This window comes from Bos indicus, chromosome 4 (genome assembly GCF_029378745.1).
Source record: "Bos indicus isolate NIAB-ARS_2022 breed Sahiwal x Tharparkar chromosome 4, NIAB-ARS_B.indTharparkar_mat_pri_1.0, whole genome shotgun sequence".
Lineage (NCBI taxonomy): Eukaryota > Metazoa > Chordata > Mammalia > Artiodactyla > Bovidae > Bos > Bos indicus.
This window is the reverse complement of record NC_091763.1, coordinates 55087415-55159503: the sequence shown is the minus strand read 5'-3', so window position 1 is coordinate 55159503 and position 72089 is coordinate 55087415. Positions and strand designations below refer to the sequence as shown.

At 36.9% G+C, this 72089-nt stretch overlaps 1 long non-coding RNA gene across 1 annotated transcript; it reads right to left on the bottom strand.

The window, feature by feature from the left end:
• Positions 1-21764: 21764 nt before the first annotated feature.
• On the bottom strand, positions 21765-67528 carry LOC139182714 (uncharacterized). The gene is made up of 2 exons (XR_011566244.1): positions 67342-67528; positions 21765-23629 (listed from the first exon to the last, which is right to left on the bottom strand). It is a non-coding gene; the product is annotated as an uncharacterized lncRNA (long non-coding RNA).
• Between the last annotated feature and the right edge of the window lie 4561 nt (positions 67529-72089).

Below are 72089 nucleotides of genomic sequence, written 5' to 3'. Positions count from 1 at the left end.
TTTTGAAATTCCTAGAAATGGCCTACTGGGACTGATAATTACCAGTGAATGCTGCATAAGGCATATCCTAGGCAAAGCTCCATGTTGCCTCATCAGTCTCAAACCTGTCTCCCTGTGGTGCTCTTTTGCCTCATAGCACAGTTCCCTGCAGGCTTCCCTGGTGGTTCAGATGATAAAAAAAAAAAAAAAATCTGACCGCAATCTGTGAGACCCAGGTTCAATCCCTGGGTCAGGAAGATCCCCCGAAGCAGGAAATGGCAACCTACTCCAGTATGCTTGCCTGGAGAATTCTGTGGATAGAGGAGCCTAGCGGGCTACAGTCCATGGCCCACTAAGAGTCAGATATGACTGAGTGAATAATACTTTCACACTCCCCTACAGTCCTTTTTCATCCTTTTCTAGTAGTGGGGTCTTGGACATATTGATATCTTATCTGGTTTTTAGTTCCTTCATTAATAAAAAGAGATAAAAATAGTATCAATTTCCCAGGATACTTTTAAATATTAAGTAAATATGTGTATCACTTTTAGAACAGTGGCCTATGTGTATATTGATGTGTGATATTTGTTACTTGAAAAAAAAACAAGTGACTCTTTGGACAAAATTCAAATTTCTTTCTTTCTGGTGCCCTCATCAAAATTTATTGGTCTTGTGTGCCATTTCATCAGAGACTTTCCCCCAATTCTAGATTTTTGAAAGTCTCATACCAGTAGCTAACATCTGGATATGGGGTGTAGATGATTCTTTTGGGCCTATACAGTCTTTTGTAGTGGTTTAATCAAGTGCAATTATTTACAGATTCAGATATTTCTTATAAAATTATGAACTCTGACTTCCCTTGGGGAAAAGTCAAAAGATATGTCAACTGTGTGGCAGTAGCCCAACATGAGAACACTTGGAATTATATGGTAGCAGCCCTGTTTTGATTCTGTGTATATCTCCCAACTGTCCAGTCTTCACTCTACCTTACTTTTCCTTACAACCCAATCTAATCCACCTTTTATTGCCATCCCAGGCCCTCTGAATATGTGAGTTTGTGACTCAGGTGTCACTGTTGTCTTTCTTAGCAAGCTTATTTGTGCCTTTGAAGAGTTAGTCCTGACTGACTCTTAAGTCCTAATTAAGAAGACACTTAATTCCTGTGCCACACCACTGCTTTTAGTGCTAATGTCTGTTAACTCACTTGACCTTGTTGATCTAAACCAAATAGATTTCCAGAAATTTTCCTGGAAAAGATGGGTTATTTTGGGGAGATAAGCAAAAAAATATAATTTGGGGTCTGCAAACACAATGAACCATGTGCAAGTCTCCTAAGTGGCAAGGAAAGGAGAACACTTACTAAAGGTAAAAAGAAAATTGGGAAGGATACAGTAAACAAAGAGTTTATGGTTTTTCATTGAGTCCTTGCTTGGATAGAAGAGGAGTTTGTATTTTTCCTGTTGGGCTCTTCTGTAATCACAGAGCATGAGACTTCCCCTTTCTTGTCTCCTGATTCTCTTTAATTGAGGTTTCTCTTCATTAATTTTTTTACGTTTTCCCCTTTTAACCAAGATCTTTTTCTAAACACATTGCTGATCAAGAGTGAGGTTTTTTTAGTTGCAGTGTTTTTCTGTCCCTCAGTACCAGGAAGGGCCTTTCCTGAGTGTAGCATCTTACATCAGAAAGAGAGTATACAGATTGAAAACCTACTGAGGTCACATTTGAGTAACAAGGAGGAATAGGAAGGAGAACTCTTAGGTAACTTTTATCTGAAGTCCATGTGTTATCAAGATCATAGACATTGTAGATCATCTGAAGTGTTGAGTTTTCATCAAAGATTTGGTGACAAACTTCCAACAGGCCTGGTCCAGATATCTTGGGAAAACTGTCTTATCAGATGTCATTAGTTCAGTTCTGTGAAATCTTTTCTTTCAGGCCACCAAATGATGTGCAGGTACAGTATGGTTCTGTGTTTTCTTTAGGTATGTCACGTGAATCCAAGAGTCTATTCCTTGGAGTTTGGTAGCATAAGAGTTGGTTAGCAGTAACAGAAAGGAGCCTCTCCAAGGAGGCTGAAGAGAGTGACTCTGGAGGGTCTTTTCAAATAGATGAAATTTCTAGGTTGCAAGGTGTGATGCTTTAAGTCTGTCTCCAGAGAGTGTACTATGAAAAGATTGCTCTACTAAAGCATGGTTATTTTTAAAGAAGCAATTAGGCCTTTGCAATAGTGATGTATTTCTCCTTTTATCATGAAGTTGTGAGTCTGAAAGAAGTAGGAGCCAAGTACATTGGGCATCCTGTGACTGTCTCAAAGGGTGAGAATTTATGGGTTCCAGAAGGGCAAATCTGAGATTTAGAAGGACTGCAGCAGTGCTTTAGGACCATGTGGTTGGAGGAACTCTACAGATTTTTCCAATTGAGTCTGAATAATATCCTTAGTACATTTGAGTAATCCAGAGGACTGAGGGTGGTAAGCACAGTGAAAGTGTTGTAAAACCAAACAATGTAGACTTGTTGAAATATCTAGTCAGAAAAGTGGGTTCCTTGATCTTTATGAAGTTTAAGAGGAATTCCCTAGGTAGGAAGCATTTTTTCCAAAAGGAAATTAGCCATGAAAGAGTTAGTAACCTGAAGGTGAGGCTTTAGTCCAGTGTGAAAACATGCATACCATGACTAAAACATACTGATATCCATGAGACAGAGGAAGTTATATTAAATCCATTTGCTAGACCTCACATCGTCCACTAGGCAGTTCAGCAAGTTGGGAGCAGGATGAAAAGGCTTCCCTGGGTTGTACTTCAGACACTTCAGACAAGTGAAGTAGGCACTTTATGTGGCCTTATTGTTTCCCTGCCAAATATCAATTTGTGAAAACTGTCATTTTGTCAGTAGTTCAGTGATTAATGCATGTGCAATGTTGAGGACTGGGATTTTAGTCTTCAGTAGAGGATGGCTGTCATTTGATCCAAACATGAGCTTTTAGTCTTCAGTAGGACAGAGGAGAAGAGGATGACAGAGGATGAGATCATTGGAAGGCATCACGGTCTCAATGGACTTGAGTTTGAGCAAGCTCCAGGAGTTGGTGATGAACAGGGAAGCCTGGCATGCTGCAGTCCATGGGATTGCAAAGAGTTGGACATGACTGAATGACTGCACTGAACTGAGGACATGATTGTCATTTGATCCAAATATGAGCCTTGTTGTTTTACTAAATAATTATTGAGTTTCTAGTCCTTTTTTCCCTTTTCTGAGACCAGTTATTAGGTTTCTTTGCTTAGTGTTTCTAAATTATCATTTGCAGAAATATTTCTTTGGACCATTACAAAGATTTGGCTGATGTGGGTCCCTTTAAAGGCAGTATTCCTTTCTGAAATGGCAGCAAAATGATTTTCCATAGCTTCCCAGAATCAAGTTTAGAATGTCCTAGAATCTTAATAATAGGTAAGGAGGCAGGTAAAAGTATTGCTTCCAAAAATTCATGAATATAAGGCCGTTTAAAACTTTCATTTCTGATGGAAGTAAGAAAACCACTTTGCTTCCACAGCATTCCAAAATCATGAGCTACTCTGATATGTACTATAAGTCTGTATTTAGTCAGTTTCGTCCCTGGCTAAAGTACAAGTCCATGTAAGAGTGTATAATTCAGCCTTTATCCATAGATTAAGATGCTGCCTCAACAACACTGAAAAGAGCTGCAAAAGCAAATCTAGTACATTATTTGCCATTGTCACCTTTTAAAAAGAACAGTCTGTGAGCCGTGGGAAGTCAGTGGTGCCAAAAGGAATTTCCTGCAAATCATCATGAGTAGTCAGGAGGTTGTCTGTCAGCATTAAAGATGGAGGGGAGAAGAGGAGCGAGGTTAAGGTTATTATGTAAGAGAGTTATGTGAGGAGCAGTTAACAAAAGGACTTCTTTAGGAGGAGAGTTGGCTGAGAAATGTTGAGCATGATGAGAATTTAAGAGAGTTTTTATTGCAAGAGGTTCAAAAATAGTTAAAGGAGGATCCCATGATGATTTTCTCAGTGTTCTTAACCAAAAGGGCAGTCACCATAATGGCTCTAAGGCTAAGGGTGTATGCTTATATCTCAGGGTCCAGTTGCTGGCTATAGCACTCTATGGGGCAACTGTAGTGCCTGTGTATAAGGGTGAGTAACCCAGCGGCGTTCTCTTCCTTTTCATATACAAAAAGGAACCAGAAAAGGAATCTGATAATTGGGATGCCCAAGGGCAGGTGAGTTCATCAAACTCTCCTTTCAGGCCCCAAAGGCTGTCATCTGGTTTTTCCTGTAAAATTGGGTTGGGGTTGTTATTCTTGAATAAAACATACAAAGATTTGGCCATAAGAGAGAACTTTGGAATCTGGGTTTAGCAAAAATCAACTAGCTTGAAAAAAACCTCACAATTGGTGCTTAGTTTGGGGTTTGGGAAAACTTAGGATACCATAAAGTCTGTCTGAATCTACGTGTAGCCCTTGTTCTGATATCAAATGCCCTAAATATTGGGGCAGATTACAATTTTGTTTGATGACCTTATGCCCTTTTAAGGCTAAAAACTTTAGCAAGTGGTTGCTGTCTTCCTATCAGGATGCTTGAAAAGAAGAGCAAAGAAGGCAATCATCCACATGTTGCAAGAAAGTAGAACCTCTAGGAAACTTGATGTCATTCAGAGTTTATGAAAACTGAGTGACTTTCAGTAAACCCCTGAGACTATACTGTCCAGGTGAATTGTTTTTCTTCTCAGGTGAGGGGGAAAAGGTATTGGCTAATTTCATCAAGTGGAATACTAAAGAATGCATTGCATAAATCATTACAGTAAAGAATTGACTTCTGGTGTAGTGGTAGTAGTAGTAGTAGTAGTAGTAGTAGTAGTAGTAGTGAGAGGGTTACAGGCAGGAAGGCCAGGGCTCTCCAAATGGAGGAAATAGGCTGCAAGTGTCAGACATTTTTTCTCTCTCCCTTAAGCAGCAGAAGGAAACAAACTACAAGTGTTAGATTTTTTTTTCTTAAAATTCTGTGTTGCCCTGACGACACCTGGCTCCACCTGAACTTTTCTCAAACCTTGAGCTAACCGATGTGTTTTTCTTAAGCTATGTTAACGAACCTATGTATTTCCTTTGGAATTTGCCTTTCTTCCACTGTTCACTATAAGCTATCAGTAGGAATGGATGTTAGTAATGTAAGAGTGTTAAAAATAACAGGGTGTCCAGGGATAATCATGTTTACTTGCTCACAGATCCTGGACAATCCTTTACCATTCATCTTTAAGTTTTCTCATCAGTGAAAAGGGAATGATACGAGGGCTAGTACAAGGGATAATGAGACCACGAGTCTTGTAATATTCTATTATGGGTATGCCTCGGGGAGCTTCTTATAGTGAAAGTGTTAGTCACTCAGTCATGTCCACCTCTCTGCGACCCCATGGACTGTAGCCCTCCAGACTCCTCTGTCCATGGATTTCTCCAGGCAAGAATACTGGAGCTGGTAGCCATTCCCTTCTCCAGGGGATCTTCCTGACCCAGGGATTGAACCCAGGTCTCCTGCATTACAGGCAGATTCTTTCCTATCTGAAAAGAATCAGGGAAACCCTCTTTGCAGTCCTCTGGCCTGTAGCCCACCAGGCTCCTCTGTCCATAGAATTCTCCAGGCAAGAATACTGGAGTGGGTTGCCATGCCCTCCCGCAAGGAGGGATCTTCCTGACCCAGGGCTTGAACCTTTGTCTCCCATGTGTCCTGCACTGGCAGGTGGGTTCTTTACCACTAGCACCACCTAGGAAGCCCCTTTACATATAAAGTATTGATTAATTCTGGGAAGAAATTCTGGGGGGGTCTATTTGAATTTTGATGGGAGGTACCCTGTGAATTTTGCTAAATTTCAGCTGGAGATTTTGCCCATAAGGAAAGCAGTAGCTGATTCAACTGGGACAAATAATCAGTGTTTCAAGAATCTGCTCTAATACTGCCATGAAAGTGAAAGTCATGTCTGACTCTTTGGAACCCCATGTACTGTAGACTGCCAGGCTCCTCTATTCATGGAATTCTCCAGGCCAGAATACTGGAGTGGGTAGCCATTCCCTTTTCCAGGGGATCTTCCCAACCCAGGGTTTGAACCCAGGTCTCCTGCGTTGCAGGTGGATTCTTTATCATCTAAGCCACCAGGGAAGCCCCCATAGATGAAAAGAATAAAAGATGTCAGAAGGTCATTTAATTCACCTGGTTAGTTGCAGGCATATCTTATTTTGTTGCAGTTTGCATTATTGTGCTTCACGGATATTGTGTTTTTTACAAATTGAAAATTTATGGCAACTCTTCATTGTCAGATGATGGTTAGCATTTTTAGCAATAAGATATTTTCAAATTAAAGTACATACATGTTCAAGCTGGATTTAGAAATTGCCAACATCCATTGAATCATCACAAAAGCAGGAGAGTTCCAGAAAAGCATCTCCTTTATTGGTTATGCCAAAGCCTTGACTGTGTGGATCACAATAAACTGTGGAAAATTCTTAAAGAGATGGGAATATCAGACCACCTGACCTGTCTCCTGAGAAATCTGTATGTAGGTCAGGAAGCGAAAGTTAGAACTGGACTTGGAAAAACAGACTGGTTCCAAATCAGGAAAGCGGTACGTCAAGGCTATATATTGTTACCCTGCTTATTTAACTTAGATGCAGAGTACATTATGAGAAATGCTGGGCTGGATGAAGCACAAACTGGAATCAAGATTGCCAGAAGAAATATCAATAACTTCAGATATGCAGATAGCATCAGCCTTATGGCAGAAAGAGAAGAAGAACTAAAGAGCCTCTTGATGAAAGTGAAAGAGAGTAAAAAGTTGGCTTAAAACTCAACATTCAGAAAACTAAGATCATGGCATCCCATCTCATCACCTCTTGGCAATTAGATGGGGAAACAGTGGAAACTATGACAGACTATTTTTTGGGGCTCCAAAATCACTGCAGATGGTGACTGCAGCCATGAAATTAAAAAACTTGCTCCTTGGAAGAAAAGTTATGACCAACCTAGACAGCATTATTAAAAAGCAGAGACATTACTTTGCCAACAAACGTCTGTCTAGTCAAGGCTGTGGTTTTTCCAGTGGTCATATATGGATGTGAGAGTTGGACTATAAAGAAAGCTGAGCACTGAAGAATTGATGTTTTTGAACTGTGGTGTTGGAGAAGACTCTTGAGAGTCCCTTGGACAGCAAGGAGATCCAACCAGCCCATCCTGAAGGAAATCAGTCCTGAATATTCATTGGAAGGACTGATGCTGGAGCTGAAACTCCAATATTTTGGCCACCTGATGCAAATTTCAAGGGAGTGTAATCTCCTCAGTTCTGTCTTGTCTCAACAAAAATTTGAAGCAACTGACGTTAAATCCCTTGGCATGTCACAGCTCTCAGACAGACCGTGTTATAGCTCTTGGGTCTTGAACAGATCATGTTATAGCTCTTGGACAAATCAGTGTTACTGCTCTGTGTTATAGCTCAGTTTTATTTAGAAAATAATAGGAAAATACATCCTCGAGGCGTGAGGACATGCCGACCTAAAGATGCAAAGAGGAGAGAGAGAGAGAAAAAAAAAAAAAAAATGAACATGCTTGAGAAAGACCCCTGGCCCTTTGGCTCCTCTTTTTATGCTTTTTCCTCCCCCTGGGTCTGCCATATGTAAATTGGGCTAGGCAGGAGTGCTGTTTGTTCTACCTGAGGTCCTCACTCCGGTTCTTGGCCCTTCCTTTGTTCTGTTTCTGCGGGCTTTTCCCTTCCTTGTCTTTTAGCCATCGCCATTCTGGACTCCTGTTTCCTATTCTTACTACCTAACACGAAGAACTGACTCACTGGAAAGGACCCTGATGCTGGGAAAGATTGAAGGCAGGAGAAGAAGGGGATGACAGGATGAGATGGTTGGATGGCATCACTGACTCAATGGACATGGGTTTTAGTAAACTCGGGGAGTTGGTGATGGATAGGGAGGCCTGGTGTGCTGCAGTCCATGGGGTCTCAAAGAGTTGGACATGGCCAAGCAACTGTACTGACCTGAACTGAACCTTCTTTAAATTAATTATTTATTCTAATTTGTGGCTAATTACTTTACAATATTGTGGTGGTTTTTGCCATACATTGACATGAATCATCCGCGGGTGTACACGTGTCCGCTTGTCCCAATCCCCGCTCCCACCTCCCACAATGCAACGTCACACTTAATAGATTATGCTGCTGCTGCTGCTAAGTCGCTTCAGTCGTGTCCGACTCTGTGCGACCCCATAGACAGCAGCCCACCAGGCTCCCCTGTCCCTGGGATTGTCCAGGCAAGAATATTGGAGTGGGTTGCCTTTCCTTCTCCAATGCATTAAGGTGAAAAGTGAAAGTGAAGTCACTCAGTCGTGTCCGACTCTTCGAGACCCCATGGACTGCAGCCTACAGGGCTCCTCCATCCTTGGGATTTTCCAGGCAAGAATACTGGAGTGGGGTGCCATTGCCTTCTCCGTAATAGATTATAGTATAGTAATATAGTGTAAATACAGCTTTTATATGCACTGGGAAACCAAAAAAATATGTTACTCTATTTATTGTTATGCTTGCCTTATTGCATTGGTCTGAACTGAACCCCCAATATCTCCAAAGTATGGCTGTACTTTGATGAATACTGTCAAATTGTAGAATTATTTCTCCCTTTCAGGAGAAAGATACTCCAGCATCATACTTCTCTAAGAAGCCTCAGCCTAGCGAATGGATAGGGAAAGAGGAACTAAGGAGAAAAGAGTGTATATCTCTCAAAGAGCCTCAAGAAAATGGAATCAATTCATAGATAAGAAACTCCTCAGTTTCATTAGAGATCCCCCACTATGTGAATGGTTTCAGGCCTCCAAGGCAGGAGCTGTTTTGTACTAGTGGGTTGAGTACCAGTGGTGTGCCTTCAGTATCAGTCAATCGAGATAAATGTTTCTTCAAGCCAAGGAAGTGGGAGGATTGGGAAGAGGCCCTGTAGTTCCTCAGGGCCTTGTCAATGAAACTTGGGAGGAAGGGCTGTTTAGAGGATGAAGCCGCCTAAGGCACATAAATTTGCAATAAGTTCTTTCATTGTTCTGGCTCTTTGCAATAATAGCAGAAACTAGCAGAGTTTTGGTTTTGTTAAGGAACATTCATTTGCTGGAGTTGAAGATTAAGAATTTTTTGGTCTTATTAGGTTATTTATCTTGAGTGAGAGAGAGCTGGTTTGCCAGATTAACTAAATCTGGAGTGGACATAGTTTTATTCTGTTCTGGTCCTTTTTACTAAAGGGGAGAGGTCCCATTTCAGTCCACTGATAAACAAAATTAAAAACTACCCAGGTGGAATTAACATCTGAAGGAAGACCAGAATTTTCTTTAAAAATACAATCTAAAGGTGATTATAAGGGTCGTCTTTTCATGTGTTTATTAGCCAACTGTATGAGAAGACTTAATTTTAACCAGACAGGTTCTGACAAGTTCAAGTGCTATTTTGGACAAACACCAATAGCTGTTGCTGCCCCAGCCAGGCTCCACTCTTCTGTGTTCTAGTAGTATACCAGAGGCCACTCCAGATCCAGTGACACGCTGTGACATGGAGTGAACAAGGCCAGAGCTTTTGCCCTGCTGGAGCTGGGGTTCATACCAGGGTGATTATGGGAAACTGACAGCTGCTACAGCAGACTCCTCTCAGTCCTGCCTCAGGGGCAGCCAGCTTGGGCACATTCCTCACGAGTGGGGTCCAGGCTTCCAACTGCCCTCCTGTCAGTCTCACGGGTTCTCGAACCAGTCAAGGGACTCATCTCCCCCATGTAGGACCCCAGAACTGGGGCACCGTCTTTGTCCCTCATCCCTCACTCTCCAGGGCAGCTGTCACCTGTGTATTTACCCCTTTTGTCCGAGTCCCCTCTCAGAGGCATATGTCTTGACTCGATAACTTTTCTTCCCTTTTTACCTGATTATATGTGTATTTTTCTTGTAGCCTTAGTTGTATAGCAGTTCTTCTGCCAGTTTTCAGTGGTAATTGTTGCATATGTTGATGTATTTTTGATGTGTTCCTGGCAGGATGGTGGAGTGACCTCTATGTTTTATTACTCTGCTATCTTGATCTATTATGCTTTTGCTAATCTTACAATCTTATTTTGCAAAAAGGCAATTATAGGCTCCTGAAAACACTTGGAAGCCTAAAAATACTGATTGATATAGGTAAACCATTCAGTTATGGAAATTTCTGAGCTGTTACATTCCAATCCAATTTTAAGAAATTTAATGTTGGGGATTTCAAATCTCTCCATAATGTCCATTGATATTCTAAATTGCCTTTGGTCAGGTAAGCCCATTTAGTTAGAATTGCACATGCAGAGGGACCATGATTTTCAAACATAAAATTTCCTGAAGTCCCTGTAGGGGTGTTGTCCTCAAAATATGTAGATAACTTAGATTCCATTTCTCAGTTTTTTGTCTGGAGTAAAGGAATCATTTTCAAACAGCTCAAACAGCTTACAGCTGAATCCAAACAGCTTGCAAGCTAATGCTAGCCAAGTCTAAGAAAACAGCCTAGTCCTAGAGGAGCCAGGCCAAGGGCTTTTTCAGCCAGTTTCCAGAGAACAGCCCCTGTTCCAAAGGAAAGGGCTGACAGTTGAACCAGCACACTGCAGTGAAGCAGCCCTGTTACTGAAGGAATGGGCTAGTAGCTTCTCAGCTAGCTCCAGTTGAAACAGTCTCAACTCAAAATCAGATTGAAGTGCCAAATGAGTACTCACATACAGAACAGGGCCTTAACCAGAAAGACAAAACTTTAATGTACATTCCTAATACAGTCTGGAGAACTTCAAATGCCAAGATAGTGTGAACTCAGATCTAGAAAAAAGACGTACCTTCAAACGCCAAGGTCAGTGAGAAAAGTCGGGAGCAATAATGGACTCAACTGCGGGTACTGCACTTGTTTGCTCACCAGACCCAGAGCTTTTGCGGGTCTTCTGTTGTCTCCATATGAGTCACCAAAATATTGACCTGAAATAGTAGACTCCCAGATATTTTTCTAGAAAAGAAGGGGAACACTTTATAGGGCTTCCCCGATGGCTCAGCAGTAAAGAATCTGCCTGCCAGTGTGGGAGATGTGGGTTTGATCCCTGGGTCGGGAAGATCCCCTGGAGAAGAAAATGACAACTCACTCCATATTCTTGCCTGGGAAAGCCCATGGACAGAGAAGCCTGGTGGACTACAGTCCATGGGGGTGCAAAAGAGTTGGGCATGACTTAGTGACTAAACAACAACCAGGAAGGTTGAGAGGGCTCCGATAAACCAGGAGCTCATGGTTTTTCATTAGCTGAGTCCTTTCCAGGAAAGAAGAGAACTTTCTTCTTCCTGTCGAATCTGCTATCATTGCAGGGCATAAGAGCTCCCCCTTCTGGTTTCCTGACTGTATTTAATTGAAGTTTCTGTTTATTGATATTAATATTTTACAACCTTAACTCTAGTCACAGTAAGGTGTTAGAATGTATTCTAAGCATAATAGGAAGTCACTGAGTGATCTTAAATAGAGGGAGGTCTCAATCCAATATCTATATTTAAATATAGCTGTAGTTGCCATGCCTTGGAAGGGGTAAAAGAGGAAATGAGAGCCAGTTAGTTATTAAAGTAGTTAACCAAAAAAAAAAAAAAAAGAGGGAATTCCCTGTCAGTTCGAAGGTTAAGACTCAGGCTTTCACTGCTGTGGACTCGGGTTCCATCCCTGGTTGGGGGACTAAAATCCCACAAGCTGCATGCTGTAGCCAATAAATACATAGAGAATGATGAGCATTCTGACTAGATAATAGGAATGATAAGAAAAGAAGATGAATTAGGGCTATAGTCCAATGCACTTAGAAGGAAATCTTATATGGGTATAGTGCGGCCCCTATCTGCACCTGGCCACTCTATTCTATTTTCTTATTCTAATCTATTCACTCAGTTGTGTCCAACTCTTTGCTTCTCACCCTGAACAGTGCAGTGTTAACTTCATCTCTCTTTACTTTGTATTTCTCATTTATGAAATATAGTAAAATATAATAATAGTACCTATCTCAAAATATTAAGGGGACTAATGATATAATATACAATGATTTGGAACCATAGGGGACTTCCCTGGTGGCTCATGGGTATCAGTAAATAATTCGACAGCAAGACAGGAGACACAGGAGATGCGGGTTCAGTCCCTGGATTGGGCAGATCCACAGCAGGAAGGCATGGCAACCCATTCTAGGATTCTTGCTGTGAAAATCCCATGGCCAGAGGAGCCTGGCAGGCTACAGTCCATGGAGTCACAAAGATTCAGGCTGTGACTGAGCACGCTCGCATTAGCATGTAGAAGCACTCAGTAAAATTTATCTATTTTTGATGAACTATTATGAAGTTGGGCTTCCCTTATAGCTCAGTTGGTAAAGAATCTGCCTGCAATGCAGGAGACCCTGGTTCAATCCCTGGGTTGGGAAGGTCTGCTGGAGAAGGGATAGGCTACCCACTCCTTATGAAATCATAAAAGCATGTTGTTAAATATTAGTAATATGAAAATTATAAACATGTTAAGTGAGTAAGTATATACCATATATTTCAATACAATGATTTCAGTATTTTTGAACTACCTCCTAATAATTCTTCCATCTCAGTAATCCAGCGTTTTTCTCTGCAACCTTTCTACACTTACAGCCTCAAGAAATGGGAGAGCAAATGCCACGCAGGGAAATATAAACACTGGCAAGTTTTGATATGCAGGAATTCCATTACCATAGTTTAGCTAAATAATACTAGTCCCTACCAACATGGCTTAAGTTTAAATCATGCTATATTAAGTATGAACATATGCAGAAAATATAAACTTCCTAGCCAAATTATCTAAACATACATTTCACTATTTTTCTCATCATGAAAGAAATGTAATTGTAAAACTTAGAATAGTTTTTAAGATATTTTGTATCAACTTTTTCTACCCTCTCTATCATCCTAAATGGTACTCTCATCCTTAAAAGCTGTTGTGAGTTCTCTACATGTTTAAGATGATGAACATGATTAGAAACAGAGTTTCCAAAGTACTTTAAGGTTCTTCATGGCACTATGCTGTAAATTTCACCCACTCAGTTTCTTGGGGCTTCCCAGGTGGTGCTAAAGAACCTGCCTGCCAGTGCAGGAGATGTCAGAGACACAGGTTAGATCCCTGGGTGGGGAAGATCCCATGGAGGAGTACATGGCAACCCACTCTAGTATTCATGCCTGGAGAATTCCATAGACAGAGGAGCCTGGCGGTCTATGGTCCACAGGGTTGCAAAGAGTCAAACACAACTGAAGCAACTTAGCACACAAGCTGTTTCTTAAAAATCTATAATAATGTCTCAGTAAGTGGTCCTTTAGCCAAACATTACATGAAAATTATGCTCCATCTTTTGTTTCTTGCCTATAGAATATTCTGAAAAGTGATAGCAAAATTTATTTCCTTTTGCAGTATTCAGTGTAGTGAGTAATCTATGCTTTAGCTTATGAAAATGGCACCAATTTACATAGTTTATTCATGCAGAGATTACTAAATTGCCAAAAGCTGGAGAATCTTTTTAAAGTAAGTGGGTTGCTTTCAGACATTTCCATTTACCAGTTTCTTTGTTTTACAAGATCTCTCAATCAAATCAGGGATTATAACCCAAATTAGTATAATCTGGAGATTTTATAAACTGTTAAAAATGTGTTATTTACAATCAGCTCCATTAAGCTGTCCTCAAATTATCACTTGATGCAGAAGAAAACATCTGGTCACTATTTCATAGCAGAAAGATAATTAGCCTCCAATCTTCACAAGTTATATTTTCACTTATGACCCTTGCAAAGCCCAGGGACTTCAGACTTGTCCAGTTACTCTGACCCATCTCCCCAGGTGAATGAAAATGGAAAGCAGGTTTTTGCAGATAGAAATTAACTCATCACCTACTAACATCTAAGGCTATATCTCAGGAGCTATTATACTGTCATTTAAAAATTATTTTCTTCAATTAACCCACAAATACCCAGTTGGTCACTAGAAAATCAAGAAATATTGATCATTAATACAGAGTATATTTGCACTGTTGAAGAATGCCACAGCAAATTTCTTCAGATAAGATACTTTAAACTGCTTTCATGTGAAACATATGCAATCGTGTAGCTACATTACTTTTATAATTTTTAATTCCATTCCTAGTTTTATTTATAGGCAAAGAAAAAGAATAGTTGAAAAAAGATTCAATTGTTACTTTACCTTTTGAGCATCTCAAATATTTCTGCTTTAGCTGCATAAATATATTCCCTAGCCCCTTCCACTCTCCCCTCATCCTCTCACTCACCAACTGTGGAAATATATTTGTTTACATTACATTTTGCTTTTGAGAAACTATGTAGTATTATAAAATCCTGAGTACAATTATAACTTGCAGCTAGCTCAGTGACAGAAAGAAAGCTCTTCTTTTTTTTTTTTTTTTTAGAAAATACATTAGAAAGTAAGAGGATATAACAGCTGAAATATCAAAGATAAAGAAATAGTTAGCCAGGATGCCTTCCCTAGAAGAAAACCAACATATATTCCTAAGCATAACTCACCATACAAATCAGCAACTGAGAGCAACACTGATGATTCAGAACTGAGAATAAATTGGTTGTTAGAAAACCAGCAAATGATCCCAAAATGACAAATCATCCTGATTAGTGCAGTGCATTATTTGGAACCCTAAAATGTTTCTGTCCTTCTAGAGACGTCTTTACATTACTGTTTCTTAGTAGACACCTATTTTCTGCAGAGTAGTGCTACATAACTGTTTTAGGTACATTTTCATTCTTACAAACTATTTATTGTTTATCCTACACTGCTGCTCGAATATTCCCTTTGCCTGCCACATAGGTACATAATGTCTACTGCTTGAATGATAGAAGAGAGTTATATTTTTCAGAGTCAGCAACAATGTGACCATATGGCCTCATTTTACCTCTGTCATCTTGTTTCCTACTGTCTCTACAACTGGTATGCCCAAATTTTGGTCTGACATGTTTCTTCATGTATAAAGCACACCTTGCACATTTTTGATTCCTTGCTTTATAAAGCATTGTCAGTCTCCTTTTGTAAATTCTATTCATTCCTCAAAGTCATTTTTATGTCTCACTTTTTAAATGGAGTCTCCTTTCATTTCTCTTGCTCTCATTGATCATTTTCCCTTTTCAGTGCCTATACCTGTAGTACACAATTTTCAACCTAGATACTGATATATGGATATAATAGTTGGCAAAGCAATGTCTCTCCTTTTTAATAAGCTGTCTAGGTTAGTCATAACTTTTCTTCCAAGGAGCAACCATCTTTTAATTTCATGGCTGCAGTTACCATCTGCAGTGATTTTGGAGCCCCCCAAAATAAAGTCTGTCACTGTTTCCAAGTTTCCCCATCTATTTCCCATGAAGTGATGGGACCAGATGCCATGATCTTAGTTTTCTGAATGTTGAGCTTTAAGCCCAACTTTTTCACTCTCCACTTTCACTTTCATCAAGAGGCTCTTTAGTTTTTCTTCGCTTTATGCCCTTAGTGTCGTGTCATCTGCATATCTGAGGTTATTGATATTTCTCCCATCAATCTTGATTCCAGCTTGTGCTTCATCCAGCCCAGCATTTTTCATGACGTACTCTGCATATAACTTAAATAAGCAGGGTGACAATATATAGCCTTGTCGTACTCCTTTCCCGATTTGGAACCAGTCTGTTGTTCCATGTCCAATTCTAACTGTTGCTTCTTGACCTGCATATAGATTTCTCAGGAGGCAGGTTAGGTGGTCTGGTATTCCCATCTCTTTCAGAATTTTCCACAGTTTTTTTTGTGACCCACACATCAAAGGCTTTGGCATAGTCAATAAAGCAGAAGTAGATAAGTAAAATGGCAACCCACTCCAGGGTTCTTGCCTGGAGAATCCCAGGGACAGGGGAGCCTGGTGGGCTGCCATCTCTGGGGTCGCACAGAGTTGGACACGACTGAAGCGACTTAGCAGCAGCAGCATCAGCAGCAGATGTTTTTCTGGAACTCTCTTGCTTTTTCGATGATCCAACAGATAGGTATCTACAATCCATTTCAACAACACTTTTAAGCATTGCAAATGGCAGTGGTGGAATGAAAGGGAGAGGTGGAATAGAAGTATCAAAGGGTGGTGCTCCTCAACCTATTGGCAATTTTTGATGTTCTATTTGGGTGTCAAGATTTTGCACAGTGCAGTCAGATGATGTGGGAATTTTGGATCATGAGTCATGAATCACAGATCATTTCAGTGTGTCTCATAAAAAGTTTTTTAAATGGCTCTTTCTTTAAATAAATAATGTGATGTCCCAAAGCAAATAGTATGTATGGTGCAAAGAATAGATATCATAGACTTTAACACTATTCATAGTTGAATAAATATAACTATAATGTAACTATATGGCTAAAAGATTCTATTGGCAGGGGTGATGATTAGGAAAGTCATAGACCAAGACATGTAAGATAATTAGTTTCTGGACTGTTGAAATCTTTTTCCATGTGTGTTTGTTGTTTTTATTTGCTTGTTTGTGCATGAGTTTGCTTAGTCATTGTGTTTTCCAGGATTTGCAAATTGTACTTAAAAAATAATTTCAGAGCTTATTCACTTTTAGGCAAAGACAAAAGAGTATAAACCTCAGGTTGAGCTGATTCTTCACAAATAATAAAATTCTAATTTAATTTTAAGCTCCTATTTTAAAGTGGCTTTATTTTAAGCCACTCAGCAGTGACCACAGGACTGGAAAAGGTCAATTTTACCTTTCAGCAGGTAATCTAAAGGTCTAACACAGAATGATAGGGAAAATAATATTCCAGACAACTCCTGCCTCTCAATTATACCCCACCTCAAATGCCCTCCATCTTTTAGGGGTCTTCACTTTTTTCTCTTCTTAATCCTCTCAACAGAAGAAGGGTAGTAGTATTCTGTTGGGTAATGCCAAGGCACCACAGGGCTGTGTTTGCCAGTGGAGAAAGTTACTCTTTTAAAAATCTGTGTATGCCCTCCTCTTTATGATTTCTGTTGGCTACATGCCACGGGCTTAGTAAGGAGTAGCAGGGCCCCCTTGGCAACTTGCCACCAAGTATTCTCTTACTTCCTCTGTATCCAAATTGTCACTTATGTCCTGGTTAGTTAGCTTCCAGTTACGTGTCCAATATTTATGTCCCTAATTGCTAATACCTTAGATCAGGTTCTCCTAATTTCTCAGCTAAATTATTGCTACAACCTCTAAGTGGTCACTCTGCCTCTGATAATTTCCTCCAGTCCAGTTTTCTCAGTTGTTCCCAGAACAGCTGTCAAGCTTAAAATATTTGAGTAGCTCCTGTTGCTCTAAACATAGAGTCTGTGTGTGAGTATGTGCTGTCATGTCTGACTCTTTGTGACCCCATGGACTGTAACTGCCAGGTTCCTCTGTCCATGGGATTCTCCAGGCAGGACAGGAATACTGAAGTGGGTTGCTGTTTCCGTCTCCAGGGAATCTTCCCAACCAGGGATCGAACCCACATCTCTTGCATGTTCTACATTGGCATGTGGGTTCTTAACCAGCTGAGCCACCAGGGAGTTCCAAAACACAGAGTCTGCATTCTTTAAAAATGCACTGTAATGCTCTTTAGCATCTAGTCACTGTTCACTTCTAAAGCCTAACAGCCTTTTTTTTTTTTTTGGCGAGGGATGGTAACTCCTTGCTCATATTCTATTTCCCACACTAGGAGGGAAGAGTTGAAGAAGCAGATAGCCTATGATGCATGTATTCTTTTCACTGTAGGACCACTGTCAGGGTAACAAAGAAATGAATCCATTCTTATTAACTGGACCTTTGGGCATTGAGAGCCTCATGCTCCTATACTTCTTGCCAAACATGCCACAGTCAAAAAGTAATGAGAACTTTTTCACCTAGGCCACTTTTCAGGGTTGTTGTACTTCTGAAAATTCTTGCAAGTGAGATGATGTAATGAAGTACTGCATTTCTTACCTCTGCAATGTTGGTTGCTCACTGCCTGTGACATAATTGGCCGATTCCTACTGTCAGGATTCCTTCTACTGCATTTAAAATTTTTCAATTAAATTGCAAAATTACATTTCACAGGAAGCTTTCATGGGACTTTGGAATCTAGGTTAGCACTCTTCTTGTATAGCTGATATAGGTGACCTTACTTTAATAGGATTTGTTGATCTTATTGTAAGTGCCTATTTAGCCAGTTTATTGCACAGAGCAAGCTTGTTAAAGTACAATTATAAAAGAGCTTTATTTCTATCTATTTATTGCTTTCTGATGTCCTCTCTGCTAGATATCTTGAGTTGTTCCTTGACTATATCTCAGGCAGGTCCTGTAGCTTGGCATTCATTTCCAGCTATAGGTATATCCTCAAATTCAGGTAATAAAAACTCTAGCCTAAACTAAATTAAAATTTCAAAATTTCCTCCAATTCAAAGTAGTTTCCCTCTCTTGGCTCAGACTTGACTTTCAACTGGACGACATACAGTAGGGAGTGAGGGCATGGTCAGTTTTTTACTTCTCCTAATTTTCTTAGAGAAAGTAGAGTTGAAAGAAAAGATAGGGAATTCTGAGACTTGTGCTGTTATTGCTTGACTGGTGGTACATTTTATTATATCAGGCAGCCCCATGCTCTCACTGAAAGGGTGATTTGTGGGTTCTTTTGAGACTCTCTACTGCACTATATAATTTTCTGAAAAACATGAATCACTCTTCCTACTGACTGCCTGCAATTCCCACTTCCCTCTCAGCTTTGTTTTTCCCTCTAGTTGTTTGTCTCCAGTCTGTATTTGTTAGGGTCCTCTCCCTTCTCAAGACGACTCTTGGCCTCCTTCAGTATCAAGTGGCTCACAGAGAATATCAAACACGCTGTCCTAGCCAGTATTAGAAGTGCCAGCTGCTCTTCATGTGAATCTCTCCTTATCTTGCCTCAACAGGCAGCTGTAGCCAGAATGTCCTTCACACCTTACTGAGTGAGATGGAGCCACATGCTCTCAGAGCACTTATTAAGCTCTCCTAAGTTCTTTACCACCATGATTCATAAAACATGTACACTGATATTACTCAGTCCCTTACATAATAGACATTAAATAAATATTTGTTGAATAAATGAATGAATGAATTATCCTTGACCTAGTGGAGGTAAACCAAAAACTCATGCTTAGCTGATGCAGGCTCTGGAGATTATAGTTGTCCCTTGGTTCCCACAAATACCAAAATGCAAGGATGCTCAAGTCTCTTATATAAGACAGTGTAGTACAGTGAGTCCTTCTTATCCACATATTCTGTATCTACGGGTATGGAGAGCCAACTCTACTTCAATAGTTTTGTTTTTTTTTAATCAGAGGCCTTTTTTAAGAAGTTCTTTTCCTTGACCTAGAAATCCCAGTTCTAGGAATTTATTTAAGGAAATAGCTGAGCAAGTGCTCACTCATAAATGTAGAAGGATAAGTAATATCTAACATTAAAATGAAAATCATCTATGTCCAAAATAATAATGGATTGTTTTTAAAAGTATGGTTCATTCACACATTTAGAATACTATTGTCATTAAAATTTTTTTGTAGATGTGTATTCCTTGGTGTAGACATGAGAGTTGAACCAGAAAATGACAACCTGAAAAAGGAAGGGAAAAAAAAAACAACTGTGACTTGCAAACAGATTAACTGTATCAAACTGTGACCTGCAACACAGATAATCTAAGAACAAATAAAATATTGTAACTCATTTTACAGTTTATGTGTCAAGCTAAGGTATCAGTAGCAGTAATACCACCCAGATTCAAATGTTCCAAAGACTGCTGGCTTGTTCAACAAGTCACCTAGTTTATAAATCTGACAATTCTCTGCCCAGATCATGCTCACTAACTTCTGCCATGAAGCCATCATCCATGGCTAACTCTAGTTTCTGAAATGCTGTAAGTATTCTTCCTTAACTGACCCCTTTTTTGAGTCAGACTAACACTCTGTAAAAATAATGTCCCTTTCTTAGCATGTTTATTTACCAAACCCATTTTTGTATATCTAACAGTTTCCCTAGTGGAATAACCAAAGAACTAAATTTGCTATTTTTTTTTTCTCCTTTGTTTTCTCCTTTTACTACAGCATAGAAACACTTTAGTCTGAGTATTTTCTTGGATGCTACCACCTTACCTTTATTGGGGATATAATTTTTGTCAAATTTTTAAAAATTATAGCATAAGTTGTTTCAACTTATGAAAATTTTTAAAATTTCAGCAACTTAAGTTGTGCCAGAATTGTAGATCTTATCAGTTTTTTTTCATTCCTAGATAATATAAATACAGCTGACCCTTGAACAACAGCAATTTGAATTCTATGTGTCCAATTATAGTCAAATTTTTTTCAATATATACATGCAGTACTACACTGGCCTGAAATTGGTTAAACCCATGAATGAGGAGCCTAGGAGACCAAGGACTGACTATGAATCTTGAGTATCTGCAGATTTTGGTTTCTGCGGCAGGTCCTTGAACTAATACCCCATGGATACATAGAGACAACACTACATCTAACTTTAAAAGGAGTTTCCTAAAAAATATTCTTTTCATATATCAAAATAATTAAAAAGTATTTCAAAAATAAAACTTGTATGCCATCTGAGGCTTCATTTATTCTGGTCTACCATATAGTTCATAAGGATGAGCTTATTTGCAAGTTATTTTTACTAGTTTCAGTTTGCCCAGATCCTTAAAACTTGAAGTATTTCTTTGTGGAATACTATGAATAGAGATTTCCAAAATATTTTGAATGAAATATAACCAAACTTTACAAGATAAATTCATATTAAAGTTAAATATCTTTTTACAACATCTAGTTTGACTGAAATAGGTATTCAAAGACTTTAGTACTTCTAAGATCCATTTGATGATGATTATCACTGGGCCGGAAGAAGCACAAGCTGGAATCAAGATTGCTGGGAGAAATATCAATAACCTCAGATATGCAGATGACACCACCCTTATGGCAGAAAGTTAAGAGGAACTAAGAAGCCTCTTGATGAAAGTGAAAGAGGAGAGTGAAAAAGTTGGCTTAGAGCGCAACATTCAGAAAACAAAGATCATGGCATCTGGTCCCATCACTTAATGGAAAATAGATGGGGAAACAGTGGAAAAAGTGTCAGACTTTATTTTGGGGGGCTCCATAATCACTGCAGATGGTGATTGCAGCCATGAAATTAAAAGGCGCTTACTCCTTGGAAGGAAAGTTATGACCAACCTAGATAATATATTGAAAAGCAGAGATATTACTTTGCCAACAAAGGTCCATCTAGTCAAGGCTATGGTTTTTCCTGTGGTCATGTATGGATGTGAGAGTTGGACTGTGAAGAAAGCTGAACACCGAAGAATTGATGCTTTTGAACTGTGGTGTTGGAGAAGACTCTTGGGAGTCCCTTGGACTGCAAAGAGATCCAACCAGTCCATCCTAAAGGAGATCAGTCTTGGGTGTTCATTGGAAGGACTGATGCTGAAGCTGAATCTCCAATACTTTGGCCACCTCATGTGAAGTTTGACTCATTGGAAAAGACTGATGCTGGGAAGGATTGGGGGCAGGAGGAGAAGGGGACGATGGAGGATGAGATGGCTGGATGGCATTACTGACTTGATGGACATGAGTTTGAATGAACTCCGCGAGTTGGTGATGGACAGGGAGGCCTGGCGTGCTGCGATTCATGGGGTCGCAAAGAGTCGGACACAACTGAGTGACTGAACTGAACTGAACTGAGCAGGGAGACATCACATACTGACAGTCTGAGCTATTATTTTATTCAATATTAGCATCATCACATTTTGTTGTTCAGTTACTTTTATACTATAACTAACTAACCTTTAATGTTTTATGAGCTTCTTTATTCTGCTAAGAATACAATGGTTGGATAGCATCACTGACTCAATGGATATGAATTTGAGCAAACTCCAGGAGGTAGGGCTTCCCAGGTGGCTCAGAGTGTAAAGAATCTGCCTGCAATGCAGGAGACCCAGGTTTGATCCCTGGCTCGCAAGATTCCTTGGAGAAGAAAATGGAAACCCACTCCAGTGTTCTTGCCTGGAGAATTCCATGGTCAGAGGAGCCTGGTAGGCTACCGTCCATGGGTTGCAAAGAATCGGACATGACTGAGTGACTAACACACATGGGAGATGGTAAAGGACAGGGAAGCCCGGTTACAAAGAGTTGGATATTACTTAGTGACTGAACAACAAGAACACAATATAATTACTTTCTCAGTGTACAATACAGGATTGTGAACTGTAGGTTCTATGCTGTACAGCAGATCTCTAGAACTTACTCATTTTATATAACTGAGACTACACCAACTGGACAGCAACTCCTTATTTTCCCACCCTTCAATCTCTGGCAATCACCATTCTACTGGTGTTTTATATGACTGTTTTAGATACTTCATATAAATAGAATGATGCAGCGTGTGCCCTTCTGTTATTGGCTTTTTTCATTTAGCATAACCCTGCATGTTCATCTATGTTGTTGCATATGGTTGGATTTCCTTCCTTTTTAAAGCTGAATACTGTTACATCATATATATGTACCATATTTTCTTCATCCAATCATCTGTTGTTGGACATTTCAGTTGTTTTTAAACTTGGTTATTTTAAATAGTGTTGCAATGAACATGAGGTAAGAATACCTTTTTACGTTAGAGTTTTCATTTCTTCTGACAAATACTCAGAAGTAGAATTGCTAGATCGGCTAGTGGTTGTATTTTTAATTTTTTTGAACTTCTATACTATTTTCTAGTATAGAGACTGCACTGTTTTACATTCCCATCAACACTGTGCTCAATTTAGTAAGGACATAGTTTGCATTGTTCTGTGTTTCACAAAGGTTTGTCTTCACATTATTATCACAAATGAGTAATATTATTTATATTTACTCTTGTTTAGTTTAACTGAATTTATAACAGCAGTAAAAATAAGATCTGTTGCTTTGCCTCAGACAGAATGAATTAACAAACATTCAGTTTGATTTCAATAACACGATATAAATAAAGATATTATTCAAATTAAATTAACTGATCCTCTACTTGGTGCATTTGATAATAGTGGAAAGAAAAAACTACTGCAAAATTTTACTTCTGGCAATTAAATTAACATATTAAAATATATTGATGCAGTTTTTACACATACATGAAGAAACTTGACTTGAAAATGAGTGAAGTCAATTTAGGAAATAGTAATTTTATCTACACGAAAAGTCAGTATTTGTAGAGTGACACATAATCTACCTTCTGCATCTGCACATCTTAAATCGTCACCTTTAGTCTTCTCTGATTAACTACTGAGTTTTGAGTAGATTTTGATACTTCTTCAGCAGATTTATATCTTCTGGCTTTCTTGTGGTTGTTATTATTACTAGGGTCTCTAGAAAGAAAGTGAAGTTGCTTAGTTGTGTCCAGCTCTTCATGACCCCATGGACTGTAGTCTGCCAGTTTCCTCTGTCCATGGAATTTTCCAGGCTAGAATACTGGAGTGAGTTGCCTTCTCCATTTCCTTCTCCAGGGGATCTTCCTGACCCAGGGTTCAAACCCAGGTCTCCTGTATTGCAGGCAGACTCTTTACCATCTGAGCCACCAGGGGAACCTTAGGATCTCTAGAGTGAATGACAAATATTAAAACATTTATCTTGCAAATCACACACTTCATCATCAAACTTACTGAGAAATAGAAGTGTAATACTTAACATTTTATTAAATATGTACTTTTTATGTTGAGTTCATTGAGCAAAAATGGTTTGTTGACAAAATTTAAAAATCAAACAACAAACAAATAGTTGTAGATTTACATTGTGTAATAAATTACAAAGCAAGCAAGAGAGTGCAGACTACTCTATATGTCCAAAAGAGCAGGACTTCTCAGTCTCTTATCTCCCATTTTACAAACATCTGTTATATAATCTCAGTTGAACCCAGTGATTTACAGCCTGAGGACACTGTGCCTCTCACAGGCCATGGAAAAACTGGCTGTTGCACCAAGTGGCTGGCAGGGACCATAATTTAATATTTCACAAACACAAAATACCAGAAGGTGTCAGTTGTTCTTCGTTCCTAATGTCAGAATACAAGCTTTTATACTGTATGTTTCTAATATTTACTTATGTTAGTATATATAAGTCAACTTCATTCATTTTAACTGCTGTAGGATTTCCATAATTCTATAATTTGCATTTTTCATTCAATACTGTTTTAAAATGATACATAAATCATGATACATTCTGTAGAATTTTAAAACATATAAATCAGTTTTATGCTTTGGTGAAAGATAAAAACATATTTGGTAACCATAGAAACAATGCAGGCAGGCAAGTTATACTTCAGGATAGTAATAGAAACTGTAAAGGAAGGTGAGCGAATAGGGATAGGGGAGCGATACGAAGAACCATGAACTGCTTATTTAATATTTTATTTAAAAAAATAAAATGAAAATGAAGGGGAAGCAATCTGAAGCACATATAACAAAAGGCAAAACCAATACAATATTGTAAAGTTAAATAAAATAAAATTTAAAAAAAAAAAGAAAAAATCTGTTTAACCTGAGTGGTAGGCACATGGACGGAGAAGGCAATGGCACCCCACTCCAGTATTCTTTCCTGGAAAATCCCATGGATGGAGGAGCCTGGTGGGCTGCAGTCCATGGGGTCGCTAAGAGTCAGACACAACTGAGCGACTTCACTTTCACTTCTCACTTTCATGCATTGGAGAAGGAAATGGCAACCCACTCCAGTGTTCTTGCCTGGAGAATCCCAGGGATGGGGTAGCCTGGTGGGCTACTGTCTATGGGGTTGCACAGAGTCGGACACGACTGAAGCGACTCAGCAGCAGCAGCAGTACGCACATGGATGTTTTATTACTCCCTATGATTTGCTAAATGTTCATGTGGGAGACCTGAGTTTGATCCCTGGGTCTGGAAGATGCCCTGGGGGAGCCTGGCGGGCTTCAGTACATGGGGTCACAAAGAATCAGACATGACTGAGAGACTAAACTCTCACTTTCTTTATGATACTTTAATGGATTTAAAATGCTTTGATATGAAAATTTTAAATTACCCAAATAAAAAATGAAACAGTATCTTTTAACATCTTTCTGTATGATAGGATGAAATTAGTGACCTTTAAAAAATTATCTACCCTCTCTCCATTTTGAACTTTAGCTTTTGTTTTAAATCCTGAATATTAGATGGCAATTTTCTCATTTAATGATGCTTCAAAAAATTTAGTACTATCAGTTGAACAACTGTTTAAATGGTTTTAGTGAATGCCACTAACAATTTTGCACCACAAGTTCTCTATTCATTAGTTTTTAGTTTTGAAATCATTGATGAATAACTTAAATTTTTTGATGATTTTATTTTCTGAAATAATTCATTGTCAGTATATTTTCTAAGTCCTTGATTTATGAAATTATCTTACTGTCTTATATGTATAGTAATTTGGCTAAATATATCATTCATGGGTTAAATCTGCCTCCTGAGAAATCTGTATGCAGATCAAGAAGCAACAGTTAGAGCTGGACATGGAACAACAGACTGGTTCCAAATCGGGAAAGGAATACATCAAGGCTATGTATTATCACCCTGCTTATTTACCTTATATGCAGAGCACATCATGCGAAATGCTAGGCTGGATGTAGCATATACCGGAATCAAGATTGCCAGGAGAAATGTCAATAATCTCAGATATGTAAATGACACCACCCTAATGGCAAAAAGCAAAGAACTAAAGAGCCTCTTGATGAAAGTGTAAGAGGAGAGTGAAAAAGTTGGCTTAAAACTCAACATTCAGAAAACTAAGATCATCATCTGGTCCCATCACTTCATTGAAAATAGATTGGGAAACAATGAAAGCAGTGACAGACTTTGATTTTCAGGCTCCAAAATCAGTGCAGATGGTGACTGCAGCCATGAAGTTAAAAGATACTTGCTCCTTAGAAGAAAAGCTATGACCAACCTAGACAGCATATTAAAAAGCAGAGACGTTACTTTGCCAACAAAGGTCCGTCTAGTCAGAGCTATGGTTTTTCCAGTAGTAATGTATAGATGTGAAAATTGGACTATAAAGAAAGCCTGAGCACAGAAGAATTGATGCTTTTGAACTGTGGTGTTGGAGAAGACTATTGAGAGTCTCTTGGACTGCAAGGAGATCCAACCAGTCCATCCTAAAGGAAATATTCATTGGAAGGTCTGATGTTGAAGCTGAAACTCCAGTACTTTGGCCACCTGATGCAAAGAACTGACTCATTGGAAAAGACTCTGATGCTGGGAAAGATTGAAGGTGAGAGGAGAAGGGGATGACAGAGGATGAGATGGTTGGATGGCATCACCAACTCAATGGACATGAGTTTGAGTAAACTCTGGGAGTTGGTGATGGACAGGGAAGCTTGGCGTGCTGTAGTCCATGGGGTCACAAAGAGTCAGACACAACTGAGTGGCTGATCTGATTAATGGATTAAGATACTTTCTCGATGCTGTACATGTTGACCATTGTTGACTAACATTTAGAAGCATTAAGCCAGTGTGATTTTTGTTTCTTAGATTTCTTAGTTTTTTGTCTATTACTTATAGTCCACGTTCTCTTATTTTTCAATTAAAAACATTTTCCTGAATTGTCACTGTTGTTGTTCAGTCACTAAGTTGTGTCTGACTTTTTGTGATCTAAACAATGGTGAACGTTTTTGATATGTTCAGCTTTGTCTGTTTCATCTCCAAGATGTTTTCTTCAGCTATGTTTTGAATATTTATTCTGTTTAAGTGTTTGGCTTCTTAAGGCTATAAATAAATAATTTTATGTTAGATTTCGATTATGTTATCTTCCCATGGACAATATATTTCATTAATGTTTTAACTCATCTTCTATTCTCCATCTTCTGGTTGAACTCCTCATGTTCATATTCCACATCACTTTACTTTTTTCCCTATGTCAGTATTGTTATTTATTACCTCCAAAGCAATTTTTAATATTGATATTGTATTCTTGTATTCTTGAAAATTTGTACTATAATCCTTGAAGCTTGTCTTATTTTCATCTCAGTCCTTGCGTCTCAGCTCTGGTGTTCCTAACATAACTGTTAGTAGTATTATGTCAGTAATACTCTTACTCCCGCTTAGTCTCTGTTTGGTTGCTATTAACATCTTTCTCATAGATCCTCACTCCTGAGATGGAATGGAGAGTGGCTGTTATTGTTAGACAGTACCCAAATTTTCCAATGTCTTCTGGCATTTACTGCTATACCCTTACTGACCAGATGGAATCCTTTGCTGTCCATATGAAAGTTTTTGGGTACTTTAAAGCAGTACAGCTGGTGAAACTTTCCCACTCCAATTATGACTTGTTCCCAGGTTTCTGTCTCTTCCCTCATCTATGGAGACTATGCATCCAAAAGTGTAGCATGCCAATTCTAGCAAACCTCCATGCCATTCATTGGCAAATAGAGTATCTAAATCGCTATGGAAAGGTAGGTAATAATGGGTTGTGGGTGAGTACAAGGGTAAACCAAATCTTCATGCAGTTTTAAGTAGGTGAGCCAATTATCTCTTTAGATAGGTGCCAAATACATCTATTTTAAAATGAAATTCAGAGAAAATAGAATAGTTAAAATTTCTACCTACCTACCTCTTAACTAGCAGGCTCGTATGTTTCAGAGAATGTGCCAGCCAAGTTTATGTTTTTTAATTAACTCTTTGGTATTTTTGTTAAAATAGAAGTTCCTTTTAGATTTTAGCATTCTAGCTTCTATTTTTTTTTTTTTAACAAATTCACAGTGAGTGCTGGGAAATTCAGAGTCAGAGATTAGCAATTTGACACCTTCCTATACAACAAAGGGAAAATATTAATTATTCAAGTAATTTTGCATATGTTTAAAAAATAACTGATATACATTAAAAGTAAATTGGTCTGAAAACAGTATTTTTAAATAGTTCCTTCAAATCAAATATTTCTTCTCTACTTATATATTTGAAACATGACCAAATTATGTTTTTTGGTTCTGTAACAATAGATATTCAAAGTTGTAGAAAAAATTATTGGTGAAAATCTGTGAAAGGTGAAATTCACTGTTTGGTTAAAATTATACAAGTGTTTAAGAATATTAGTAACTTGTATTTTCATAGTAATAGTTACGGTCATATCATTCACATAGGTATATAAATATATAGATTTGGAGGGATATATATTATAGACATACATATATCATATCTATATCATAGTCTCTATGAATTTCACAACCATGGGCATTTTATAATTCAGTTCAATTTGTCAAAGGTATTGAGCAGAGACTTCCCTCATGGATCAGTGGTTAAGACTAAACACTTCCAGTGTGGCTGGTATGGGTTAGATCTCTGGCCAGGGAACTAAGATCCTGCATGCCACACCATGTAGCTAAGAAACAAAAATAAATTAACTAATAGAAAAAGGCACAAACTGGAATCAAGATTGCCAAAGAAATATTAACAATCTTAGAAATGCAGATAATACCACTCTAATGAAGGAAAGTGAAGAGGAACTAAAGAGCCTCTTGATGAGAGTGAAAGAAGAGAGTGAAAAAGCTGGCTTAAAATTCAACATTCAAAAAATGAAAATCATAGCATCTTGTTCCAAAACTTCATGGCAAATAGGTGGGGATAAATGTAAACAGGGACAGACTTTATTTTCTTGGGCTCAAAAATCACTGCAGATGGTTACTGCAACCATGAAATTGAAAGACGCTTGCTCCTTGGAAGGAAAGCTATGACAAACATAGGCAGGATATTAAAAAGCAAAGACATCAAATCAGTTGGCTGGCTAAGGTCTGTACAGTCAGAGCTATGGTTTTTCCAGTACTCGTGTATGGATGTGACAGTTGAACCATAAAGAAGACTGAGTGCTGAAGAATTGATGCTTTATAATTGTGGTGCTGGATAAGACTCTTAAGAGTCCCTTGGACAGCAAGGAGATCAAACCAGTTGATCCTAAAGGAAATCAACCCTGATTATTCATGAAAAGGACTGTTACACTTAAAAATATTTTAATTGGAGAAGCAATTGCATTAATCCCTCTGCAGGGCACCAGAGGCTTGGACTAATTTGCCATCAGTTGAAATGAAAATAAATGAATGGATTTGAGACTATAATTTAGAAATAAAGTAATAGAAGCTACAGGAAATAAAGATGGATTGCATGTGGGAGAGGAATAGTAATGAGGATATTTTTTTTAAGTTAGCTTTAATGGTATTGACTATAACATGGTTTACTAGTAACTATTTTCAGACCAGACCAGATAAAAAGACAATTTTACCCTTCTGTCAGCAGTTATTTTTCATTTCTAAATAGTCTTATGGACTCTGTGGGAGAAGGAGAGGGTGGGAAGATTTGGGAGAATGGCATTGAAACATGTGAAATGTCATGTATGAAACGAGATGCCAGTCCAGGTTCAGTGCACGATGCTGGATGCTTGGGGCTGGTGCGCTGGGACGGCCCAGGGGGATGGTATGGGGAGGGGGGAGGGAGGAGGGTTCAGGATGGGGAGCACGTGTATACCTGAAATTTTTTTAATTTTAAAAATTAAAAAAAAAAAAAAGATTTGAGAGCTTCTAAATATTCTTTTTTTCATTTTAGTGCTTTTGTCATTTTATTTGAATGTTATTCTTCTGTGTAGGGTAAAATTGGAGAGGAGATAGCAAAATTTAATTAGTGAAGCTCCCCACCAACACCATCGCAGCAGTTCACACTAGAACTCAGAATGAAAGTGCCAGATATTACATAGAAAATCAAGGAAATTTTCAAATGAGTCTTCAAATTCAAAACTACTAGAGAATTTAGTTAAGCTTTGAAAGTGAAAGTGAAAGTGTTAGTCCCTCAGTTGTGTCTGACTCTTTGAGACCCCATGGACTGTAGCCCGCCAGGTTCCTCTGTCCACGGAATTCTCCAGGCAAGAATATTGGGTTGGGTTGTTACTCCCTTCTCTGGGGTCTTGCCAACCCAAGGATTGAACCTTAATCTCTTGTGTCACCTGCATTGACTTTGGTGTGACCTTAAGTTTCATTTCATATAACTCTAGCTATTAAAAATATTTAAAGTGTTTGATCTTACTTCTTAATGAAATTGATTCAGATGAGAGTGATCAGGTGAAGTTTTTGAGGCCTGAAGCTGTTAGACCTTAGATTTGTGTGTCACAGCTGATGAAAGAGCTGTTTCTCAAACAATTTAATGTATTTCACTCAAATTTGCTGTGAGACCTTTAGTTGATCATATCAAAATAGGAATGTTCTCCCTTTCACTTTGCCAGGGTACTTATGAACAGCTCAAGATGCACTCTGACATTAAGGGCAGCAGTTGTCTTGTCCTGCTGTAGTAGAAGAAATGTTGGAAGGACCAGAAGTAGATCCTCTTGACCAGTGCATTTGCTGAAGTCTAAGATGTGTCCCAGATTGGTGTTCCAGATGAGCTCTGGCTAAGACTGATTCTTCAACTTACATAAATGTCTTTGCAATATTTAAGAAAGTGGGAGACTGTGCTATATAGGATTGACCAAGCAACTGGAAACTCTGAGCCTAAGTGCTAAAATATTATATCTGTAGTTAGTATTGGAGAAGCTAGGAGCAATTTGATTTCACCAATACAAATAGAGAATCTAAAAGGTACAAAGGGTGTGTTTAATAAAATACTTTAATTCACCTGAACAAATATTAGTATTTGTTCATCAGTTTTAAGAGATACATAAAATTTTTTTTCTTCTTAATTTTATGATTTTAATTTTTATAATGAACATAAATTAAGATGATATTCATGATGGAGTTTTTGTTAGCTGATTTTCTTTCAATTTTTTGGAGTAAACATTTTTATTCATTTTTGTTTAATTTCTGTGATAGAAAAAATTAGTAGTTTTATTATTAATTTCTCTGTGGATATTTGAAAACCACTTATACTCTTGTTTTAATTTACAATATGGTATAAAACAGAAATTATTACTTCATCTTGATTTTAAATGTATCTGTGCTTTACAGATTTTGAATGACTTACAGGGGAAATAAGACTGAGTACTTAGAGTATTTGTCATATTTAAGTGGAACAGATATTGAATGTTCTTGAAAGACTTGGGCACAAGGAAATATAGTGTACTAATCAGCAAATTGCTTCTTAGTTATTCTTAAAAGAAGCATATGTGCTACCAAGGCTTGTCAGGAAATAATTTACATAGTCTTCTACAGCACTGTGGAGAAGGAAATGTCAACCCACTCCAGTATTCTTGCATGGAGAATTCCATGGACAGAGGAACCTGACAGGCTGCAGTCCACGGGGTCACAGAGAGCTGGACATGACTGAGTGACTAACACACAGACACACTATAGTGCTGGGGGCTGCTAATTCTCAATAGAAAATCAAAACAGCAAAACAGAAAAAACAGATTAAAATGAACACAAGCTTTTAAAAAATAAGTTTTCCATTGAAAATACAATGGTTAATATTTTCTAATTGTGGTTGATATTTACAAATGCAAGTGAAATTTAAAACTAAATGAATCTTCATCAATCATTTTTGAAATAGGTTACCAACCAATGAAATAGAGATAAAATATATGATTTTTAGTTTAAAAATTGCTTTAAAATATATGTACATTTAATATAGAAAATTATAACAACTGGAGAAAGTAAAACATTTTAATATTAATTTCTTAGTTTATTTGAAAATGTTGTTATAAACTGTCCATTTTTTCTATAATTACATGCACAAACCAGTTTGCTTATATTGTTACAAGTTTAAGTAATTTTTTTAATCACTTTTTCTATTTATTTATTTTTTACTTTACAGTATTGTATTGGTTTTGCCATACATCAACATGCATCCACCACGGGTGTACATGTGTTCCCCATCCTGAACCCTCCTCCCATCTCCCTCCCATATCATCCCTCTAGGTCATCCCAGTGCACCAGCCCCAAGCTTCCTGTATCCTGCATCTAAACCTGGACTGGCGATGCATTTCTTATATGATATTATACATGTTTTAATGCCATTCTCCCAAATCATCCCACCCTCTCCCTCTCCCACAGAGTCCAAAAGACTGTTCTATATCTGTGTCTCTTTTGCTGTCTCACATACAGGGTTGTCGTTACCATCTTTCTAAATTCCATATATATGCGTTAGTATACTGTATTGGTGTTTTTCTTTCTGGCTTACTTCACTCTGTATAATAGGCTCCAGTTTCATCCACCTCATTAGAACTGATTCAAATGTATTCTTTTTAATGGCTGAGTAATACTCCATTGTGTATATGTACCACAGCTTTCTTATCCATTCATCTGCTGATGGACATCTAGGTTGCTTCCATGTCCTGGCTAATATAAACAGTGCTGTGATGAACATTGGGGTACATGTGTCTCTTTCAATTCTGGTTTCCTCAGTGTGTATGCCCAGCAGTGGGAGAAGTAATGTTTTCATTGAGATTCACTTTCAATTCAAATTGGTTATACTAATGAGTGCCTACCATGTAAGAAATCATGCTACAAAAATGTTTTGCATGTTAGAACAATTAACAGACCCAAAACAACTCTAAGAAACTAATATGACTTTCATTTTTGGCAGTGCGAAATCCGAGGTCTTGTCGAGCTAAATAACGACAAGCGTATAACAGATATAAACAGTCAAAGCAAGAACTAGAAGCACATTTTCTGATATACTGTGGTTTTCTAAAATTGTAGTAAATAACTCAAATTTTAATATTTTGATGAAACTGTAGATGCAGATATACTGTTGAGCATTTTTGTAAACTGTAACTCTCTATCTTCAGCACTTTGGATGGGTACAACTGGTGTTAATAAATCGAGATGAATAAACATAGTACTAGGATGAGCTCAGCATATTAGGACAAGCCAAATGCCAGAACAGTAGATGCAGTTTTTCTTTTCCATGATTCTTTTTCATATTGTATGATTTTACTGAAAAAAATATTGCAAATTATTTTGAAATATTTGTTTATTTATAGCATGAGAAAATTATTATTTAAATCCTTTAACAGGGCCTCACTTCATTTATTTACACTGAGTTTTAATCATTATCTATTCTTGAATAGACACTCAGTTTAATTAATTTAAAATCATATTTCCTGAATGTAACCATATGTCAAGCACTCTGTGACACACTTCTGAATGTACAAAAATAAGTAAAACAGTTCCTACGCAAGAATGTATTCTGGGGTCACATACAGATTAAGACACCATGAAGTTTAGCAAAGAACAGCTGGTGGGGGAAGAGAGATCTAATCAGATATATCATAAGTCATGAAATCCTAAGATATATTGGACCTCCAGCCCAGCTAGAGTGGAGAGATACTGCTGAGCTCTTTTTATGTTGAAGTAAAATCCTAGAAGGCCATCCTTAAGGTAAAGACTACACATTATTGGTAAGATTAAAGAAAAATGCAAAATAGATCAATTCTAATAAGCATAAAATAAGCTTGACAAAATTTTTAAAAATCTGCTGGTAAACTAACTTCAAGTCAAAATAAAATTCAAAACACTTAAAAAGAATACTAAATAATCAGGACTCTCTCAAAAATAAAATAGAGTTCAAAATTAGCACACAGAGAAAAAGAAGCAGGAAATAGTGCCTTGTAATCAAAATAAAAAGCAGTTAACAGGAAAATAAACAAGTAAGCAAAGTCAGAGCTTAGAATGAACAAAGACTGTCTATAGATATCTACTATAGAACATTCTATCCAAAACCAGAAGAACACATATCTGATTTCAAGTGCAGATGAAACATTCTCTAAGATATATCCCATGCTAAGTCACAAAACAAGTCACAACTAATTTAAGAAGATTGAAATTTTATCAAGCATCTTTTCCAACTACAACAGTATGAAACTAGAAATCCATTACAGGAGGAAAGCTGGAAAAAACAACACATGGAGACTAAACAACACGCTACTAAAAAGCCAATGCGTCAATAAAGAAATCAAGAATAACTTGAGATGAATTAATACACAAACACAGTTTTCCAAAATATGGGATGCATCAAAAGCAATTCTAAGAGGCAAGTTTATATAATCAAGCCTCCCTTAGATAACAAGGAAAATCTCAAATAAGCAACCTAACTACACCTAAAGGAATTAGAAAAATAAGAAGAAACAAAGCCAGGTTTTAGAAGGAAGGAAATAATATCAGAGCACAAATAAATTAAATAGACTTTAAAAAGAAACAGTAGAAAAACTAATGAAACTCATATGATGTTTTTTAAAGATCTAAAGAACTGATAAAACTTTGGCCAAATTCATCAAGGAAAGGAAAAAAAAAAAGAGGGAAGGACCAAAGAAATAAAATTAGAAATGACTTTTTATTCTGATGTCACAGAAATACGAACAATTCTAAGACAATATTATAAACAATGCTAACAAATTAAACAACTTAGAAGAAATTGGTAAATTCCTGGAAACATACAATCTTTTCAGACTATATCAAGAGGAAATAAAAAATCTGGATAGACTGATTACTAGTAATAAAATTGAATCAGTGACCAAAAAAGAACTCCCACCAAACAAGTCCAGGACCAGACAGATTCACAGGGAAATTCAACCAAGTATTTAGAGAAGAGTTAATACTTGTCCTTCTCAAACTATCCCAAAATATTGAAGAGGAGAGAATCCTTCCAAACTGCTTCTATGAGGACAGCATTACCTTGATACTAAAACCGGAGAAAAACACTATAATAAAAGAAAATTACAAGCCAATATCTCTGATGAACATAGATGTAAAAATCCTCAACAAAATATTAGCAAACCAAATTCAACAATACATTAAAAGGATCAAGGTGAATTTATTGAAGGGATGCAAGAGTTGTTTAATATCCCCAAATCAAATAACATGATACACCACATTAACAAAACTAAGGATAAAGATCACATGCGCATTTCAATAGATGCATAAAAATCATTTGATAAAGTTTATCACATCTTCATGATGAAAACTCTCAACAAAGTTGATATAGCAGGAACATACTACCTCAACGTAATAAAAAGTATTTATAACAAACCCACAGTTAACATTACACTCAATGGTGAAAAAGTGAAAGCTTTACCTACAAAATCCAGAACAAAATAAGGATGCGACTTTCACCACTTTTATTCAATATAGAGTTGGGAGTCCTAGCCACAGCAATCAGATGCAAAAAATAGTGATAAAGGCCATTTTTTAAAGGCTTCAATGTAAGACTTGAAACTTCTAGAAGAAAACAGATGGGATGCTTTTTGACATCAGTTTTAGCAATATATTTTTTTAATCTCTTTCCTCAAGCAAGGACAACAAAAAAAATAAACAAGTGGGACTACATGAAGCAAAAAACCTTTTGTACAATGAAAGAAATCATCAATAAGGTGAAAAACTTGCCTACTGAATGGGAGAAGATATTTGCAAATGATATGTCTGATATCACGTAAATGTCCAAAATATGTAAATTACTCATAAACTCAATATCAAAAAACAATCTGCTTAAAAATGGGCAGGGGACCTGAATAGGTATTTTCCCAAAGAAGGCATACAGATGGCCAACAGGCCCATGAGAGTATGCTCAACAATGTCACTAATCATCAGGAAAATGCAAGTCAAAACCACAATGACATATCCCTTCACACCTGTCAGAATGGCTATCATCCAAAACACAAGAAATAACAAGTGTTGGCAAGGATGTGGAGAAAAGGAAACCCTCAGGCACTGTTGCTGGGAATGGAAACTAGTGAAGTCACTATAGCAAACAACATAGAGGGTTCTCAAAAAATAAAAATTTTATTACCATATGATCCAGGAATTTCATGCCTTGGTGTTTATTCAAAGAAATGTAAAACACTAATTTCAAAAGATACACGCACCCCAGTGTTCAAAGCAACATTATTTATATTAGCCAAGATATGGAAACAACCAAAGTGTCCATCAAGATGAATGGATAAAGCAGATGTGGTATATACATACTGTGGAATATTCCTCAGTCATATTAAGAATGATATCTTGTCATTTGCAACAACATGGATGGATCTGTAGGGTATTGTGCTTAGTGAAGTTAAGTCAGGCACAGAAAGACAAATAGTTGTGTTTTCACTGGATCTAAAAGTAAAACAAAAAATATAACAAAACAGAAACAGACTCAAGGACACAAAGAACCAATTAATAGTTGCCAGAGGGGAAGGGATATGAGTAGGGGAAAAATATGTGAATGGGATTAAAAGGTACAAACTAACATTTATAAACTACAAAAGTCACAGGCTTTATTTTATGTAATATACATCACAGAAAATATACTCAATATTTTATAATAAATTTGTGTGACATGTAATCTATAAAATATCAAATCACTATGTTGTATACCCAGAACTAATATAATATTATATGTCACTTATACTTCAATTTTTAAAAAGCCTGCTATTATAAACATTTTAATGATTTAATAGAAAAGATTGATAAACAGATATGAATTGAGCACATAAAAGAAAGCTACAAAAGAACCATACATAAAATTCTAAAAGTGAAAAGTATAATAGTTGAAAATTATTGAATTAATTTTTTAGCCCATAGGACACTACAGTCATAAGATTCAGTGAACTAAGTGAAATTAATAGAAATTATCCTAACCAAGAAAAAACTAAATTACTGAACTCATAGATGAAAGGACATCACTATTGACCTTAAGAAATAAAAAGCATTAAAAAGGAATACTGTGAACCACTGTACGCCTGCAAATTAGATAGCTTATATAAAATTTTAAGGAAAAAATATTAATGCTTATATATATTATATATATCAAAATATTTAGCAACTATGAATATTTTGATTGATATTTTCCTTTTAATTTTTTATTTTGCACAATGAATATGAGTTACTTGTGTTATTAGAAATATTTAGAGGAGATTTAGCAAATGAGGCATGTTAATCTGTTCACTTTTGTGTGCTTCTGTTTGTTGTGATTGGGTTGTTAAGGAAATAAAATTTGATAAAAGTACTGCCTTACAGGAGATCTCTGAGAAAAACTTTACATCCTCTTAATAATGTGTATAACCTATGAAAGCTTATACGTAAGTTTCCATGTATCCATTAAATATTAGTCTATTTCAAGAGTTTAGTGACTTAAGGCTGTAACTCTGGACACTTTGAGACCTATTGGCAGTCTGAATAGTCGCACTTATCTAACCAGAGAGGCAGTCTTTATAAGTGTGAACACACACACCTCATTCTTTCCTTTTTTCCTCGTTTCTAAGTTCGTCTGTAAATAATTGTTATGTTTGAAATCTCAGACAAACTGATAACCCAGAATCCATCTACAGGGAAGTCCCCCTCCCTAATGATTATATTAACTAGATTTGTACTTCTGATGGAAGAACAAATTCCTGACTTGGGTTTTGTATTATCTGAGCTTAGATAATATCTGTTTCAGATATAACTTGAAAATATCTGAGTCATTATCTTGCTTCAAGTTCCATTTCATTGCATTTAAAAAATCACAAACCAAATTACAAAATATTGGGAAATATTTCTATCTTTGATAATGACTTTACTGAAGTTTCTTAATAAACAAGAAACAAGAGAGAGCATAACAAAAATACAGTTCAAAACTTCACAAAATATGCTTTATACATTTCTCTCCAAATTCCATTTCCCTTGGCAACTCCAAAATTTCTTCTTTTTCGTTCTCCTCCTTTCACGCTTTGAGTCAAGTGTACTCCATCTACTCCACCTACTTTTTGATGCCTGCCCTCCCACCTTCTCACTCTCTTCTCTTCCTCAGTGATACCTCCGTGCCTTTTCCAGTGTAAAGCAATTAACGCTCTCGTGTTCTATGTTCTCTCTTCTCTATCCATCAAATCAGCACAATAAAGGCTTAACACTAAGTTGTACAGGTTGAACGGCAGGGAGTGGGCTTGAAAAGATTTTCCTTAAAAATAATATGAATTCTTGTGCTATTTTTTGTAGCCCTGTTACAGTTATTGATTTACATGACCTCTATCAGCCTCTCTCTCTCTCTGTTTATGTGTGTGTGTGTGTGTGTGTGTGTGTGTGTATGGAACTTTATATTTCTAGGTACATAAATAGTGATGAGTTGAATTATCTTACACATATTTTTGACATTCTTCCTTCTCTGGTTTTCAGGCAGTGGGAGGGCAGGTGGTTGGCTACTGTATAATTTTACTGTGTACCCATCAGCAAGTTTCCTCTTACAACCTTGCAATAACCCCAAGTAATTTGGGAGCAATGGAGCAAACATGAATTGAGCCTAAATATAAAAAGGAGAAAGTATTTATTTAATTAATTAATTAATTTATTTGTGTTTTAAGGATAGAGTTATTTACTTTCTACTGCATTGTAATATATTCATGAATCATTAGGTTGGAAGGAAATTTAAAAGGTCATGCAGCCTACCTTTGCTCTGATTCTTACCCAAAGTAATATTATTAAATAAAAATTTGGGGAAAAGGAAAGATATTAATTGACAAGAGCAGTATACTTTCAGTTGGTTTAACTCCTAATTATGTAACATTTCTAATATCAAACAGAGACCATGGTCTTCAAGTCATGTGTTAAGGAAAAACTAATGACACTTAGAGTGATGAAGTTTAGTGATTACAGTAAAAAAGGCGTGTAGTGGAATAGATTAAGGTAAACTTGTATTTATTCAAGATTATATTCAGAAAGATTCCTAAAATGGTAAAACCTTTGTCTTGTGTTCTGGCTTTGTTCAATTAACACTTGTTAAATGGAGCACAAGGTGCCATATGGTGAGGAGAGGTTCAATGACAGATCATAAAAGAAATTCAAATAGAGCAATGTATTACTCATGGGTCCTGGAGGAAGTACATAATGTTTTAAGGGGCTACATGGGGAGGTCAAAGCAGAGTGCGGACAGAGAATAGGACCTGGGGCACATGTCTTAGGGTCCATAGGTAAAATGCTTTGAGATTCCTGGCCTTAAGGTGAATCGGTCAGTTCCAATCGAAAAAGCAGGGTAATGGTAAACTCCACAGAAGTCTTACCTAAGGGTTGTACAGAGGAGGGTGATGATCACAAGGGCTGCTAGAGAAAGTCACTCAGAAACTTGCATTTGCTTGTGACTCTGATTCTGTTATGTGGGGCATGTGTTTGCATGAGGGAGCTAATGTATAATGATGATAATTATTGAATTTACTTTCCACTGAACACCAATACAGTGTGCAAGATCAGGACTGTGATGTTCTGTGTATGCATATTTTAAATAACTGACATTTTTTGAAGTAATGTAATTAAATCATCATACTAAGACTTTTTTCTCTCTGAAGATCATTAAATATGAAGGGCTCATTTATCCATTAGATGCTTAAAAGTGTTGTAAATTATTTTTATCATAAATCTGCTAATTGTTGGACTATGTATCCAGATATCCAAGCAAATGATCCAGACCATTTGGCAATATTATTGTAACATGTGTTTGGGTTTTTTTGTCTTTTTTTTTTCCTATTTGAGATATAGACATTATAGCAGTTTTTTTCCTTCCTTAATATGATGCCTTAAACTATTGCTTCAGAATTGCCTGATATTTTTGTGACAAAATGTAAATTTCTAGACTTCTCAAAGACTTACTAACTCAGAATAATTAGAGGCTGGGAGTTTGAACTCTGTAGTTTTGAACAAACTCCTTGGGTGAAGCTTATGTCTCTAAAGTTTAACATTCTGAAATTTGAAAACTACCACTCTACCTTGTAGCCCGTATTTTGTTTTTTATTTGCAGGATTTATAGATCACGTTGAGTTATTGGTAACTTTGCCTATCTTTAGTGTATTCCATTCTGGAGACTTTGGAAGTAAAATCTGTACTCGAGTCTCACCAATTCCCGCTTGTAAATCTGTCTCACTCACTAGTGAGTATCTGATATTCATATATTCAGAGGATATCAGTGTCTATTAAAACCCATCATTTGTGTTATTAAGCTTTTAGTACAAATATATTGGGCTTCCCTTGTGGCTCAGCTGGTGAAGAATCCGCCTGCAATGCGGGAAACGTGGGTTTGATCCCTGGGTTGGGAAGATCCCCTAGAGAAGGGAAAGGCTGCCCACTCCAGTATTCTGGCCTGGAGAATTCCATGGACTGTATAGTCCATGGGGTCGCAAAGAGTCGGACACGACTGAGTGACTTTCACTTTCACTGTCACAAATATATTAATAGCATCAAAGTTCAAATCATCAAGATGGTCTCTGAAATCTTAGTGGGTTTTTTGTTGTTGTTGTTATATTTTCTTCCAGCAAATTTTTTATATATCATAAACAAGCTGATATTTTAACAAGCTGCCTCATGTTTTTTTGTTGTTGTCTGTTTTAGCAATAGAAAAAGAATTTATCTTTAAGAATATACTGTTCTTTGGTTTTGGAAAGCATGCAGACATCTTGCAAAGAAACATTTTAATAGGCCCTTTAGCTATGAAATAGTAAAGCAAAAATGCTATTCTAGAGGGAAGGAATTTGAGTCAATAAGAAAATTAGCTACTTTCTGTAATAATGTGAAAGACCACCATTATTTTTAACTGGGAGAGAACTCAGCAAATTTTTAGACACCAGTGTGGTTTCAGTATTGGCTAAGGTATTTCCTTCTTAGCTAGGCAAGTTGTTTCTTGCAATGATAGAGAGAAGCAAGATCAAGGAGAAATCTAGAAAGGACATCTCAATGGAGAATCAGGGAAAAGTATGCTACCAGATATTCCAGGTTAAAATTTGCTGTGTGGCATTATGTTATTTGTTTTTTTCCCTCACATCCAAAGACTCCAGTGAAGAATTTTTAATGCCATAGCTTGATAGCAACTCTGCTTTGTGGCTCCCGTAAGGCAAACTGCCATTGTAAGAGGTGCAAGAAGTGGCCCTGTTAGGTGTGTGAAGGCAGGTATCATCAAAAAGCCAGAGTCAATATAAATGATAGAGAATATTAATGACTCCCTGAAAATTTCTAGAATTATGGTATTCTTTGACTCCAAGATGGCGTTATTTTAAGGTGCACTGTTATTTTATATACCACAAAGAAAAAAAAATACTGCCAATTAAGTTATCATACAATTTTTCTTATAACTTACATTTTAACTTTCTACTTAAGTATACTATTGATTCTAGGTTATTTTTTCTAAGCCAGTGATGCTAGTTTTGAAGCTGATACTTTTTATAATCTTGCTGTGGAATTCATTAGGGTTCTGTACAACAAATAGATATCCTATTTCTTCCTCAAATTGTCCTTACATTCAAATGTTCAGAATGTTGAAATGTACATTAGCCAGTTTTGCCACCAGGGATATCTATAAAGTCACACATGTCTTGACAATGATACCTATTTCATAACTGTTGTCTGGCTGACAAAGACTGTAAGATTTCATTGACAGCAGGAAACATCCTACTTCAGTGATCTTAAAGTGTGAACAGTTATGCTCCTCATACTTCATGAAATACAGCACTTAGAGAGATCATTGGACTCCTAGCCTGATTATACAGGGTAGAGTCTTGGGGGCTTCAGTTGAATACTAAAGGAGGAGTATCCTTCTCCTAAGGCTAAAGAATTTGAGAACATACACAATTTAATTGTATTCATTGCAATTTTTAAAATTGTACTTACTAATACATGTATTTTTAAAATGGGACTTATCCTTTTTTCAAAAATGATTTCATCATAAGTGAAATGTCAGCTTGTCATATTAATAATAAATTACTATATCCTTAGTCCTCTAAGGGTCCTTCACCCTTGTTATACTCTACCCTTCTGAGATAAGGAGCAGGAAGGCTTTAAGAACTTCAGCTAATGTAATAATTAGAGAAAGTTGAGCTAATTAAAAATTATGCAGAGACTAAATGACTCTTATGCCTAAATTGTATGAGTTAAGTGGAGGCAATAAGACTTTAAAAAATACAGTATATTCTACTATCTAATTTTCAAATCAAATTAAATACTGAAGCACATGCAAAATTGTATCATCATGTATTTATTTTCTTCCCCTTAGAACCAGAAATTAAAATGTACTTCATAAATGGAGAGACCATGATGGTGTACTTCATAGCCCAACTATGACACTCTGAGCACAGATATTTCTTTAAGAAGTAGTGCCTTACATGATTTATTATCCAAAACATTGAACTATTACCTTTGTCCAGTCTTGCCACCTGGAATGACAACCCACACACACACGATAACAATGACAAATACTACAGAACTGTTGCCTGGCTGTATGATCTAATGTAGATAATCTGGATAAGTTTTCTTAAGGTAATTGAGAACCAAAAAAGAAAGTGTAAATCTGAATTCCAAGATGTTGACTCAAATCTTATATTCTTATTTACAGTGATGTAACTGAATGGCATGCCAAGGTGGTAGGGTTCTTGTGCTTTCATCTCCTACACAAAGACAGTTGATTCAGAGTTTTCTTCATTTCTGGCTGCATGTTGTTTTTATATTCTCCTTCTTTCTCCTCCGTCAGTGTCCTTAAAATATTAAATAATATATACGTAAAATAAGTTTAGCATGAAGCAATCATCAAGATTGGGTTGTATTTGTATAGAGAAAAAAAAACACCAATTTCCCCTGCCTTTCTTTTTTTTCCCTTTAAGTCTTCTGCTAGAGTGATTTTGCAGAAACAAATTGATAGGACTAGAAATAAAGAGTTCGGAGAAGGCAATGGCAACCCACTCCAGTACTCTTGCCTGGAAAATCCCATGGACAGAGGAGCCTGGTAGGCTGCAGTCCATGGGGTTGCTAAGAGCTGGGCACGACTGAACGACTTCACTTTCACTTTTCACTCTCATGCATTGGAGAAGGAAATGGCAACCCACTCCAGTGTTCTTGCCTGGAGAATCCCAGGGACAGAGGAGCCTAGTGGGCTGCCGCCTATGGGGTCACACAGAGTCGGAAACGACTGAAGCGACTTAGCAGCAGCAGAAATAAAGGGTCATCAACATTTCTGCTCAGAACCATCTCATTTAGATTATATGGGGTATTTATTCACATGTAAACTTTCATAAGCAAATTGCATTTTAAGTCTGTGTTTGAAATTATTATTATTACTATAGAATAAATTGTGAGAGGTTCAACATTAGCAATTAAGCACATTCACGAGAATGAAGTGACGATGACAAAGATATATGGACACTATTGTGTGAATAACTTTTAATAGGTCTGGAGAGATGAATTCTGAAACGAAAAACAAGACCCAATTTTGAAAATATTGGAAGGACTATTGAGCTGTGTTACTCTAGGAGACTGTGAGAAGGACAATAGATATATGGGAATCTTAAGGATGTATGCAAGATCTATATAGAAGATCCTTGTTACATTGTCTCAGATTTTACACAGTTATATTTAAGATAGTGAATTGTCTAGTCCTGGAGAATGTTTAGGAAACTCTTAGGCCTCCTTAGAATTTTGTGACTTTCTGTAGTCAAGTTTTCTTCTAATCAGTAATTTGGAATAGATCATCAAGACATGTGTTGAACAGAGCATAGGACAGTCAGTAACAGCATGGGAGATGGTAAGGGCTAAACAACAAACTTTTCCATCAGGGCAGCAGACCCTCATGAGCCCCCAACTCCAAACTCAGTTCTGCCACTAATTTGCTCTGTGACCTGTGCCAGCTTCTTAACATATTTTCACATTAAGTAAAGGCTTTGAATTAACAATCTGTAATTTTCCTTCTATCTTATGTACGCCTTCTGTACATTTTTACATAATGTTGACCCTGTTGGTATTTTTCTGTGGAATACACCACCCTTTGAGCACCAGCCCTGAATTCCTTACAGACCTTCATATAGACAATGTGTCAACACTATCGTCAACACCAGTTCTGACAAAACCTTCAGTACAACTTGTAGATATCAAAGAAGTGACACAATTCTGAGGGAAAAATAACGAAGAGGAGTTGAGAGTCTCCTTTAACCTAAAACGGACAACACTAGGTTTAGATAATCTAGCTTAGTGGGCAGAAACTCAGATTACACCTTTTGAAATTTTATTCCATTTAAGAATTTTAAAATCATTTGCATAATAATATTCAGATACAGATATCAGCAATATCAATCAGTTTGGTTAACGATGGCTATAACACATGACATTTAAATGGAGAAGTATTCAGTAGCCCTTACATTTGTTCTCTGGTAATGCTTGCATTGGACTGATATAACAAAAATAGCATTTAACTACATCTATCATTTTTAGTTCTATATTTGCTAATTAATATCTCAACATTCAAAGATTTTTTTTTCCCTTGGTGCAGGCTGGTGTTGATAATGTATATGGTACCTTTCTCCAGAATGACTATTAAGTTGATTCAGCACTTTTCTAATAAAATGAGAAGCAACCAAAAGAGGAACTTTAGCAAGGTTCTCTAAATTATACTGTCTTTTTCAGGCTATTCAGATGAGCAAAAATAATATAAAAGAGCATGGAAAGGAATTGTATTTCTGTCAGGTAGTCTAGATGTGATTTTTCCAGTAGTCATGTATGGATGTGAGAGTTGGACTATAAAGCTGAGCACCGAAGAATTGATGCTTTTGAACTGTGGTGTTGGAGAAGACTCTTTAGAGTCCCTTGGTCTGCAAGGAGATCAAACCAGTCAATTCTAAAGGAAATCAGTCCTCAATATTCATCGAAAGGATGGATGCTGAAGCTGAAACTCCAATACTTTGGCCACCTAATGCGAAGAACTGACTCATTTGAAAAGACCCTGATGCTGGGAAAGATTGAAGGCAGAAGGAGAAGGGGACGACAGAGGATGAGATGGTTGGATGGCATCACTGACTCGATGGACATGAGTTTGAGTAAGCTCTGGGAGTTGGTGATGGACAGGGAAGCCTGCTGCTGTCCATGGGGTCGCAGTATGGACATGACTGAGCAACTGAACTGAACTCGTTTGTTTGAAATTTAAGAAGGAAGGAAAGAAAGAAGGAAGAAAGCAAACAAACAATACTGTCTCATTTAGTAAATAATTGATAAATAATAAAATATAATCACTTGGTGTTCAAATGTCATTTAAGAAAACTCTGGAAGAAGGCAATGGCAACCCACTCCAGTACTCTTGCCTGGTAAATCCCATGGACGGAAGAGCCTGGTAGGCTGCAGTCCTAGGAGTTGGACACGACTGAGTGACTTCACTTTCACTTTTCACTTTCATGCATTGGAGAAGGAAATGGCAACCCACTCCAGTGTTCTTGCCTGGAGAATCCCAGGGTTGGGGGAGCCTGGTGGGCTCTGGGGTCGCACAGAGTCGGACACAACTGAAGTGACTTACCAGCAGCAGCAGCAGCAGCAAGAAAACTCTGAGAGTTGGTAAAGTTACTTTTTATAAATCTTACAATTTTGTTTGTACATAGCATCGTTAAAGACTGAGTTTTTATAATAGATATTTTAGATTTAAAATTCATTGAATATAGGAAGTTTGAAACTAATAATTCTTTATCACTTATTAAGTCTGAATATCATGCAAGGAAAAATTAAAAGTCTAAAGTAGAAAAACAAAGGTCAACAGTATTTTTCTTTTAAAGTGACTTTCCAGTCACACTGGAAAATAATGACAAATTCAAATAATGTTATGCTGAAAATGTGTACATATAAAAATATTTACAAATGCAAAAAGAGTATTTTATACACATGTACACAAATCATACAGAAAAATAGTCTTTTTTAGATATAAATATATGGCCAATATTTTATGTTCATTTTCTGATAAAATAAACATAAATCTGTTTAACTCCATTTTTGTACCACAGTTAATTAAAATTTATTTATGAAACAGTATTTATTTCTGAAAGGGTATTTCTTGAAAGTATACAACTAAATATTTGCTTCTCAGTATTTTCTAGCTGAAATCAAGACTGTAGTATAAAATTTCTCTGACTTATTCATGAATTATCATGAATCATATGAATTATCATGAATCATAATAAAAATGATATTACTTGACTTGCATTATTAGGCACCCCAAAAATAGATATTTGGATATACCAATGGCAGAAAGATTTTCAAAGCTCTGTTATCATATCCCAAATGACAAAATAGGGAAATTGCACACAAAAACCAGGACTAGGGAGAGAGACTGGTTAGGTAAATCCATCAAAAGGATGCAAGTATTTAAAACCAAAGAGAACAAAGAAACAAAGCCAATGGAAGAGGCTAATACCACTAGGTTCAGACAAAGCCCGTGTGTGAACCAGAAGAAGTTGGTTTTAGAGATTTCCCTTCTGTCCTTCACAGAATCTTTCCTACCTTAACAGCCAGACACCCATCTTGTCAACTAATTCAGACAGATTTGGCTTCCAGTGAGAGCTTGGGCTTCACTTCCCACACTACATTCTAGGAACAAGAGCAGTTCAAGCCTCCTTAGGGCCACTCTGCTACAAGCTGAAGCTTTTCTTGAATACTGGTCTTTTTTGGATTCACCTTCTCTCTCTTCTCCCCTTCTTTAACTTTCAAAACTAGATTGATTTTCCTTTCATTTAAAAACAAAACTGTTTTAAGATTAATATACATACAATAAAATGAATATTTATATAAAATTTATTTATATACTATAAATACTATATAAATACTATAAACTTGTTACATTTTGAGATAGATGTATACTTATGTAACTATCATCTCATTGAAAATATAGATTATTTCTATCAACCCACACACAAGGTCCCTGTGTCCTTCCCAGTTATGTCTCTGCCTCCATCACTGCATACCTTATGCTTCAGGCAACCACTGAAAAGCTTCTGGTCTCTGAAGGTTAGTTCTGCCTTTTCTGAAATATGGACTTCAGAAATATGGACTCATGTACTCTGTATCCTTTTGTGTCTGGCTTCTTTCACTTGGCAAGATTTTTTAAGATATAATCATGTTGTTTTGTATCAGTAGATTATTTCTTTTTGTTGCTGAGTAGTATTAGTATATTAATATAAAATTATATTAATCATTATATTAATATAAAAGAGCCACTCATCTGTTGCCAATTATCACTTGCTGTAACAAGTATTGTTGAAGGTGTGAGGCAACTCTCTACCTGCTGGTGAGGCTACTTAAAGTGGGACAACCACTTTAGAAAACAGTTTGGCAGCGTCTTTCAAGTTAAATGCATGCTTACTGCATGATCCAGCAGCTCCTTTCCTAGATGTTTATCTAAAGAAGTTAAAATAAATGCCCATAAAAATATTTATACATGAGTGCTCATAGCAACTTTACTAATGTATTACACACTTCAGGTAAATTGGACTAGGGCTACATCCCACCTGGGAGGGGTCTTCTGTTTTGAGAAAGCTGTGCAAGATTCATATTATCCCCAAGGAAAAGAAATCACTGAGTCTGTGAGGCAAAAACAAATGAGTTTAAAACAAATAAATAGCAATCAGTATAAATCAAGTCTCTCAAGTGATCTAACACAGCTATCTACATATGGGAGTTTGGGTTAAAGCCTTTGCTAATAATAAAGAAGCAAAATTTTCACTCTTTCCTTATCTTCCTCAAAAACATAAATTTTGGCTTCATGATCTTGGCCAAATATCTTGGTTGTCTTATTCTATCTACGAAGAGACTCTCTCTTTTGCCTTCCAATAATCTGGTTTTTGTTTTTAAATCATAGAATTCCTAAAGTAGTGAAGTACAGTAGCACTTTTATAAATAAATAGAAAACTACTGTTGGATAGGAGGAAACTTGAGAAACCCCTCAAATCAAAGTGTGTGTGAAAATACCTACTTGCATAAGGAGAACAGCTATGAATCCCACTAGCTGGCACACTCTTAAGAAAAAAAAATAGACATCTGTAATCCCTGAATCATCAATATTAATGTGGCTCATAGGCAACCTGAATATAAAAAATTACTAGATCATATTGGAAATCCTACTTACTGCTCCATACTTGTTCTATTCTATCTGGTTATCAAACCTGGTCATTCATTGAAGGGGAAGGGAAACATTCAATTGTGTTTATTGAGGACCTGAAGAAATAGACATTATGTTGACTTCTGGTCACTTTTATCATAACAATTTATTATAGAGTAAAATTGTCTCCTTTAATGAGTCAGTCAGCTTGACAGAACTTCTTTCTCTACATCATAAGTAATAGTCAATCATTTTGAAAATTATACTCTTTCATCAATTATTTCTGTTCCACAAAATGATTAATATAGATTAAAACAGTAAGGAAACACAGCTAAAGAAGGGGAATCCTACTTGTCTCAGATCTTGTCTCCTACCTATTTCTAAGAACAAAGAGCAGGTTATTCAGGAAACCTAATTTAGTAAATCACCCTTCCCTTATCTTCATTCTGATTTTTTAACCTGTAGAAACAAATTCTTCCCGAGTTTTTGTTTGTTTGCTTGCTTGCTTCCCATCCACCCCTGGTCTCTATTCTTTGTACCTTTGCTTCCCTTTGTTCCTTTTCATCATTATTTTCATGCTAAAATGGCCTGTATCTATTGATTAAAGTGAGAAACAAATGAAACAGAAGTCTTTGTGAATGTCTTCAGATGGGCAAATATAAATAGGAAGTTTGGCCCACAGCTTCTTCTTCTAACCTAGACAGCTTAAAGAAATGGAAAGAGCAGGATTGTTTCAGAAGACCAAATGGAAGCAATGCTCTCTGTACCACCTCAAGCATATTTTCTCTCACTAAGGGCTTAACTGTAACTTTCCCCAGTCTAGCCATAATTGGCTCTATCCCCCAAATCCTGGTGGCTCAGATGGTAAAGAATCCACCTGCAATGCCAGAGACCCCAGTTCTATTCCTAAGTCAGGAAGATCCACTGGAGAAGGAATAGACTAGAGACTCAAGAGACATGGTTTCTATCCATGGGTTGGGAAGATCCCATGGAGAAGGAAATGGCAACTCCAGTATTCTTGCTTGGAGAATACCATGGACAGAGGAGCCTGGAGAGCTACAGTCCATGGGGTTGCAAAGAGTGTTCAGACATGACTGAGCATGCACACACACATACCTAAACACTTTCCTCTTCATGATATTTTATCTAAATCAGTTGTTTTTGTTATAGTCACTAAGTCCTGTCTTACTCATTTTGTGACTCCATGGACTGTAGCCTGCCAGGCTCCTCTGTCCATGGGATTTCCTAGGCAAGAATACTGGAGAGGGTTACCATTTTCTTCTTCCGGGGATCTTCCCTATCCAGGAATTGACCCCACATCTCCTTCATTGATAGATGGATTCTTTACCACTGAGCCACCAAGGAAACCCATCTAAATCAGTAACTATTTCTAATAGGATTGGAAAGCATTTGAAGAGTGAACTAATGGATTATGTTTTAGTTTGTTAGTAGGAAACAAGATTCCTGTTTGTGTTAACTTTTTAACCTGGGTAATTTCAGTAGAGATGGGAAACACATAATATGACTTTATAAAAGTTCTCTGTGACTCTATGATTAATAGAACCATTTTCCTTGGGCATATATTACAAGGGTTATTTGCATTAATACTGTCAGGTCTTTAAGGCACAATTTGAGGACATTACAATGTCTCCAAGAGATTTTGGAAGTCTTAATGTCTAATCACTTCCAAAATAAAAGAAGGATAAAAAGAAAACAGTTTTTGTTTGTTTTGCTTTTTTTCCACATAGGATTAGAGGCCACACTGATAAGCAATGTGCAACATCAAAACTTAATGAAGAGCTTTTCAGAGAATCTTGTTAGAACCGAAATATTGAGAGAAAACTGATACAATCCCTCATCTGTTTTGGGGAACTGGATGCATTGAACTGATATTGAAATGGTGTTCCTCATTTAGTTTTATAAGACAGTGAATGGGAACAGAAATAGAAGTGGCACACATTCTATTACTAGCAAGGAATTTGGGCTATTTTCATTTCTCATTCCTTCTTAAATAACAACAGCCCTATTTTTTAGAACACAAATGAGTCTCTTTTAAGTTTAAATTATTTTTCTTTGAAATCACTTGTAATTTCACTAGGAAAAACTATATTGAGAAAAGTAAAGCTTTGAAATGAACTAATCACAGGAGAAAACTGCATGTGGCATTATTAGAGTACTAGTTAAATACATTAGAATTGTATTTAAGATGGATAACTCAATTTAATTTAAAAATAATTTGAAACTTTCTTGATTTTTTAATAGATTCATAAATGCCAAGAATCAGAATGGGAAGGATATAGATTGTGTATAGTTATTTGCTATACTTTAAGTTTTTTGCTCTACTTTAGGTTTTTTGCTCTATTTTAGGTTTTAGGGCTAAAGTCTTTAACATGTGGAGACCTTATTATAGATATGTTTGAGTTGTAGAATATAATATCAAAGATTTTAGAGGAAAAACTGTTTCTATTAAAAATATAGTAATCATCTAACTTTTCCTTGCTTTAATTAAAAGGGGTAACTAGGGGAAAAAAACATTTGACACATTACCACCTCATTGGTATTAATAGAATAATATAAAACTTTGCTACACAAAGTTTGATCAAAGAACCAGCAACATCAATGCCATCCAGGAGCTTATTGGCAGGGCATTTCAGTTCAGTCGCTCAGTCGTGTCTGACTCTTTGCGACCCCATGAATCGCAGCACGCCAGGCCTCCCTGTCCATCAGCAACTTCCGGAGTTAACTCAGACTCATGTCATCAAGTCAGTGATGCCATCCAGTCATCTCATCCTGTGTCGTCCCCTTCTCCTCATGCCCCCAATCCCTCCCAGCATCGGAGTCTTTTCCAATGAGTCAACTCTTCGAATGAGGTGGCCAAAGTACTGGAGTTTCAGCTTTAGCAACATTCCTTCCAAAGAAATCCCAGGGCTGATCTCCTTCAGAATGGACTGGTTGGATCTCCTTGCAGTCCAAGGGCCTCTCAAGAGTCTTCTCCAACACCACAGTTCAAAAGCATCAATTCTTCGGCACTCAGCCTTCTTCACAGTCCAACTCTCACATCCATACTTGACCACTGGAAAAACCATAGCCTTGACTAGACGGACCTTTGTTGGCAAAGTAATATCTCTGCTTTTGAATATGCTATGTAGGTTGGTCATAACTTTTCTTCCAAGAAGTAAGTGTCTTTTCATTTCATGGCTGCAGTCACCATCTGCAGGATCTCAAACCCTATGCCATCTGTCTGACCAGAATTAACGTGTAAGCAAGATACCAAGGGAATTCATTTGCACATTAAGCTGAAAGGGGCTGCTATAGACCCTGGCACTGTAATTTAGCACTGTCCAGTAGAACTTTCTGTAATGATGGAAGTGCCCTGTGCCTGTGTCATCCAGTGCAGTAACCAATAATCACATTAAGCACTTCAAATATGGCTAATGACCATTTAAGATTGATCTTTTTATTTTATGTAGCTTTAAATAATTCTAGTCTAAATAGCCAAAGGTGTCCAGTATATACTGTTTATACATTGCAGCTTTAACTTTTTAATCAAATGTATTTATGAGAACAGCATGTGACATCTGAAACTTTGGGGTGTTTGTTCTTTTTATATCATTTGCATTTGTTTGCTGCTGAGTCACTTCAGCCGTGTATGACTCTGTGCGACCCCATAGACGGCAGCCCACCAGGCTGCCCCGTCCCTGGGATTGTCCAGGCAAGAACACCAGAGTGGGTTACCATTTCCTTCTCCAATGCATAAAAGTGAAAAGTGAAAGTGAAGTCACTCAGTCGTGTCCGACCCTCAGCGACCCCATGGACTGCAGCCTTCCAGGCTCCTCCATCCATGGGATTTTCCAGGCAAGAGTACTGGAGTGGGGTGCCATTGCCTTCTCCGTGCATTTGTTTAGTCATAGGCTTATAGGACACTGATACTTCTAAGTATTGTTAAATTATTTGTATACGACCTGCACTATTCCTAGGATGTATTTGTCATATTCTACCACAGTTATTTGATTACATGGCTGTAATCCATCATGTAACACCATCAATCTAACCCAGGAAGATTAACTATAAGCCTCTTGTTAGAGATCACATCTTAATGATCTTTGTATTCCCATGCACTTAATCCCAAGTTTGGTGTGTTTATGGTACTCAATGCAATTTCATTGAACTGAGTTGGCGAAGAAATAAACCTATGGGTATTCATTTCAATAAGAATTAGTTATGAATGGATTAAATTTAATGTAACATTATCTTAAGGACAGAGAAGCCTGGCATGCTGCAGTCCATGGTGTCGCTAAGAGTCGGACACAACATTATCTATTGAACAACAAAAACAGTAGGCTATATCCACTAGTGTTCATCCCACCAAAAAGAAATGGTCAAATAAACAGAAACAATAACAACCATAACAATAATAATGTCTTGCATAGATGAATCAGTTTTCATCCTTTCAAGTCAGGCTGATGTAAGGAAAATGCTGATGCAGGTTGGTAAACATTATACTTCCTGGATAGTTTATTTATGACTAACACACATATCAACATTTTGTATTGTCAGTTCTAAATGGAAAGAACAACAGAGTTGGATCAGGGACGCAGAAGAAGGGATGCCTCCCTGAGGGGATGACTGGCTAATATGCTGCAACTGGATAGCTGAATTCTCCAAGTCCCAAGCTGATATAAGTTAAAAAATTTAGCAGCAGAAGAAAAACAACCCTGGGTCACTAGCACCAGGTGGGTACCTGACCCTCATGCCATGGTGAGAATATTGAAGAGCTATTCTGACAAGTAGAGCAAACAGCCAGGTAAACAGCTTGGTATGTGAGCAGATGGCTGTGTAACAGCAACTTTTTTTTTCTAAAGACAGGGCAGACTGCCTATGGTAACAATGGATTCTGGTTTTGGATTCAACATTCCTTATCAGAATTCTCAAATTATGTGTTTTTACTAAGTCTAGCTCCATGTACTTTGCCCATTTACATTGTCTTGTGAACAAAGATAAGTCTATGTTTAAGTTGGCATATCAATACCTTCGTATTATTTGAATTTACCAGACATTAGAAATGGAATGTTATATATACTGAAAATATTTTGTTGATGAATTTCATGCTCATAGTTCATTTTTAATAAGTCCCCAATATTTGCAAAGAGTTATGGCAAAAGAGTCCTTTGCATATTTATTTGATTTAAACTTTCATGATGGTCATAGCAAATACCCACTTCCACAACACAAGAGAAGACTTTACACATGGACTTTACCAGATGGTCAATACCGAAATCAAATTGATTATATTCTCTGTAGCCAAAGATGGAGAAACCCTATACAGTCAGCAAAAACAAGACTTGGAGCTGACTGTGGCTCAGTTCATAAGTTCCTCATTGCAAAGTTCAGGGTTAAACTGAAGAAAGTAGGCAAAGCCACTAGGCCATTCATGTATGACCTAAATCAAATCCCTTAAGATTATACAGTGGAGATGAGGAATGGATTCAAGGAATTAGATCTGGTAGACAGAGTTCTTGAAGAACTATGGACAAAGGTTCATTACACTGTATAAGAGGCAGTGACTAAAATCATCCCAAAGAAAAAGAAATGTAACAAGGCAAAGTGGTTGTCTAAGAAGGCCTTAAAAATAGCTGAGAAAAGAAGAGAAGTGAAAGGCAAAGGAGAAAGGGAAAGATATACCCAACTGAGACTTCCCTGGTGGCTCAGACGGTAAAGCGTCTGCCTGCAATGTGGGAGACCTGGGTTTGATCCCTGAGTCAGGAAGATCCCCTGGAGAAGGAAATGGCACCCCACTCCAGTACTCTTGCCTGGAAAATCCCATGGATGGAGGAGTCTGGTAGGCTACAGTCCATGGAGTTGCAAAGAGTCGGACACTACTGAGCAACTTCACTATGCTATGCTGTGCTATGCTATGCTATACCCAACTGAATGCAGAGTTCCAGAGATTAGCAAAGAGAGATAAGAAAGTCTACTTAAGTGAACAATACAAAGAAATAGAGAAAAAGAGTAGAATCAGAAGGACTAGAGATCTCTTCAAGAAAATTGGAGATACCAAGGAAACATTTCATGCAAAGATAGGCTCAATAAAGGACAGAAATGGTATGGACCTAACAGAAGCAGAAGAGATTAAGAAGAGGTGGCAAGAATACTCATGAGAACTATATAAGAAAGGTCTTAATGACCCAGATAACCACAGTAGTATGGTCACTTACCTAGAGCCAGACATCTTGGAGTGTGAAATGAAATAGGGCTTAGGAAGCATTACTATGAATAAGGCTAGTGGAGGTGATGGACTTCCAGATAAGTTATTTCAAATCCTAAGAGATGATGCTGTTAAAGTGCTGGACTCAACATGTCATCAAATTTGAAAAACTCAACAGTGGCCATAGGACTGGAAAAGGTTAGTTTTCATTCCAATTCCAAAGAAGCACCATGCCAATGAATGTGCAAGCTACTGTGCACTTGTGCTCATTTCACATGCTAGCAAGGTTCTGCTTAAAATCCTTCAAGCTAGGCTTCCAAAGTACATGAACGGAGAACTTCCAGATGTACACGCTAGATTTAGAAAAGGCAGAGGAACCAGAGATCAAATTGCCAACATTCATTATATCATGGTCAAAGCAAAGGAGTTTCAGAAAAATCATCTACTTCTGCTTCATTGCCTATACTAAAGCCTTTGACTGTGTGGGTCACAGCAACAGACTGTGGAAAATTCTTAAAGAGGTGGAAATACCACCCTACCTGTCTACTGAGAAATCTGTGTGCAGGTCAAGAAGCACAGTTAGAACCAGACATGGTACAACAGACTGGTTCAAAATTGGAAAAGGAGTACATCAAAGCTGTATTGTCATCCTGCTTATTTAACTTACATGCAAAGTATATCATATGAAATGCCAGGCTGGTTGAATCAAAAGCTGGAATCAAGATTGCTAGGAGAAATATCAACAACCTCAGATATGCAGATGATACCACCCTGATGGCAGAAACTGAAGAGGAACTAAAGAGCCTCTTATTGAGTGTGAAAGAGGATAGTGAAAAAACTGGCTTAAAATTCACCAAACAAAAAACTAAGATCATGGCATCCAGTTCCAGTACTTCATGGCAAAAATATGGGGAAAAAGTGAAAATTGTGACAGATTTTTTCTTGGGCTCCACAATCACTGGGGATGGTGACTACAGCCATAAAATTAAAAGACGCTTGCTCTTTGGAAGGAAAGCTATGACAAACCTAGACAGCATATTAAGAAGCAAACACACCATTTGCCAACAAATGTGCATATAGTCAAAGCTATGGTTTTTCCAGTAGTCGTGTACAGATGTGAGAGTTGGACCATAAAGAAGGCTAAATGCTGAAGAACTGATGCTTTTGAAGTGTGGTGTTGGAGAAGACTCTTGAGAGTCCCTTGGACTGAACAGAGTTCAAATCAGTCAATCCTAAAGGAAATCAACCCTGTGTATCCAATTAGAAGGAAGACTGATGCTGAAGCTGAAGCTCCAATACTTTGGCTATTGATGTGAAGACCTGACTTGTTGGAGAAGACCCTGATGTTATGAAACATTGAAGGGAAAAGGAAAAGGGGCTGGCAGAGGATGAAATGGTTAGGTAGTATTACTGACTCAATGGACATGAATTTAAGCAAACTCTGGGCGATAGTGAATTACTGAGAAGCCTGGCTTGCTGCCATCCATGGGGTTGCAAAGAGTCATGCATGATTTGGTGAGTGAACAGCAACAGTACTTTGTGTACACATGGGAGATACCCAAGGGAAAATGAATAACTCTCAGAAGTAGGCTAAGCCAGCAGTTGAAATATTGTCTTCGACTAAATACAAAAGGAGCAACTTTGAGGGATAGGGACAAGAAACTGGTACCAGGAAAGTCACATTAAACAAGGAAGGTAATGTTTACCATGGGCTTCCCTGTTTGCTCAGTGGTAAAGAATCTGCCTGCCAATGCAGGAGACAATCCCTGGGTCAGGAAGATTCTCTGGAGAAGGAAATGGATATCTACTCCAGTATTCTTGCCTGGGAAATCCCATGAACAGAGGATCCTGGGGGACTATAGTTCACGGGGTTGCAAAGGAGTTGGACAGGATTTAGGGACTGAACAAGAACCACAACAAAAGTTAATGTCTCTTCCAGTGATAAGATTCTTCTGTGAAATAGTCATCCATCTCTTCTTCTTGTGGAGAGGGAGACATCCTCACAAATGGAGATTTCCTTTACACATGTAAATTTCTCTTCCAAAAAGTAGCTTCTACTCTATTTTCAGATCCCCTCCTGTGTCTGCTTTTTCTCAAAATTATCAGTTCAAATAATCTTTGTGCCAAGGAGGCATATTTGGGAGTGAAATATTCTGTTACTTTCATTAGATACCTAGTAAGAGTGGAAAGCATGCAGCCTTTGTCCTTCTGTGACATATTCATTTCATTTAGCATTATGTCCTTAAGGTTCATCTATGTTGTCACATATGGTAGAATTCCCTTCTTTTTGAAGGTTGAGTAATATTCAGTGTAAGTGTACCATATTTTAAAAGATAGCAATTCCCTCTTTTAATGAGGTGCATTTATTAAAGAAATTGGGTCATTTGTGCTATAAAATTTCACACATTCTAAATATTAGTAACTATTCTTGTGATATTCTTTAAAATGTTCCACTTCAATCTCCTTATGAGTTTGTGATCAGAGGCAGATGTTACTAAATTCAAGCTCAAAGTCTTTTAGCAAGAATTCTGCATTGTGGCTCTCTGTCCTGTTATTTTATCACACCTCAAAAGAGATTCTTCATAAAGTAAGTCTCTGAAAATGGAGGTGAATCATGGTGCAAGTTCTCAAAGGATATTTGAAGCTTACTGAGGGATTAAATGTTTAAATGGATTCTCATGAGACTTGTTCAAAATATTTTTCACTATAAGAATTCGGCCCTAGAATTTTTCAATTCTCTCTTGTTCATAGGATTTTCATAGTTTGGGAGAAAACTGTATTAAAACAATAATAAAAAATGAACTTCCCTATCAAATAGATGAACTGTCTATTTCAAAAGGAGCAAATGCATAAATTTGGAGAAATGCATCAAAAAGACAGCTCTCAAACTTAGTCTGTGGTTTACCCATGGGGAATTGGATCAACACCTATCCAAAATTTAATCTGAATGTGGAAAATGGTAATGCCACACAGCTGTACCAAGAGGGTATGAAAAGATTTATTATGCACATAATGGGGCTTTCTGGGGACAGCAGGGCAGGCTCTCCAGTAGGTCTAAAAATGACTTGCAAGAGTAGGGAGGGGCAGTAGCTTTGATTTCATTGTAGTTAGGGAATGGCAACGGAGTGAGGATTCCTCTTGCATAATGTGAACTCAAGACATCTTGGCTTTCTTATTGTTTTTTTCAGGTGTGGGGCAAGAGGGGAAAAAATAGGGTGGGGCTTAGATACTGTTACAGTTAAATTAAAAATATAGGCAAACTCTTTACAACAAACCTAAATTACTTGTTTAATTTGATGTTTGCAAAATACAATGACTAGAAGGAAATAGAGACATTTGGGGGTTTTGCTTTTTAAGATCTCTCTGTGTAAGTATACATATATAGACAGATATGGGTATATATTTTTTAAATATCTAGTTTTTAAATTTTTAATTAACTTTACAGTAGGTCCTGTTGGCTATCCATTTTAAATATAGCATTGTGTACATGTAAATCATAAATTTTCAGTCTATCCTTCCTCCTCACCCATTCTCCCTGATAACCATAAGAGCATTCTCTGAGTCAATTTCTGCTTTACAAATAAGTTTGTTTGTATTATCTCTTTATAGATTTACATATAAGTGATATATGATGTCTGCCTTTTTCTATCTGACTTAATTCACTTATGATAATCTCCAGGTCCATCCATGTTCCTGCAAATGGCATTATTTCATTCTTTTTTTTATTATTATGATAAACATCACATAATATAAAACATTATTTTAACCACATTTAACTGTTCATTTAAGTGACACTATGTACGTCCACATCATTGTGCAACTTTCGCCATCATCCTTCTAGGCTGAATAATGTTCCATTGTATATATGTATCACATCTTCTTTATCCATTCATCTATCAATAGACATTTAGGTTACTTCCATGTCTTGGCTATTGTAAACAGTGCTGCAGTGAACTGGGGTGCGTGTGTCCTTTCAAACTATGCTTTTCTGCAAATACATGCCCAGGACTGGGACCACTCAGTCATCTGGTAGCTGTATTTTTAGTTTTTTTAAGAAACCTCTGTGCTATTCTCCATAGTGGCTGTATCAGTTTTCATTCCCACCAACGTTCTAGGAGAGTTCTTGTTTTCCCACACCCTCTCCAGGATTTATTATTTGTAAATTTTTGATGGTGGCCATTCTGATTGTTGTGAAGTGATATCTCATTGTAGTTTTGATTTACGTCTCTAATAATTAGCAAAGGTTGAGCATCTTTCCATGTACCTGTTGGCCATCTATGTGCCTTCTTTGGAGAAATATCTACCTAGGTCTTCTGTCCAGTTTTTGATTGGATTGTCTATATTTTGGATATTGAACCACATGAGCTGTTTGTAAATTTTGGAGACTGATCCTTTGTTGGTTGAGAATATTTTCTCCCATTCTGTTGTGTTTTGTTTTGTTTTGTTTTCCATTTCATTTGTGGTTTCCTTTGCTGTGCAAAAGTTTTTGAGTTTAATTAGGTTTCACTTGTTAATTTTTGTTTTTATTTCCACCACTCTGGGAGACATTATAATAGATATAGATGTGATTTGTGTCAAAGAGTGTTCTGCCTATATTTTCCTCTCAAGAGTTTTATAGTATCTGGTTTTACATTTAGGTTCTAATCCATTCTGAGTTTTTGGGTTTTTTTTTTTGTATATGATGTTAAAGAATGTTCTAGTTTTATCTTTTTAGATGTATGTATAGTTATCCCAGCTGTCTTTTCTCCATTGCACAGTCATTCCTCCTTTGTCATAGACTAACTGGCCATAGGTGGGTAGACTTATTTCTCAGCTTTCTATCCTGTTCCATTGACCTGTATTTCTGTTTTTGTGTTAGTACCATTTGGTTTTGGTTACTATAGCTTTGCAGTATACTCTGAAGTCAGAGAGCCTGATACCTCCACCTCCATTTTTCTCTTTCAAGATTGCTTTGGCTATTTGGGGCCTTCTGTGTCTTTGTACGGATTTTAAGTTTTTTTTTTTTTAAATCTGTGTTTGTGTTCAGTGACTCAGTTGTGTCTGACTGTTTCAGCCCCATGGACTGTAGTCCACCAGGCTCCTCTGTCCATGGAATTTTTCAGGCAAGAATACTGGAGTGGGGTATCATTTCCTCCTCCAGGGTATCTTTCTGACTCAGGGATTGAACCCACATCTCTTGTATCTTCTGCATTGGCAAGTAGATCCTTTACCACTAGCACCACCTAGGAAGCATGTGAAAATGCTTTTGGTATTGATAATTTTATAAGAATTGCATTGAATATGTAGATTGCTTTGGGTAGTATAGTCATTTTAACAATGTTGATTCTTCTAAGAACGTGGTATATTCATCTGTCTGTGTCATTTTGATTTATTTCATCAGCATCTTATAGTTTACAAATTACAGGTCTTTTGCATCCTTAGGTAGGTTTATTCCCAGGTATTTTATTCTTTTTGATATGATGGTAAATGGGATTGTTTCTTTAATTTCTCTTTCTGTTCTTTTGTTGTTAGTGTATAGAATGCAAGAGCTTTCTATGTATTAATTTTATATCCTGCAACTTTATAAAATTCAATGATGAACTCCAGTAGTTTTCTGGTAGTATCTTTCAGATTTTCTATATTTAGTATTATGTCATCTGCAAACAGTTATGTTTTCCTTCTTCTTTTCCTATTTGGATTACTTTCATTTATTTTTCTTCTCTGACTGCCATGGCTATGACTTCCAAACTATGTTGGATAAAAGTGGCAAGAGTGAACATCCTTGTCCTGTTCCTGATCTTGGAGGAAATGCTTTCAGATCTTCTCCATTGAGTATGATGTTAGCTGTAGGTTTGTTATAGGTGGCTTTTATTATGTTGAGGTATGTTCCCTTTATGTCCACTTTCTGGAGAGTTTTATCATAAATGGCTGTTGAATTTTGTGAAAAGCTTTTTCTGCATCTATTGAGATGATCATATGATTTTTATGCAATTTATTGTTGTGATATATCACACTGATTTGCTGCTGCTGCTGCTGCTAAGTCACTTCAGTCGTGTCTGACTCTATGCAACCCCATAGATGGCAGCCCACCAGGCCCCCCTGTCCCTGGGATTCTCCAGGCAAGAACACTGGAGTGGGTTGCCATTTCCTTCTCCAATGCATGAAAGTGAAAAGTCAAAGTGAAGTCACTCAGTCGTGTCCGACTCTTAGCGACCCCATGGACTGCAGCCTACCAGGCTCCTTCTTCCATGGGATTTTCCAGGCAAGAGTACTGGAGTGGGGTGCCATCACACTGATTTGCAGATACTGAAAAATCCATGCATCCCTGGGATAAATCCCACTTGATCATGGTGTATGACAATGTTCTGTTGGATTAAGAATGCTAGTATTTTGTTGAGGATTTTTGCATCTATGTTCACCAGTAATACCGAATGGTAATTTTCTTTTATTGTGTGTGGTGTTTTCATCTGGTTCTGTTATCAGGGTAATGATGGCCTCATAGAAAGAATTTGAGCATATTCCTTCCTCTGAAATTTCTTGAAATAGTTTCAGAAGATAGGTGTTAATTCTTCTCTAAATGTTTGATAAAATTCACCTGTGAAGCCATCTGGCCCTGGACTTTTGTTTGTTAGGAGTTTTTTAATCACAGTTTTAAAAATCTCTCTATATATTTAATAATAACCATAACTAACATTTATGGGGGCTTCTCAGTGGCTCAGTGGTAAAGAATCCACTGCCAATGCAAGAGACATGGGTTCTATCCCTGGATCAGGAAGTTCCCAAAGAGGAGGAAATGGCAAGCCACTCCAGTATTATTTCCTGGAAAAATCCATAAACAGAGGAACCTGGCAGCTGCAGTCTATAGGGTCACAGAGTCAGACACAGCTGAGTGACTAAGCCTCAGCTCACACATGCAGCCTTTATGGAGCCATTTTTGTATGCTGGACACTAGTTCTTTATTTGTATTATTTGTATTGCTGAATAGTTCTCAATAGTAGTTCAGAGGTTTTAGGAGTTTTCCAAGAACTATAAAAATTATATTTGCTTTATAATTTGCTATAAACAGATTTAACTTATAGCTTAGAAAATGTTTTTGGAGAGCCATAAGCAGGAAAAACCAAATTCATAAAATCAAGTGTGTGCCTTCTATTGTGTGTTGAAAGTAGAGAAATACTCCTTTTATAAGGAGCTCATACGATGTGTATCAAAGTCTTGAAGAGTCCCAGGACCATTTTATCTTCTTTAAAAAAACATCTACTGATGTTCAACCAACAGAAGATCAATTTTTGTCCATTAATTCATTTTGAAAAACAATTTCCAGTTAAAAGAAATTGAAATGATTGACACATGGTCAAACTAATTAGAGAATTTGCAACACTTTATATCTTGCAGTCAGGAATTTTGGCATTACAGCAGATCCTGGGACTTTTTCTGTATTTTCGTTACCACTAGAATAAAATGAAATTACTTAACATTTGGTTTTTTGGTGCACTCTGTGCCCTCTGAGTTTGTACTGCACTGCCCTCTGGAGGACAGAACTCATCATAGCACATGCATTGTAATTTTAGAAATATCTTATACTCTATAAAGACAAACTGTGTTTTTAAGAATGAGTGATTCTTGACAATAGTATCATAATATAATAAAAAATAAACAATTATAACTTATTCTAATACTTAAGTTTGTATTATTTAGTAGTTCTTTTTATTCCAAATATTTTAATTTCTGTGACATATAATTTAAATATTTTATCAATATATTTTAAAATAATTATGCATCTCTTTGGTTGGCTTTTAAAATGAGTAAAATGTTCCATATTTTAGTCTATTAATATTCAAATTCTTTGTGAATCAAATTACTTTCCTGATAATCAGTGTGTCCCTTTTATTTTGAATGTGCACTCATATCTGCTAAGTCACTTCAGTTGTGTCCAACTCTTTGTACCCTTTGGACTGTAGCCCACCAGGCTCCTCTGTCCATGGGATTCTCCAGGCAAGAATACTGAAGTGGGTTAGCATTCCCTTCTCCAGGGGATCTTCCCAACCCAGGGATCAAACCCGTGTTGCTTATGTCTTCTGCATTGCAAGCAGGTTCCTTACCATTAGCCCTTCCTGCAGAACCCTTTGAATGTGCATGTTTTCCTTTTTAAAGAATACATGTGTCTTGTTATTCATTTACCATAGATTTTTCACACATAATCAAAAGTTCACCCTTCACAATGCACATGTGTGAAAATTGATTGGTTGTGTTATAAAAATAAGCTGTTAAGATATATTTTTTGGAAAAATAAATCTATTGTATTTGACTGATTAATAGAATCAATGAAACCTGGAAAGAAAGATGGGGAATTATTTTAAGCATATCTAAGTAACTTTAAGAGCTTTATTGAACTTTGAAAATTATTATTTAATAAAATGAATGCTAGAGAATCTGTGAAAAATTACACAGTGACATTATTGTCTATGACTATCCTGTATTATTTAATTTTATCTGATCTGTATGAAGTTGGTATAAGAAAAGTTACTTTGTGTTTTTCTTTTTTACCTCAGGCTACATATCTAAGATTTTGAGGCGCTATGATCTTTGTCCTGAGAACTAGACTAATTTTACCACATGAAGGATGAAAAGAGAAAGTAGGAATATTTGGGATTTCTTCTATTTTCCTTTTCTAGTCTTATCTCGATTTTCAACCAAAAGTATCTGCATGACCCTAGATTGCTAACTAAAGCCCCATGTGGGTAAATTTTTATTTAGAATTGACATTTCTAAGCTGTCAGTTCAGTTAGGGATGGGTGACCACAGGGGAAAAAAATGGAGCAAAATATTAAATATTACTTGCCTCTCACAGCTATTTTTCTACTCCCATCACCTGAAAACTACTCCACGTTTTCAAGTGTCAGAAAAGCAAATATGACATGTTCTATTTATTTTTCAACTATAATGCAGGTACATGTCAAATGATCAGTTAATAAAAACTAATAAAAACATCAGAATTCATTTCCAAATAACACTACATGCTGGGGTTGTGATTTAAGAGAAAGAACAGAGTCAGAGAAAATTTGAAGGGGAGAGGTTCACTCTTGTTAATTGTATTTCTTTTACTGGGATAGCCAGATATTAAGAATGAAAGTTAATTTATAAATTAACAACCTTAAGGCTACAAAATTGTATTAGGAAAAAGTACTGCTTTTTATTTACTCATTCAATTAATATTTGTTTATTAAATGTCAGCTATAGTGTTATTATATGCAAGTTGTGCTGTCACACTTGATTAGTTTAAATAGGAATAAAATAGATAATAAAGAAAGAAAGTGAAAGTGAAGTCTCTCAGTCGTGTCTGAGCCAACTCTTTGCGACCCCATGGACTGTAGCCTACAACGCTCCTCTGTCCATGGGATTTTCCAGGCAAGAGTACTGGAGTGGGTTGCCATTTCCTTCTCCAGAGGATCTTCCCAACCCAGAGATCGAACCTAGGTCTCCTGTATTGTAGGCATATGCTTTACCATCTGAGCCACCAGGGAAGTCCAAAATAGATAATGCTGTGCTTTTAACTATGAGACTTTGAATCTCTATTCATTGCTCCTTTCTCCACTTCAACCATAGTGAAAGTAAGAGTCACTCAGTCGTGTCCGACCCTTTGTGACCCCGTGGACTATACAGTCCATGGAATTCTCCAGGCCAGAAAACTGGGAGTGGGTAGCCTTTCCCTTTTCCAAGGGATCTTCCCAATCCAGGGATCGAACCCAGGTCTCCTGCATTGCAAGCAGATTCTTTACCAGCTGAGCCATAAATATCTACTTAAAATGTGTATTTCAATATTCCAATGTAAATAGCTAGTTTATATAGATCAGGATCAGATGACAGATTATACCTCATTTTCAAGTTTGCCTATTATGAATTTCTTGTTCAACAAACCACTGGAGTATGTTTATCTCTTTTCTTCTGGATTGTTGTTCAGTCGCTAAGTCATGTCCAACTCTTCATGACCCCAAGAACTGCCAAACTCTCCCGGAGTTTGCTCAGACTCATGTCTATTGAGTAAGTGATGCCATCCAACCATCACATCCTATGTCCTCCCTTTCTCCTCTTGCCCTCAATCTTTCTCTGCATCAGAGTCTTTTCCAATGAGTAGGCCCTTCGCATCAGGTGGCCAAACTGTTGGAGCTTCAGCTTCAGCATCAGTACTTCCAATAGTAAATGCTCACTCTGCCTGTAGAATCCTTCAATTAATTTATTAAGTCAGGGAATCCCCATGTCACTATTTCATTATATTAGATTGCCTTTCTAGTGCATTTTAGTTATCTCATAGTAAAGCAAATTCCGATCTCATTACTACCAATTACAAATTAGCTTTAATCTCACTGTAACTATTGAAATATTTTAATGTTTGCACCAATAATTTTATAACCTAATAGTCATGGACTTTATCTGTTAATCACCATAACCTGAATTAATCTAACTATATATTTGATTTATTTGTATTGTTTCATGATCCCAAAGGAGTTACAACATATTTCAGAGTCTTATCTATGTTCATATTTACTTTTATTGTTGCTTAAAACTTTAGGATAAGACTTTGGCTTCCTGTGCTAATTTTTAAGGTAAAATTTAAAAGAAAAGTTTTGACTGTGCTTGGTACATGGTAATGTTGGCTTCTGAATATGTGTACATAGGATTTCTTATTGGTTGATATCTCACTACAATAGAAATATTACAAATATGGTCACCCCTACCCCAAATATATTTTAATCATCATTCCTGAAGATTTTTGCATACAAGTTTCCACTCTAATTTCATTGGTATGATTTTTAGTTGCTCTCTGTATTAGATAAATTTTTAAAACCAGACTAGATGGACTTTCTGACTACTGGACTTCTCATTCAGTTGCAGAGTTAGATTTTCACACATATCTGTCCCTCCACCTACTAGGGTAAATAGACACTTTATTAACTGTCTAAAATACAGCTACTTTGAAAACAAACACAAATGGATTGTATTGAACTGAACTTTGAAGTTTCCTTTGTAATGGCTTGCTGGATATATATTTTAAAAAGTAGGCAGCTGAAAAAGTGTACACAATTTCAGGTTCTCATTTTTTTTTTCACTCTCCCTTCAAATACACTAATCCCAATAAGCATAGGGATAGACAAAATGCTATGATATCATTTATTTTCTTAAACAAGATGGGACTCTATTGTTAGCAATAAAGCAAATTATTTTGTCCTTTGAGGATAAAGTTATGGGAGCAAACATAGTCACTCCAGTGTCTTTGAGTGGAAGAATCTAAAGTGAGGTTGATATATAAATGTATGAGAAATGAATTTTTTAAATTAATCTTAAGAACTTCATGCCTTTCCAGTCTTTACATTTGGGGTGACATCAATGTTTGATCAACAGCTTTATAAACTTCTGCTAGAACTAGATATCATCAGTCTAAAGAACTGTTGTACATTCATCACTCTTTGGAATTACCTAGCTCTTCAGCCAGAGAAGGCAATGGCACCCCACTCCAGTACTCTTGCCTGGAAAATCCCATGGACATAGAAGCCTGGTAGGCTGCAGTCCATGGGGTCGCAAGAGTTAGACATGACTGAGCGACTTCACTTTCACTTTCACTTTTCACTTCCATGCATTGGAGAAGGAAATGGCAACCCACTCCAGTGTTCTTGCCTGGAGAATCGCAGGGACAGGGGAGCCTGGTGGGCTGCTGTCTCTGGGGTCATACAGAGTCGGACACGACTGAAGCGACTTAGCAGCAGCAGCTCTTCAGCTAATGATTTTATCATCTTCAGTAATGGTTCTAGAAAGGGAGTATAACACACTAGCACACTTTTGCAGACGATCTAAAGGTAAGAGCTTCAGTGTATGTTAGTTAAAATGAGAAAACTATTCTAATTGACTTGAGAGCTTAAAGAATGGATTTGATAGGAAAAAGATTTATAGGAAAAAAAACAAGCTGAAAAATATGATCCTCTTAAAAGTAACAAAAAAACAGTGAGGATGATTCAGTAAAGTATGAAATAGTCAATAATAATTTAGGAAAAGCATATGCAGAGTATTACTACAGGGACTTTAGAATAAAACAAAAGTATGTGTATAATAATCAGTATAAAGTTGGCACTAATTTAAATTATTTATGTCATAGTTTTTACTGAGAAAATCAATTAATAATTAGTAAGCTTTCTGATTAAGAAGTTGAATCTTTTATTAGTTTGAAGTTGATCTCTCTTAACCACAGGTTAATTTTCTTCTTGATTTTTCCACTTTCTAAAATTCAATCCTGAGAAAGGACAGTCTTTTCAAAAAGTGGCACTAGGAAAACTGGATATTCACATGCTAAGGAATGAAATGAGATCCTTACCTTCCACCATATACAAAAATTAACTCAAAATGGATAAAAGATATAACCATAAGAGGACCCAAAACTATAAAACTTTTGAAAGAAAACACAGGGAGGAAGAAGCTTCATGATATTTTTGGATATGTTACTAAAACCCAGGCAACAAAAGAAAAACTAGATAAATTTGGACTTAACCAAAAATAAAAACTTTGTGCATTGAAGGACATTATTAAGAGAGCTGAAAAAGCAGTCCACAGAATGGGAGAAAATATATGATAAGGAATTTATATTAAAAATGTATAAATAAACTCCTATAACTCAAGTATAAAAATAAACAACCTAATTGTAAAATGGACAAAGAACTGAAATGGTATTTCTCCAAAGAATATATACAAATGGCTAATAAGAACATGAAAAGATGTTCAACACTGACTCTTATTAGGGAAATGAAAATAGAAACCACAGTAAGTCACCACTTTAAGTCCATTAAAATGGCTATTCTTTAAAAAGCAAAACAAACAAACAAAAACAGAAAATACTAGGTTTTGACCAGGATGTCAAGAAACTGGAAAACTTGTGCACTGCTGGTGGGAATGTAAAATGATGTAGATACTGTGGAAAGCATTATGCCAGTTCCTCAAAAAATTAAACATAGATTTGCATATGATCCAGAGAATCCACTTCTTAATGTAAATTACAAAATAATTGAAAGAAGGGACTCAAACAGGTATTTTTACCACCATGTTCATAGCAGTATTATTCACAACAGCCAAAAAATGGAAAAGATCCAAATGTCCATCCATAGATGAATGGGTAAACAAAATGTGGTATTACCTACTGTGATGGTTAACAATGTGTCAACTTGCAGGATGATTTTGGATGAGATTGACATTTAAAATGGTTAACTTTGAGTAAGTAGGTTGTCTTCCATAATATGGATGAGTCTCATCCAGTCAGTTGAAGGAACTCTTAGAGCAAAAAGACTGACCTTCCGGAGCAAAAGGGAATTTTCCAGCAAACTGCCTTCTGTCTTCATCTGTACAATGAAGTGAAGTGAAGTCGCTCAGTCGTGTCCCAACTCTTTGCGACCCCATGGACTGTAGCCCACCAAGCTCCTCCATCCATTGGAGGCATCTGTACAATAAATTCTCCCAAATCTCCTCCCTTCAGATTGATTCTCCTCAGTGTCCAGTATGCCATCCTTAGGACTGAATCCACACCATCGGTTCTCCTGGGTCTTGAACATGCCAAAATTGCAAATTTTGGGCTTCTTAGCCTTCATAATCACACAAGCCAATTCCTTATAATAAATCTCTTCACATAGAGATTGATTCTGTTTATTTGGAGAACCTTAAAAAAATTACTTACAGTTAATATGTGTATTTATCTCACTTATCTTTAGCTATAAAATTTTTCAACATTGCAGTTATCAGTAGTTATTGCTGGTGTCTTATACTTTGCTCTCAGAATTTCCTGGTGCTGAATTTCTGTTTGTTTTCAGTGCTTTTGATAGCTTACTCTGTCAGATTCAAGATTTAGCTTTGGAACCACGGACCAGGCTTGATCACTCAAGAGCTTTTTGTAGCAGAGTTTTATTAAAGTATGAAAAGGGGCAGAGAAAGCTTCTGACATAGATATTATATTAGAAGGGAGACAGAAACTGTCCCCCTCACTAGTCTTAGAAGAGGGAGTTATATATTTTTTCAATTGGTTATCACAATAAATCAAAAGAATGTCTGAAGGTTGTAAAGATCTTTCTAGACCCACTCCCACAATTTACATTTTAAGATAACAGGATTAGAACTAACAATAGAAAGATCTTACCAGCCACTCCCATAATACACATTCTAAGATAATAGGATTAGTCAAGTTTTCAAGAAGGAGAAACTGTCCTCAAGCAGGATACATTATTGTTATATAATCCTTACTAAGGAATGTAGAAAAAAGATATTTGTCCTTTCCTCCTCCTTGAGAGCCCCAGACTCCTTTTTCCTCCTCAGAGACCCCGGACTTCTTATCAATCTGCCCAGGAATTGACTCTCACTCTGATATCCCAGGACTCCATTTATAAAAAGTGCAGTGGAAACAGTGGCAGACTTAATTTTGGGGGGCTCCAAAATCACTACAGATGGTGAATGCAGCCATGAAATTAAAAGATGCTTACTCCTTGGAAGAAAAGTTATGATCAACCTAGACAGCATATTAAAAAGCAGAGACATTACTTTACCAACAAAGGTCCATCTAGTCAAGGCTATGGTTTTTCCAGTAGTCATGTGTGGATGTGAGAGTTGGACTATAAAGAAAGCTGAGCACCAAAGAATTGATGCTTTTGAACTGTGGTGTTGGAGAAGACTCTTGAGAGTCCCTTGGACTGCAAAGAGATCCAACTAGTCCATTCTAAAGATGAGTCCTGAATATTCATTGGAAGGACTGATGCTAAAGCTGAAACTCCAATACTTTGGCCACCTGATGCGAAGAGCTGACTCATTGGAAAAGACTCTGATGCTGGGAAAGATTGCGGGGAGGAGAAGAAGAGGACAACAGAGGATGAGATGGTTGGATGGATCACCAACTCAATGGGCATGAGTTTATGTGAACTCCGGAAGTTGATGATGGACAGGGAGACCTGGCATGCTGTAGTTCATGGAGGTCACAAAGAGTCAGACATGACTAAGTGACTGAACTGAACTGAACTGCTTGCCCACTTTTATGAATCCTTGTTTTAGGCATCAGTCGGCAGTTCTATTCACCTTTAGTAGTGCACTATAATCTCTTTCTCATCCTCCTTTCTTGCCTCCTTGCATTCATTCCAACATCAGCACCTTAAGCACAGGCACCCCTCTTTCCTCTTTAGCGCTCAGTTGGTAACTGTCAACTGTGAGTGCTAATGTCCCTGCAGTCTTCTCTAGGGAAGGGAAGGAATAAGGTCCCAGGCTGGACAGGCTGTCAGACAGGCAACTGAGAGAACTGGCTGTTCCTGCACAATGGTCCCAAAGGCTCTCAGGGGACCTTAAGAGGGTGGGAAGGAGTTGAGCCCAATAGTTGTACCTTGCAGATACCCAGCTGGAATAGACCCCTGGCACTGAAAACTGAAGAGAATGTGAACACAGCCAGATTGGTAGCAGCAGAGGAACATTTCTAAAAGTTTTAGTAAACTATATGTAATTTTATAAATTCTGACCATTGTCAATGAAATATTTATAATAATATCATTTAAATACTGACTGACAGTCATTTTGCTACAGTATTGCCTTCACTAATGTGGAGTTTAACTCTCTCCCCTCTCAAATTCTTGTCATTATGTTTTCTGTTGATTGAACACCCCTTTCTTTAATCCACACCCCTAGGTTTGCCAAAGTTAGCAGATAAAAATACAGGATGCCCAGTTAAATTTGAATATCAGATAAACAACAAATAATTTTAGTGTAAGTTTGCCCAATGCAAAAATATTTATTGTTTATCAGAAATTCAGATTTAACTGGGTGTCCTGTATTTTATCTGGCAGCCTAACCTACCCGCCCCAGTTTTGACTATTGATCTTGTCTGAGACCTTCAAATAGTAAACCGTGACCACCAAAGTGGACTTTCTCAAACCCACAGATTGTTAGCTTCCTTGGAACTCCCTTGTCTGCCTCCCCCAGGCCTTGGGTCTCTATATTCTAAAGTATGATAGCCAGTAAACTTTTAAGAGTGTTTACACATGGAATCAAACATGATACTCCTCTTGAAATGTGACCTAAGCCAAACAGGATAGAATTAACACTTCCCTTATTATAGATGCACTTCTGTTAATAGAGCTTAAAGTAACACCAGCCTGTTGGGCAGATTCATCACACTGATAACTAATATTGATCTGCATCTAATTAAGATTTTTTGCATCTAATTAAGTTTTTTTTAATATGTTAATCTGAATATTATACTCCGTGTTTGTTTGTTTTCAAAACTTAAGATCATTCAGTTCAGTTCAGTCCAGTCGCTCAGTTGTGTCCAACTCTTTGCAACACTGTGGACTGAAACAGCAAATAGATATTTCCATTTTTGGTTTCAGAAAATTATGAGACTGCTCTCAGCATTTTTCAACATCCCCATGTACTATGATAATCAGTAAGGAGTGTAGTTTTAATATCAAATTCTGGAGTCGAACACCCTCCTTGCTGAATTACTAGTTGTTGACATATCAGTTTCAGCTTCATGTTGACAGGTAGGTGTGTGTGTGTGTGTGTGTGTGTGTGTGTGTGTTTTCTTTTGGCCTTATACGTTTTAGTCAGACTAGATTTTAATAGTAGTATCCTTTTTTGATTGTTTAGGTATCCTTTCTGAATAATTGGCATCCTTTTCAAATCAGTGGTTAAATAACTTGGTGTTCAGTATTTTGACTTGTATACATATGTATATATACATGAGGTTGGATGGAAAGATAAATGAATGGGAAAGCCATTTGCTTCATGGATGCATTTGGTTTAATCAATCCATACATAGCTTCATATAGTGGCTTCAAACAATGAATGAGTTTTTATATATTCAAACTCTGACATTAAAAATAAGCAGGTCTATATACCTCTGTTGTATTGTCTCACTTATAGGGAACTTGAATTAATTTTTATTTTATAACTGGCATAGCTTATAACTCATAGCTTTAATCTACTATAAATACAAAAGTTTTAATCAGAAGTATAATCTAATCATTGTAAATTTAATGGTTGGTCAATTACAAATGGCCAGTAATTTCTTTTTTTCTTTTAACCTCATAAATAGTCATCTGGCATTAAATATTTGTGATCTAGGCCAGTAACCTTTTTCAATCTCACAGGACCTTTTTTAATTAAACTATATCTTTGTCCCATGTCTGTAATCCTCTCACTGACATTTTATATACAAGACACCTTGCTGAAGAAAGGTCAAGCAGTACAGTTATAAATGGAAAAGAGATTAAAAGAATTCTCAAGCCATGGGGTGATCTAAGAGCGAGTTAAATATGGAGCAGTACTTAGTAGACATGCTCATGAGACAAAGAGGAATTCTCTGGGTAGATTTTAATGACTGGGGCAGCAAAGCAAATGAAAATTATTTTTAATGGCAGAAATGAAAATTACACATTTTTTTCATAGTCCACAGTACATATTGTGAAAGACCACCATAAGGTTTTAATAACTATAAAATGTTCAAGAAAACAATTGCAAAACACAGTCGCAGTGTTTGTGTAATTCTTGCCTACAAGGACACTTTTGTTGCTCCGTAAACTTGCCAATGTCAGTATAGTGTTAAGGTTAATTAACTCTAGAAGTAAAAGAAACATGTTGAAACTTATATGCATCAATGAAGAGTAAGAAATGAATGCAAAAACTGGGTAAGGAAGAGGGAGTGAGCAAATACTGCTTTACTGAAAATTCTCTTTTAGTACCTATGTATTGAAGAGTGTTTGGAAGGTAAATACTTTCACAGAAGTGACTTACATTATTTTCACCAGAACATTAAGCAGAAATTGAAAACGGATTTTTCCCCCCTTAATATTCTCCAGCTGGCATGTTATGACTAAAACTTGCTGAATCCATGCCACACTGTGATGCATTTAATGGTGTACATGGGTACCACTAAACAATACATTACTTGTAATGTCTGAAATAACCTAGCAAAGCATGGAACTCAAGTGCTGAAATACCACTGACTGTTTCTCAGAGGTTGCTTAGTTATACCCAAGAGGCCAACCTTCTTCTGAAAAGCCTTTACTGCTAATTT